Here is a 72,089-nt window from a genome sequence, read left to right as displayed (position 1 = left end):
ATTCAAGAGAGAGCTAGATAGAGCTCTTAAGGATAGCGGAGTCAGGGGGTATGGGGAGAAGGCAGGAACGGGGTACTGTTTGAGAATGATCAGCCATGATCACATTGAATGGCGGTGCTGGCTCGAATGGCCGAATGGCCTCCTCCTGCACCTATTGTCTATTGTCTATTGTACAACGAAAAGCTTTTTGTTGCGTGCTAACCAGTCAGCGGAAAGACAATACATGAGATTACAATCGAGTCATTTACAGTGCACAGATACATGGTAAGGGAATAACGTTTAGTGCAAGGTAAAGCCAGCAAAGTCCGATCAAGGTTAGTCCGAGAGTCACCAATGAGGTAGATAGTAGTTCAGCACTGCCCTCTGGTTGCGGTACGATGATATAACGATAGATACAATACGATAAAACTTTATTTATCCCAGGCAGGAAGTTGATCTGCATATAAAAACACACAGACACAAAATACATGAGACATGAAATTAAAGTGACAAGTGGAAAGGATTGGAGATGTGTAAAGATGGGGGGGAGGGGGGGAGAGGGGAGTCAGTCTCAGTCTACCCCATGACAGAAGGGGGAGGAGATATACAGTTTGATAGCCACAGGGAAGTAGGATCTCCTGTGGCGTTCTGTGCTACATCTTGGTGGGACCAGTCTGTTGCTGAAGGTGCTCCTCAGGTTGGCCAGCGTGTCATGGAGGGGGTGGAGCTGTATTGTCCAAGGTGGTCCGCAGTTTGAGGAGCATCCTCCCCTCCAAGACCACCCCCCGTGAATCCAACTCCGCCCCCAGGACGGAGCCAGCCTTCCTGATGAGTTTATTGATTCTATTGTTTTAACCAACTTGATTCTATTAACCAACCTGATCTCCCGGTGGCTGAGCACTTCAACTCCCCCTCCCACTCCCAGTCTGACCTTTCTGTCGTGGGCCTCCTCCAGTGCCATAGTGAGGCCCATCGGAAATTGGAGGAACAGCACCTCATATTTCGCCTGGGCAGCTTGCACCCCAGCGGTATGAACATTGACTTCTCCAACTTTAGATAGTTCTTCTGTCCCTCTCTTCCCCTCCCCCTTCCCAGTTCTCCCTCTATCTTCCTGTCTCCACCTATATCCGTCCTTTGTCCCGCCCCCCCCCTGACATCAGTCTGAAGAAAGGGCCTCGATCCGAAACGTCACCCATTCCTTCTGTCCTGAGATGCTGCCTGACCTGCTGAGTTACTCCAGCATTTTGTGAATAAATACCTTGTTGATTCTATTGGTGTCCGTAACATAAGCAACACTGCATAGTCCTTGCTTTCAGACCTGAATCCACACACGGCACCTTGTTTTGTAACTCTTGTGTCCTGTGGAGATATCTGTGGACAGTTTGCCAACACTCCAACGTAATGCAGAGTCTGCACAATATTATGAAGCTGTTGGATGGATGGATTGTGTGCTCACCTCTTGCTGAAATGTTTTGATTTATTCATTCTGGGTAAGCTTATTGGGCATCTTCTTCTGGTCATCACATCAAGGCGCACAAAATCAAGAGAGGAATAGATCGGGTAGACGCACAGAGTCTCTTGCCCAGAGTAGGGGAATCGAGAACCAGAGGACATAGGTTTAAGGCGAGGGGAGAAAGATTTAACAAGAACCTAAGTGGTAACGTTTTCACACTGAGGGTGGTGGGTGTGTGGAACGAGCTGCCTGAGGAGGTGGTTGAGGCAGGGACTATCGCAACGCCCAAGAAACATTTGGACGGGTACATGGATCGGACAGGTTTAGGGTGATATGGACCAAACGCAGGCAGGTGGGATTGGTGTAGATGGGACATGTTGGTCGGTGTGGGCAAGTTGGGTCAATGGGCCTGTTTTCACACTGTATGACTTTGTGACTCTAAGCTCAGCATTTATTACCTATCCTGGGCATGCATGTCTGTAAAGATCTGTCCTGGACCCAGCACACTGATGCAATCTTAAAGAAAGTGTAAGAAAATAACTGCAGATGCTGGTACAAATCGAAGGTATTTATTTCACAAAATGCTGGAGTAACTCAGCAGGTCAGGCAGCATCTCAGGAGAGAAGGAATGGGTGACGTTTCGGGTCGAGACCCTTCTCCAGACTGATCTTAAAGAAAGCTCATCGACGTCTCTACTTCCTCGAAACGTATAAGATTATTAAGGGGTTGGACACGTTAGAGGCAGGAAACATGTTCCCAATGTTGGGGGGGGGTCCAGAACCAGGGGCCACAGTTTAAGAATAAGGGGTAGGCCATTTAGAACTGAGATGAGGAAAAACTTTTTCAGTCAGAGAGTTGTGAATCTGTGGAATTCTCTGCCTCAGAAGGCAGTGGAGGCCAATTCTCTGAATGCATTCAAGAGAGAGCTGGATAGAGCTCTTAAGGATAGCGGAGTCAGGGGGTATGGGGAGAAGGCAGGAACGGGGTACTGATTGAGAATGATCAGCCGTGATCACATTGAATGGCGGTGCTGGCTCGAAGGGCCGAATGGCCTCCTCCTGCATCTATTGTCTATTGAAAGACTCAGGAGGTTTGTTACGTCAACTGAAATGCTCTTGGACTTGGCCAGGTGTAGCATGTTGACTGGCTACATCCAGGGCTGGCTCAGCAACTCGAACGCCCAAGAATGAAGGAGATTGCAAAAAGCAGTCCATCATGGCCACTGACCTCGCCACCATCAATAGGATCTACAAGTGTCGATGCCTCAAAAAGGCAGCCAGCATCATTATAGACCCATGACCGGCATGGTGGCGCAGCGGTAGAGTTATTGCCTTACAGCGCCAGAGACCCGGATTCGATCCCGACTACGGGTGCTGTCTGTATTGAGATTGCACATTCTCCCTGTGACCACGTGGGTTTTCTCTGGGTGCCTCGGTTTCCTACCACGCTCCACAAAGACATACAGGTTTTGGAGGTTAATTGGCTTTGGTGGAATTGTAAATTGTCCCTCGTGTGCGTAGGATAGTGTTAGTGTGCGGCGATCGCTGGTCGGCACGGGCCCGATGGGCCGAAGGGGCCTGTTTCCGCGCTGTGTCCCTAAGGTTAAAGTCTATCTCAAGCAAGTGGCATGGAGAGAGAGTGAAGATGCTGAGTGCAAATGTGCAGCAGCAACTCCACTGCTGCGCCACCGAGCCGCCCAATTCCTCAGTGGGAGATAGACACAAAATGCTGGAGTAACTCAGCGGGGGCAGGGGGCAGCATCTCTGGAGAGAAGGAATGGGTGACGTTTCAGGTCGAGACCCTTCTTCTCGGTGAGAGGCCAGCAATCACAATGATGCACAGCGATTCCCATTCAAACCAGAGTCCGCACGTCTGAGCTGGTGATCTGTGTAGATCTATGGGCTTTCAGGGGAACAGCACAAGCCTGCTGGCAGGTCTTGTTAAACTGATGTGCTGTTCCGTTGGCGGCTTCCCAGCCCCTTTCAGATTCCAGCAGCAGAAACATATCAAGAGACCAGCATTCCGCTCTGTGTCATTATTCATTAGTCTGAGCCGGCTGCGGTCTTTGTGAGCTGGGATTAAAGGGCTTTGAGTGCCATAAGCATGGAGAGCCCATGGTGGGAGTCCGAATTGTTCCCGGAAGCTCTAGAGCGATGTGATAATGAGCCCCCCTAGACATAGCTGCTGGTAATTAGACCATCAAAGCAAAAAGTAACTCTGGCACAGGACAAGCCGAGAAGGTCTTTGCAACACTTAATCCCACAGCGATGAATCCCATTCTCGCTAATGAGGACAGACAGGTATCACAAAATGCTAGAGTAGCTCAGCGGGTCAGGCAGCATCTCTGGAGAGAAGGAATGGCTGACATTTCGGGTCGAGGCCCTTCTTCAGACTCATGTCAGGGGAGGGGGCGGGACAAAGGAAGGATATAGGTGGAGACAGGAAGACAGTGGGAGAACGGGGAAGGGGGAGGGGAAGGGAGGGACAGAGGAGCTATCTAAAGTTAGAGAAGTTAACAATGAGGACAGACAAATGACCAGTGCCCTGCAGAAACAAAGAACTGCAGGTGCTGCTTTATACCAAAGAGAGACACAAAGTGCTGGAGTAACGCAGCGGGTCAGGCAGCATCTCCCGAGAAAACGAATGGGTGACATTTCGGGTCGAGAGTCTGTAGAAGGGTCTCGACCCAAAACGTCACCTATTTCTTTTCTCCAGAGATACTGCATGACCGGCTGAGTTACTCCAACACTTTGTGTCCATCTTCGGTCTTGGCATCATGTTTGGCACAGACGTTGTGAGCTCAAGGATCGGTGACGTTTTTGGGTCGGGACCCTTCTTTAGACCAGTACCATGCATTTGATCATTGTGTATCAGGTCCCTCATTCTGTATCCAATACAGGAGGTGCATTGGCCCAGATCTTGCCAATCCCAGATCTTGGTGAAGCCCATGGACATGTTGCCCCTCTATCTTTAACTCAGTATTTTTCCTTGCAACCTGTGGGAAGTGCAAACTGAGAACGGCGTGGCCAAACGCAATGTGACACCCACAATCTAGTGAGCAGCAGCACCTCTCGACATGGAACAATAAAACACAGGGTCAGGCCCTTCTGCCCACACTGCCTGTGCTAAACATAATGCCAAGCTAACAGAATAGTCTCCTCTGCTTCTCCTAAACTGTAAGAGAGGAATGAAGGAGATTTAGATTTTTGATTTAGATTTAGAGATACAGCGCGGAAACAGGCCCTTCGGCCCACCGGGTCCGCGCCGACCAGCGATCCCCGCACATTAACACTATCCTACACCCACTAGGGACAATTTTTACATTTGCCCAGTCAATTAACCTACGTACCTGCACGTCTTTGGAGTGTGGGAGGAAACCGAAGATCTCGGAGAAAACCCACGCAGGTCACGGGGAGAACGTACAAACTCCGTACAGACGGCGCCCGTAGTCGGGATGGAACCCGGGTCTCCGGCGCTGCATTCGCTGTAAGGCAGCAACTCTACCGCTGCGCCACCGTGCCGCACGATCAAATACAGAAAGAGAAATTGGGCGGAGCAGTGGCACAGCGGTAGAGTTGCTGTCTTACAGCGCCGGAGACCCGGGTTCGATCCTGACTATGAGTGCAGTCTGTACAGGGTTTGTACGTTCTGCCTGTGACCGCATGGATTTTCCCGGGTGCTCCGGTTTCCTCCCACACTCACTCCAAATAAAAAAGAAATAGGAAAGGTTGAAATAAGGGAAAGAAAGAATGGAAAATAAATCTTTCCCGAAGAACAACTTGCTCTTCCAGAAATGACACCAGGCAGCATAAATAGTTTTGTTCCTTGGTTGGAGAATTAATTGACATTTCATTGATGATTGTCGTGTTATTAAAGTGTGCTTAAACCACAAAGTGTGAAACCTCGCCTTCTGAGACATGTTTAATGCCGATCCAGAAAGGTCTTGTGATGAGCTGGGAGCTTGATGGTTTTGTTAGGACTGAGCCAACAATAACAAGTTGTGATGATATCCAACTTACAATTAACCCTTTGCAAAACTCAAACTAAGGAAGACATAAATAATCTGCCGGAAATAGCGGGGGACCGGGGGTCTAATGAGATGGAGGAACTGAGGTAAATCCAGGTTAGTCGGGAAGTGGTGTTAGGTAAATTAAATGGATTAAAGGCAGATAAATCCTCAGGGCCAGATAGGCTGCATCCCAGAGTGCTTAAGGAAGTAGCCCCAAAAATAGTGGATGCATTAGTGATAATTTTTCAAAACTCTTTAGATTCTGGAGTAGTTCCTGAGGACTGGAGGGTAGCTAATGTAACCCCACTTTTTAAAAAGTGAGGGAGAGAGAAAACGGGGAATTATAGACCAGTTAGCCTAACATCGGTAGTGGGGAAAATGCTAGAGTCAGTTATTAAAGATGTGATAGCATCACATTTGGAAAGTGGTGAAATTATCGGACAAAGTCAGCATGGATTTATGAAAGGCAAATCATGTCTGACGAATCTTATTGAATTTTTCGAGGATGTAACTAGTAGAGTGGATATGGGAGAACCAGTCGATGTGTTATATCTGGACATTCAGAAGGCCTTCGACAAGGTCCCACATAGGAGATTGGTGTACAAACTTAAAGCACACGGTATTGGGGGTTCAGTGTTGAGGTGGATAGAGAATTGGTTGGCGGACAGGAAGCAAAGAGTAGGAATAAACGGGTCCTTTTCAGAATGGCAGGCAGTGACTAGTGGGGTACCGCAAGGCTCAGTGCTGGGACCCCAGTTATTTACAATATACATTAATGATTTGGACGAGGGAATTGAATGCAACATCTCTAAGTTTGCGGATGACACGAAGCTGGATGGCAGTGTTAGCTGCGAGGGGGATGCTAGGAGGCTGCAGAGTGACTTGGATAGATTAGGCGAGTGGGCAAATGCATGGCAGATGCAATATAATGTGGATAAATGTGAGGTTATCCACTTTGGCGGCAAGAACAGGAAAGCAGAGTATTACCTGAATGGTGGCCAATTAGGAAAAGGGGAGATGCAACGTGACCTGGGTGTCATGGTGCACCAGTCATTGAAAGCAAGCATGCAGGTGCAGCAGGCAGTGAAGAAAGCGAATGGTATGTTAGCATTCATAGCAAGAGGATTTGAGTAGAGGAGCAGGGAGGTTCTGCTGCAGTTGTACAGGGCCTTGGTGAGACCGCACAAGGAGTATTGTGTGCAGTTTTGGTCTCCTAATCTGAGGAAAGACATTCTAGCCTAAGAGGGAGTACAGAGAAGGTTCACCAGATTGATCCCTGGGATGGCAGGACTTTCATATGAAGAAAGACTGGATAGACTAGGCTTATACTCGCTGGAATTTAGAAGACTGAGGGGGGATCTTATAGAAACATATAAAATTCTTAAGGGGTTGGAGAGGCTAGATGCGGGAAGATTGTTCCTGATGTTGGGGAAGTCCAGAACCAGGGGTCACAGCTTAAGGATAAGGGGGAAGTCTTTTAGGACCGAGATGAGAAAACATTTCTTCACACAGAGAGTGGTGAGTATGGAATTCTCTGTCACAGAAGGTAGTTGAGGCCAGTTCATTGGCTATATTTAAGAGAGAGTTAGATGTGGCCCTTGTGGCTAAAGGGATCAGGGGGTATGGAGAGAAGGCAAGGTACAGGTTACTGAGCTGGATGATCAGCCATGATCATATTGAATGGCGGTGCGTACAGGCTCGAAGGGCCGAATGGCCTACTCCTGCACCTATGTTTCTATGTTTCTATGTTTCTAAACTGCAGGTGGAACTCACCGGGTCAGGTGGCATCTGTGGGAGGAATGGACAAGTAATAATTCGGGTCAGGATCTTCAGAGGGTCCCAACCCAAAGAGCGCCCTCTGTACCCTTTCCAAATGCCACCTGGCAGTTCCCTCCACAGATGCTATCTGGCCCTTTAAGTTCCGCCAGCCAACTATGTTGTGCACAGGATTCCAGCATCTGCAGTTCTTTGTGTCTCTGATTCTCCCGTTGCCATTTCTTTGTGGGCCAATAGGCACGTGCAATAGCAACACGCATCTTAATCCCATCTTCGCTTTCAACTAAAATGTGGACAATTATTTTCAGGGAACATGACCCTGCCTGTACAATACACAAAGAGCAGACGAGACATTGAATGGTCTGCAATTCTCTCTTCGACTGTAACGTTTCTTTTTGCAATCCTGTCGGGATTGGGAAATGGACTACGGGAAGTTCTCACAGATGTTAAATAAAGCTGTTGAATTATTCAGGCAGAATCAGAATCAGAATCAGAATTACCTTTATTTGTCATCCAAAAAACAAGTCTTTTGGACGAGATTTCGTCACCCCACAGTCCAACAATGAGAGCAATAAAATAAGCAAATTACACAACCCCACCCAACACAAAGCAGAAAAAAAAAGAAACATCCATCACAGTGAGTCTCCTCCAGTCCCCTCCTCACTGTGACGGAAGGCCAGAATGTCATTTCCCTTCCCCTGCGGGCTCGAAGGGCCGAATAACCTCCTCCTGCACCGATTTTCTATGTTTGTATGTTTCACTCCCTCAGTATACATGGCAATAAACTAAACTCAACTTTGCATTCATGCGCTGAGCATTGTTCAAAAATGCTTCTGGCATTTGCTTGCGTCGACATGGAAACGGATTTCAGAAACATTATGTCCCTCACCGCCACGGCCACATGCTTCACCCCCACGGAACAGGATTATTTGTCCCGTTTCTAGTAGGAGTTGGTTAACAACAAACATCCTCTTTCACGCAGAGAGAGTGGGATATCCGGCAACTGGCTGATGCCATCGACCTTCCTCACTGTTGCAAACGCCAGGACTATTGGCAGCAACATATCATTCCTCGCCTGATGTCCGAAGAAGGGTCTCGATTCCTATTCTCCAGAGATGCCGTCTGACCCACTGAGTTACTCCAGCTTTTTGTGGCCACTGTATCTTCGGTTTAAACCAGCTTCGGCACTTCCTTCCTACACACTTGATGTCAGCATTGTTTAGCTCTTTAATTAGAAAAAAAAATTTCGAGGGCAGTTTGGAAGGTGGGACTCTGAAGTTGACTTGAAAGCAATAAATTATTCCACTTCCAGTTTTAGAGGGATATGGGCCAAACACAGGCAGGTGGGACTAGTGTCGATGGGGCATCTTGGCCGACATGGGCAAGTTGGGCCAAAGGGCCTGTTTCCGTGCTGTACGACTATGAGAGCAAGATATCCCACTCACTCTGAATAGACTTTCACAGTCTTGGTCGGTAACAGATGAAGCAGTCCCTTCTCCAAGCAGCACAACATCAAAGCCTCACCATGGGCAAGTGGGCTGAGGAATGGTTGATGGAGTTTAATACAGAGAAGTGCAAGGTGTTGAATTTTGGGAAGTCAAACCTACACAGTGAATGGCAGGGCTCTGGGGAGTGTTGGCGAGCAGAGGGACCTAGGAGTGCATGTACCTCGTTCCTTGAAAGTGGCATCACAAGTAGATAGGGTGGTCAAGAAGGCTTTTGGCACATTGGCCTTCATCAATCGGAGTATCGAGTGTAGAAGTTTAAAGGTCATGTTACAGCTGTACAAAACATTGACAAGGCCACATTGAGAGTATTGTGTTCAGCTTTGGTCACCCTGTTGTAGAAAATATGTTGTTAAGCTGGAAAGGGTTCAGAGAAGATTTACGGGGATGTTGCCAGGACTCAAGGGGTCTGAGCTGTACGGAGAGGTTGAGCACAGGCTTATTGCTTGAAGCGCAGGTGAATGAGGGGTGATCTTATGGGGTGTACAAGACCATGATAGGAATAGACATGAGTCTTTGCCATGATAGGAATAGACATGAGTCTTTGACCCAGAGTGGGGGGAATCGAGAACCAGAGGACATAGATTTAAGGTGAGGACGGAGTGATTTAATAGGAACCTGAGGGGCAACCTTTTTGCACAAAGGGTGGTGGGTGTATGGAACGAGCTGTGGGACGAGGTAGTTGAGGCAGGGACTATCACAACATTTAAGAAACATTCAGACATGTACGTGGATGATCGGTTTAGAGGGACACGGGCCAAACGCAGGCAGGTGCGACTAGTGTAGATGGGGCATGTTGGTTGGTGTGGGCAAGTTGGGTCGAGGGGCTGTTTCCACACAGTATGACTCTTTGACTCTATGACTCACTATCATCCCTTGTAGATGGACGAAAGCCAACAACAACTGTCTTGGTGGGTCTAACTCATTAAATGCCAACCCGATGCCTGGATATTCTGTATGTGTTTGGTCGTGTCCTTGAATTTTCTATGCACAGACTTGTGGCTCCAGCAGTGCAAATATATGTCCACCCTGTTTCATTCACTTAGTTTTGAGTGCTACTGTATGTTGTTGTGATGCATGAGAGCAGAGTGGCCATAAAGAATGAGGACTGGGGCAGGATAGAATGCCCCCAGAACTTCTTGTCTTATTTCATCTGATCACAGCCACCGTGACCCTGTGCTCATCTCGTCTCATTTCCTCTCGCTCACGATTCCCCTGCAGACTAACATTCTCTCCGACATATGCAGTGGCCTAATCAGTGGAATGGCCAGTCCAAAGAATCATCACCACCGCAGGTAGCCACAAAACGCTGGAGTAACTCAGCGGGACAGGCAGCATCTCTGGAGGGAAGGAATGGGCGACGTTTCGGGTCGAGACCCTTCTTCAGAGGTGACGGTGAAGGTGATCCTGAGATGCTGCCTGACCCGCTGAGTTACTCCAGCATTTTGCGTCTACCTTCGATTTAAACCAGCACCTGCAGATCTTTCCTACACAATCATCATCATCATCGTAATGGAAAGACCATCTAATTTGAAACGACGCTCACCTGTTGTAGATTGCCTTTTCGGGAAATAAGTTCTCGGAGCAGAGTTAGGCCTTTCAGCCCATCAGGTCTACTCCGCCATTCAATCGTGGCTGATCTATCTTCCCCTCTCAACCCCATTCTCCTGCCTTCTCCTCATGACCCCTGACACCCACACTAATCAAGAATCTGTCAATCTGCGCCTTAAAGTAACCTCCACAGCCTCCTGTAGCAATGAATTACACAGATTCACCATCCTCTGATGAAAGAAATTCATCCTCATCTCCTTTTGAAAGGTACGTCCTTTTATTCTGAGACTACGGCCTCTGGTCCTAGACTCTCCCACTAGTGGAAACATCCTCTCCACATCCACTCTATCCAGGCCCCCCCCCCCCCTCATCCTTGTAAACTCCAGCGAATACAGGCACAGTGATGTCAAACACTCCTCACAAGTTAACCCACTCATTCCTGGGATCATTCTTGTAAACCTTCTCTGGACCTTCTCCAATGTCAGCACGTCCCTCCTCAGATATGGGACCCAGAACTGCTCACAAATGCCTTCTGACCAGTGTCTTATCAAGCCTGGGCATTACATCCTTGTTTGTCGTGGTTGATCATCGCCAATCATTGTGACCTTCACCGGCTTCCCAGCAACTTATACATTTCAATATGATCACCTCTTATTCTTCTAAACTCCAGACTGTATTAGTCCAATCTACCAAATATTTCCTCATAAGGAAACCCCTTCACCACCTTCTCCAATACATATCCCTTCTTAAATGTAAGGATACCACTTGTGCAGAGTGCTCCACTTGTGTCTTCACCGATGTCCTTTCCGCCTTTGCAATTCCAACTCCCTTGAACTAATGACCAGTACTGGTGGCATGGTGGCACAGCGGTAGAGTTGCTACCTTACAGTGAATGCAGCGCCGGAGACTCAGGTTCGATCCTGACTACGAACTGGCCTCCACTGCCTTCTGAGGCAGAGAATTCCACACCTTCACCACTCTCTGACTGAAAAAGTTCTTCCTCATCTCCGTTCTAAATGGCCTACCCCTTATTCTTAAACTGTTGCCCCTTGTTCTGGATTCCCCCAACATTGGGAACATGTTTCCTGCCTCTAATGTGTCCAATCCCCTAATTATCTTATATGTTTCAATAAGATCCCCCCTCATCCTTCTAAATTCCAGTGTATACAAGCCTAATTGCTCCAGCCTTTCAACATACGACAGTCCCGCCATTCCGGGAATTAACCTAGTGAACCTACGCTGCACGCCCTCAATAGCAAGAATATCCTTCCTCAAATTTGGAGACCAAAACTGCACACAGTACTCCAGGTGCGGTCTCACCAGGTACAACTGTAGAAGGACCTCTTTGCTCTTATACTCAACTCCTCTTGTTATGAAGTTCAACATTCCATTGGCTTTCTCCGTCTTTACGGAGTTTGTACGTTCTCCCCGTGACCTGCGTGGGTTTTCTCCGAGATCTTCGGTTTCCTCCCACACTCCAAAGACGTACAGGTTTGTAGGTTAATTGACTGGGTAAATGTAAAAATTGTTCCTGGTGTGTGTAGGATGTGTGTGTAGGATAGTGTAAATGTGCGGGGATCGCTGGGAGGCATGGACTCGGTGGGCCAAAGGGCCTGTTTCCGCGCTGTATCTCTAAATCAAAAAAAAAATCAAATCAAGTACATCATTCCTCATCAAGTGTCTACTTGTTGACCGTCAGGCTTCCTTCAGTGAGTAGCAGTCTTGCACCTCAACAGCCTTACAGCGCCTGAGACCCGGGTTCGATCCTGACTACAAGTGCTTGCCTGTACAGAGTTTGTACGTTCCCCACGGGACCTGGTAGGACAGGTTTGGTGGGACATGGGCCGAGCGCAGGCAGGTGGGAGTGGTGCACTGGAATTTAGAAGGATGAGAGGGGATCTTATGGAAACATATAAGATTATTAAGGGGTTGGACACGTTAGAGGCAGGAAACATGTTCCCAATGTTGGGGGAGTCCAGAACAAGGGGCCACAGTTTAAGAATAAGGGGTAGGCCATTTAGAACTGAGATAAGGAAAACCTTTTTCAGTCAGAGAGTTGTGAATCTGTGGAATTCTGTGCCTCAGAAGGCAGTGGAGGCCAATTCTCTGAATGCATTCAAGACAGAGCTAGATAGAGCTCTTAAGGATAGCGGAGTCAGGGGGTATGGGGAGAAGGCAGGAACGGGGTACTGATTGAGAATGATCAGCCATGATCACATTGAATGGCGGCGCTGGCTCGAAGGGCCGAATGGCCTACTCCTGCACCTATTGTCTATTATCTATTGTCTATTGACTAGTGTAGCTGGGACGTGTTGGCCGGTGCGGGCAAGTTGGGCCGAAGAGCCTGTTTCCACACTGTATCATTCTTTGACTCTGTGACTCTATGACCTGCGTGGGTTTTCTCCAGGATCTCCGGTTTCCTCCTGCATTTCATGGATGTACAGGGTTTGTAGGTTAATTGGCTTGGTATCATTATAAATTGTCCCTAGTGTGTGTCGGATGGTGTTAGTGTGCGGGGTGATTGCTGGTCAGCAAGGACTTGGTGGGCCAAAGGGCCTGTTTCCGCGCTGTATCTCCAAAGTATAAAGTCTAAATCAGTCGCAACTCTTGATGCTCCTTGCATGAGATGACTTCTTTTCCCCAGAGCTACCTCTAAAGGGAATGAAGGCAAACGCCGTGTTAGATACACAATCTCAACTCACATCGGGAAGGACCTAATCAAGTGGCTGAAGGGTGGCAATGGTTGTTATTGAAAAGAGTCGCTTTGAGTCAAATAGCGATGAAATAAATAGGAAAGTGTAGGAAAGAACTGCAGATGTTGGTTGAAATCGAAGGTAGACACGAAATGCTGGAGTAACTCAGCGGGTCAGGCAGCATCTCTGGACTGATGGAATGGTGGCAGGTCTTGTTAAACTGATGTGCTGTTCTGTTGGCGGCTTCCCAGCCCCTTTCAGATTCCAGCAGCAGAAACATATCAAGAGACCAGCATTCCGCTCTGTGTCATTATTCATTAGTCTGAGCCGGCTGTGGTCTTTGTGAGCTGGGATTAAAGGGCTTTGAGTGCCATTAGCATGGAGAGCCCATGGTGGGAGTCCGAATTGTTCCCGGAAGCTCTAGAGCGATGTGATAATGAGCCCCCCTAGACATAGCTGCTGGTAATTAGACCATCAAAGCAAAAAATAACTCTGGCACAGGACAAGACGAGAAGGTCTTTGCAACACTTAATCCCACAGCGATGAATCCCATTCTCACTAATGAGGACAGACAGGTATCACAAAATGCTAGAGTAGCTCAGCGGGTCAGGCAGCATCTCTGGAGAGAAGGAATGGCTGACGTTTTGGGTTGAGGCCCTTCTTCAGACTCATGTCAGGGGAGGGGGCGGGACAAAGGAAGGATATAGGTGGAGACAGGAAGACAGTGGGAGAACTGGGAAGGGGGAGGGGAAGGGAGGGACAGAGGAACTATCTAAAGTTAGAGAAGTTAACAATGAGGACAGACAAATGACCAGTGCCCTGCAGAAACAAAGAACTGCAGGTGCTGCTTTATACCAAAGATAGACACAAAGTGCTGGAGTAATGCAGCGGGTCAGGCAGCATCTCCCGAGAAAAGGAATGGGTGATATTTCGGGTCGAGACCCGAAAGAGTCTGTAGAAGGGTCTCGACCCAAAACGTCACCTATTCCTTTTCTCCAGAGATACTGCATGACCGGCTGAGTTACTCCGGCACTTTGTGTCCATCTTGGGTCTTGGCATCATGTTTAGCACAGACATTGTGAGATCGAGGATCGGTGACGTTTTTGGGTCGGGACCCTTCTTTAGACCAGTGCCATGCATTTGATCATTGTGTACCAGGTCCCTCATTCTGTATCCAATACAGGAGGTGCATTGGCCCAGATCTTGTGGGGCTGGTGAAGCCCATGGACATGTTGCCCCTCTATCTTTAACTCAGTATTTTTCCTTGCAACCTGTGGGAAGTGCAAACCGACAACTATGTTTGTATGTTTCACTCCCTCAGTATACATGGCAATGAACTAAACTCAACTTTGCATTCATGCGCTGAGCATTGTTCAAAAATGCTTCTGGCATTTGCTTGCGTCGACATGGAAACGGATTTCAGAAACATTATGTCCCTCACCGCCACGGCCACATGCTTCACCCCCACGGAACAGGATTATTTGTCCCGTTTCTAGTAGGAGTTGGTTATCAACAAACATCCTCTTTCACGCAGAGAGAGTGGGATATCCGGCAACTGGCCGATGCCATCGACCTTCCTCACTGTTGCAAACGCCAGGACTATTGGCAGCAACATATCATTCCTCGCCTGATGTCCGAAGAAGGGTCTCGATTCCTATTCTCCAGAGATGCCGTCTGACCCACTGAGTTACTCCAGCTTTTTGTGGCCACTGTATCTTCGGTTTAAACCAGCTTTGGCACTTCCTTCCTGCACACTTGATGTTAGCATTGTTTAGCTCCTTAATTAGAAAAAAAAATTTCGAGGGCAGTTTGGAAGGTGGGACTCTGAAGTTGACTTGAAAGCAATAAATTATTCCACTTCCAGTTTTAGAGGGATATGGGCCAAACACAGGCAGGTGGGACTAGTGTCGATGGGGCATCTTGGCCGACATGGGCAAGTTGGGCCAAAGGGCCTGTTTCCGTGCTGTACGACTATGAGAGCAAGATATCCCACTCACTCTGAATAGACTTTCACAGTCTTGGTCGGTAACAGATGAAGCAGTCCCTTCTCCAAGCAGCACAACATCAAAGCCTCACCATGGGCAAGTGGGCTGAGGAATGGTTGATGGAGTTTAATACAGAGAAGTGCAAGGTGTTGAATTTTGGGAAGTCAAACCTACACAGTGAATGGCAGGGCTCTGGGGAGTGTTGGCGAGCAGAGGGACCTAGGAGTGCATGTACCTCGTTCCTTGAAAGTGGCATCACAAGTAGATAGGGTGGTCAAGAAGGCTTTTGGCACATTGGCCTTCATCAATCGGAGTATCGAGTGTAGAAGTTTGAAGGTCATGTTACAGCTGTACAAAACATTGACAAGGCCACATTGAGAGTATTGTGTTCAGCTTTGGTCACCCTGTTGTAGAAAAGATGTTGTTAAGCTGGAAAGGGTTCAGAGAAGATTTACGGGGATGTGTACAAGGCCATGATAGGAATATACATGAGTCTTTGACGCAGAGTGGGGGGAATCGAGACTGATGTCAGGGGAGCGAGCGGGACAAAGATAGGATGTAGTCTGAGACAGTAAGACTAGTGGGAGAACTGGGAAGGGGGAATAAATAAATAGCAGCTGCTGATGAAATGTCCAGCCTAACATGGCTATTTCATCTCTTCTAGCTGTTGGTATTTAGTCCAGTAGGTGGCAGTCTGTTCCACAAATTGGAGCAAACCATCTCCCTTCCAACCAACCCTCCATACCAACCAACCAAAACCTCACCCATTCCTTCTCCCCCTGAGATGCTGCCTGACCTGCTGAGTTACTCCGGCATTTTGTGAATACTCCCTTCCATTGGTAGACACAAAATGCTGGAGCAACTCAGCGGGACAGGCACGGGACCTCTCGACCCGAAACGTCACCCATTCCTTCTCTCCAGAGATGCCGCCTGTCCCGCTGAGTTGCTCCAGCATTTTGTGTCTGTCTTCGGTTTAAACCAGCGTCTGCTGTTACTTCCTTCAGCACCCCCTCCCATTGACCCCGTTTATACCCCACGCTACCTCGGCAAGGCCAGCAGCATAAACGAGGACGGGTCGCACCCGGCCACTCCCTCTTCTCCCCTCTCCCATCAGGCAAAAGGTACAGAAGTGTGAAAACGCACACCTCCAGATTCAGGGTCAGTTTCTACCCAGCTGTTATCAGGCAACTGAACCACCCTACCACAACCAGAGAGCAGTGCTGAACTACTGTCCACCTCATTGGTGAGGCTCGGACTATCTTTGATCAGACGTTTGCGTTTCTGGCTTTGCCTTGCACTAAACGTTATTCCCTTATCATGTATGTATCTGTGCACTGTAAATGGCTCGATTGATTTTTTTTTTAGAAATACAGCGCGGAAACAGGCCCTTCGGCCCACCGAGTCCGTGCCGCCCAGCGATCCCCTCACATTAACACTATCCTACACATACTAGGGACAATTTTTACATTAACCAGTCAATTAACCTACATACCTGTACGTCTTTGGAGTGTGGGAGGAAACCGAAGATCTCGGAGAAAACACACGCAGGTCACGGGGAGAACGTACAAACTCCGTACAGACGGCACCCGTAGTCAGGATCGAACCTGAGTCTCCGGCGCTGCATTCGCTGTAAGGCAGCAACTCTACCGCTGCACCACCGTGCCATGATTGTATTCATGTAGTGGCTTTCCGCTGACTGGATAGCATTCAACAAAAGCTTTTCACTGTACCTCGGTACACATGACCATAAACTAAATCGAAACTGGTGTCTGGGCTCAGGCAGAGCTTTGGTTTCTCCTTCTCTGCTTCCGAAACTTCTTCGATACAGGTTGACGTACAGCTTACACTCAAGGCAGTGAAACATGTTGGATGAGCCCTGGTCCCGGTTTCTCTGAGTCTAGCCCACTGAACACAACACCGAGTTAAACAATGGAGAGGCAGAGGTGAACAATGGGAACAAGTCAAGGCAGCAATACACCATGGCTACTGTCAGATCAAGGCCACGCCAATCTGATGAAGTTGGACGGTCATAAAATCATAAGTGATAGGAGCAGAATTAGGCCATTCGGCCCATCAATTCAATCATGGCTGATCCATCTCTCCCTCCTAACCCCATTCTCCTGCCTTCTCCCCATAACCTCTGACACCCATCATTATAAAAGGACATAGGCACAATGAACTGCAGCTGCTGGTTTGCACAAAAGGACACAAAGTGCTGGAGTAACTCAACATGTCAAGCGACATCGCTGGAGAACATGGATAGGTGACGTTTCAGATCAGGAAGCAGGGTCCTGACCTGAAACGTCGCCTGTCCATGTTCTCCAGAGATGCTGCGTGACCTGTTGAATTACTCCAGCACTTTGTGTCCTTGATATCTAAAAGGATATAGAAAACATATACGGAAGGAATGTTCTAGACAATAGACAATAGACAATAGGTGCAGGAGGAGGCCGTTCGGCCCTTTGAGCCAGCACCGCCATTCAATGTGATCATGGCTGATCATTCTCAACCAGTACCCCGTTCCTGCCTTTTCCCCATACCCCCTGACTCCGCTATCCTTAAGAGCTCTATCTAGCTCTTTCTTGAATGCATTCAGAGAATTGGCCTCCACTGCCTTCTGAGCAGAGAATTCCACAGATTCACAACTCTCTGACTGAAAAAGTTTTTCCTCATCTCCGTTCTAAATGGCCAACCCCTTATTCTTAAACTGTGGCCCCTTGTTCTGGACTCCCCCAACATTGGGAACATGTTTCCTGTCTCTAACGTGTCCAACCCCTTAACAATCTTATACGTTTCGATAAGATCCCCTCTCATCCTTCTAAATTCCAGTGTATACAAGCCTAGTCGCTCCAGTCTTTCAACATATGACAGACCCGCCATTCCGGGAATTAACCCAGTAAACCTACACTGCACGCCTCTATTATATATAAAAGGGCGCTGATGGAAGCATAACAGGAATGGCAGCTGCGGGAATCTTGTGTGGAACACAAAGCGCCGGAGTAACTCTGTGTGTCAGGCAGCATCTCTGGAGAACACGGACAAGCGATGTTTCCGGTCGGTCGGTCTCTATCTCCAGACTCACTAAGTTGGAAGTAGCTGGGTACATTTATAACAACTTTCAGACGTGAATCTTGAAAAATGCCACCAGAGCAATGGTGACTCTTGCATGCCATCTCAGTGCGCTACTCCTAAATACTCGCAGCGGAGTCAGGGGGTATGGGGAGAAGGCAGGAACGGGGTACTGATTGAGAATGATCAGCCATGATCACGTTGAATGGTGGTGCTGGCTCGAAGGGCCGAATGGCCTACTCCTGCACCTATTGTCTATTGTCTATTGTCTACTTAACCAGGATTATGCTTAGGTCGAATAATAGTTTTTACTGAACTGTATGCAAGAAAATAATTTCACGGTACCTTGGTACATTGGACCATACGCCACAGTTTAAGAATAAGGGGTAAGGCCATTTAGAACGGAGATGAGGAAAAACTTTTTCAGTCAGAGAGTTGTAAATCTGTTGAATTCTCTGCCTCAGAAGGCAGTGGAGGCCAGTTCTCTGAATGCATTCAAGAGAGAGCTGGATAGAGCTCTTAAGGATAGCGGAGTCAGGGGGTATGGGGAGAAGGCAGGAACGGGGTACTAATTGAGAATGATCAGCCATGATCACATTGAATGGCGGTGCTGGCTCGAAGGGCCGAATGGCCTACTCCTGCACCTATTGTCTATTGTCTATTAGTGCCGTTGAACCGTTGGGTTAGACCCAGAGCGTGGACAATGGGTCTCTGCTGCGGGACTGCATGCGTCTCTGGGGTGGGGTGGGAGGAGATGATGTCCAGTCATGGAAGGTGTAACATTGTTATGTCTCAATGTTCTAGAATACGTGTGACAGGGGCCACTCATTGGACCACAGCTTGGGGCATTAGATCATCCAGAGGGTGGAAGGACATTCAGGTTGCTACACAGGACATTAACTACCCACACCCTGCGTGCAAGATACCAGAGGCCAGGGCACAATGCTGGGACCCAATGTGTATTTCAGAGACCTCTGGAACCAATGCATTAGTATCAAGTAAGTTTGAGAAATTGGACTGTCGTTTAGTTGCCTGATTCGCAAGGAGGTTTCTTGTCAAAGATTTTCTGCACAGAATGGACCTTCTCAGAAGGAGCATCAAAGGTCGTTTGGTGTAGCGGGGTCCTCTGATTAATAGGTGGCGGAACCACAGCGGTTAGTAAAACGGCATCCTTTTTCCCAATGCACATTGAGTTGGATGGTCATGGATTAAACACTGCAATCTGCCTCGGGATTAAAGAATGTTGACTGACTGAAGAAGGGTCTCGACCCGAAACGTCACCCACTCCCTTCTCTCCTGAGATGCTGCCTGACCCGCTGAGTTACTCCAGCATTTTGTGTCTACCTTCCTTCACCTGACATGTCTCCACTCATGCACTTGCAACATGGGTGGACGCTGGTCAGCAAATGAGCAAATGAGCAACCTTGGAGAATTCCATGTCCAGACCCTTGTGTTGTACAGGTGGCTTCAGGCCAGCTCTTAGACCTGGGGTTTGCATGAGAAGTAGTGGGGAGGGAAGCTTTGTATATATAAACCAGGTCCCTGGAAATGGATGATCCAGACCCTTGATCCATGAGTTCATAAATTCATAAGTAGTAGGAGTCGAATTAGGCCATTCGGCCCATCAAGTCTGCTCCGTGATTCAATCATGGCTGATCTATCTTTCCCTCTCAACCCCATTCTCCTGCCTTCTTCTCCCCGTAACCCCTGACACTTGTGCCAATCATTGCAAATTCTTGATTATTGATTGTAAGTTCGTGTAATTGAAAAGAAAGACCATGGAAGCAGCGAACTGTTGCAAATCTCATCCAGTTCACCAAGGTTCTCTCCAGGGGTGGACCAAGCTGATGTGGTCTGGACTGATCTGTCCTCTGTGGCTGATTCTCAACCACTCGCAGAACTGACCTGGCCGCTGGAAACAGTTCATGGGGTTATCCAAATACCACACGGGAATACATGGTACAAACCACATTCAGCTAAACTTGGAAATGGAGTTTTGTTTGGTTTTTTGGAAAGTGCGTGGAAAAGGTCCTTTGGTCCACACTCGTTTTATTTATCCCACTTTCCCGTCCACTCCCCTCCCCTCGCACTGAGGGCAGATTTTCTACAAAGGTCAATTATCCGACAAACCGGCACGTCCTTGGGATGTGGCTAGAAGCCAGAGCACCTGGAGGAAACCCACTCGTGATGTCCTTCTCCGCTGTGAGATGTGCAAAAATATGACACAGAAACAGAAGATATGAAGGGGGGGGGGGCAAGGTGGCGCAGCGGTCGAGCCACTGCCTTACTGCACCACAGACACAGGTTCGATCCTGACTACGGGTGCTGTCTGCACGGAGCTTGCACGTTCTCCCTGTGGCTGCGTGGGTTTTCTCCAGGTGCTCCAGCTTCCTCCCACAGTCCAAAGACCTACTGATTTGTAGGCTAATTAGATTCTGTAAATTGTAAATTGTCGCTAGTGCGTAGGATCGTGCTAGCGGGTTGGCGCGGACTCGGTTGGCCGAAGGGCCTGTTTCCGTCTCTAAAGTCAAGTTCTAAAGTAAAGAAATTTCCAGCGTGCCCATGAGATATCCCACTGAAAGTTGGGACGTATCCATTCCCTCCACATCAACTTTTACCAGTGTAATTATTCTTAATTCCAAGTAATCATCCAAGCACTGAAAATCAACAAAACCGAGATCTCTCACTCTTTCAGATTTCCGATTATTTCTGAAATATTTTTCCTCTTTTCGCCTTCTCTTTCTCCATCCTTCTTTCCTCCATTTTGCCCTCTCTCTGCACCTTCCTTTTGCTTTTCATGCTGGTAAACCTCGAGGTTGACCGGCTGAACTGGTATTGCACAACTCTGACATTGGACTAATGATAACATTACACTTGGACTTTAATGCAGTTAAGAGAGCTGGAATGTTTTGGGAAAATATAAACAGCTGGCAACTGTTTGGAACTATTAGCGTGCGGAATTCCTGGAAACGGAAGGAACGAAGGAGGACAGGGCGTGGGGGAACTGGCGTGAGGGAGGGGGAAGAGCAAGGGGGACACGGCGTGGGGGACTGGCGTGAGGGAGGGGGAAGAGCAAGGGGGACACGGCATGGGGGACCGGCGTGAGGGAGGGGGAAGAGCAAGGGGGACACGGCATGGGGGACTGGCGTGAGGGAGGGGGAAGAGCAAGGGGGACACGGCATGGGGGACTGGCGTGAGGGAGGGGGAAGAGCAAGGGGGACACGGCGTGGGGGACCGGCGTGAGGGAGGGGGAAGAGCAAGGGGGACACCACGTGGAAGACCGTCGTGAGTGGGGGGGGGGAGGAGGGTAGAACAATGGACAATGGGGACCCAGCGTGGAGGGACCACCGTGAGTGATGGTGGGAGGAACAATGAACAATGGGTGCCCGGCGTGAGGAGACCATCCGCGAGGGAGGGGAGAAGAACAAAGGGGGGGACACGCGTGAGTTGGGGGGGGCGGGCTGGGGATTTGTAACTTTGTAAGCGTCCTTCATGGGTGACTATTGCCTACCTTTGTTCGAGGTGTGCAAGCAAAGAATTTCATTGCGACTTGTCACATGTGACAATAAAGTTTTCATTCATTCATTCATTCAAAATTCTTCTGGTTCATCAATGTTCTTGTGGAAACTGCATCCAAAACCAATCCAAATGTTTCTCAATTTTCTGCAGAACTCCGCCGACTGGAGGAATCTCCAAGAATGACGAAGAGGAGGCGGGGGCCAAATGTGCCAGGTTTGTGATGAAGAAGTGTGAAGGTAAGAGACCCGGTCACCGTCTACTGCCCGATAGAAGCAAAAACACAAGATGGTGGAGTAACTCAGCGGGTCAGGCAGCAAATTTGCAGATGATACTAAGTTGGGGGGTAGTGTGAATTGTGAGGAAGATGCAATAAGGCTGCAGGGTGACTTGGACAGGTTGTGTGAGTGGGCGGATAGATGGCAGATGCAATTTAATGTAGATAAGTGTGAGGTTATTCACTTTGGAAGTAAGAATAGAAAGGCAGATTATTATCTGAATGGTGTCAAGTTAGGAGGAGGGGGAGTTCAACGAGATCTGGGTGTCCTAGTGCATCAGTCAATGAAAGGAAGCATGCAGGTACAGCAGGCAGTGAAGAAAGCCAATGGAATGTTGGCCTTCATAACAAGAGGAGTTGAGTATAGGAGCAAAGAGGTCCTTCTACAGTTGTACCGGGCCCTGGTGAGACCGCACCTGGAGTACTGTGTGCAGTTTTGGTCTCCAAATTTGAGGAAGGATATTCTTGCTATGGAGGGCGTGCAGCGTAGGTTCACTAGGTTAATTCCCGGAATGGCGGGACTGTCGTATGTTGAAAGGCTGGAGCGATTGGGCTTGTATACACTGAAATTTAGAAGGATGAGGGGGGATCTTATTGAAACATATAAGATAATTAGGGGATTGGACACATTAGAGGCAGGAAACATGTTCCCAATGTTGGGGGAGTCCAGAACAAGGGGCCACAGTTTAAGAATAAGGGGTAGGCCATTTAGAACGGAGATGAGGAAGAACTTTTTCAGTCAGAGAGTGGTGAAGGTGTGGAATTCTCTGCCTCAGAAGGCAGTGGAGGCCAGTTCGTTGGATGCTTTCAAGAGAGAGCTGGATAGAGCTCTTAAGGATAGCGGAGTGAGGGGGTATGGGGAGAAGGCAGGAACAGGGTACTGATTGAGAGTGATCAGCCATGATCGCATTGAATGGCGGTGCTGGCTCGAAGGGCTGAATGGCCTACTCCTGCACCTATTGTCTATTGTCTATTGTCTATCACAAAGCAGTGGCTTGTTCCAAGATGGCGCCCAACCTAGGCGACTATTTGCGTGCTGGCCACAGAATCAGATCTACAATCACACATTACAATCGCTCCACACACTTAAATCAGTATTCCTACAGCAACATTTCCTACTTTAACTATGATATTCCCTTACCATGTATCTACACGCTGTAAAGGGATTGGTTGTAATCATGCATTGTCTTTCTGCTGACTGTTAAGCATGCAACAAAAAGCTTTTCACTGTACCTCGGTACATGTGACAATAAACTAAACTGAACTGAACTCGGGAGCACATGCTTCTTCCTCTCTGTTGTACGGCAGCTCTATGGTCCTTCCATAAGCTAGGGTTCTGTCCGATTCACATTTACCCCATGGTGAACATTGGCCATTGTCTCTGAAAGTGGTGCGCTACAATGCACGGAACTAACTATATTCTGCACTCTGGACCTTCCCCTTTGCTTTACCTATTGTACTTCAGTTTGACTTGATTGTATAGAAATGTATAAGATTATTAAGGGGTTGGACACGTTAGAGGCAGGAAACATGTTCCCAATGTTGGGGGAGTCCAGAACAAGGGGCCACAGTTTAAGAATAAGGGGTAGGCCATTTAGAACTGAGATGAGGAAAAACTTTTTCAGTCAGAGAGTTGTGAATCTGTGGAATTCTCTGCCTCAGAAGGCAGTGGAGGCCAATTCTCTGAATGCATTCAAGAGAGAGCTAGATAGAGCTCTTAAGGATAGCGGAGTCAGGGGGTATGGGGAGAAGGCAGGAACGGGGTACTGATTGAGAATGATCAGCCATGATCACATTGAATGGCGGTGCTGGCTCGAAGGGCCGAATGGCCTCCTCCTGCACCTATTGTTTATTGTCTATTGTCTATAAATGTATAGTATTATCTGATCTGTATGGATAGCACGCAAAACAAAGTTGTACGGACTTTGTCCTTTCTCCCTGTGACCGCGTGGGTTTTTCTCCTGGTGCTCCAGTTTCCTCCCACACTCCAAAGACGTGCAGGTTTGTAGGTCGCTTGGCTTTGGTAAAATTGTGAATTTTCCCCAGAGTGTAGGATACCGCGGGGCGATCGATGGTCGGCGTGGACTCGATGGGCCGAAGGGCCTGTTTTCACACTGCATCGCCAAAGTCTAAAGTAAAGAGTAGGTTGATAGGTTAAAAGACCACTGTAAATTGTGATGGGTGGAAATGTGGGGAGAACAAAATGGGATGAGTGTAGGATTAGTATAAATCGGTGTTTGTTGAATGACAAAGAATGGATGTCATCTTAGATCATAAGTGATAGGAGTAGAATTAGGCCATTCGGCCCATCAAGTCTACTCCGCCATTTAATCATGGCTGATCTACAGTATCTCTCCCTCCTAACCCCATTCTCCTGCCATCTCCCCATAACCTCTGAGACCCGTACTAATCAAGAATCTATCGATCTCTGCCTTAAATATTACCACTGACTTTGTGTAGGTAACTGCAGAAGCTGGTACAAATTAGAAGGTTTCACAAAATGTAGGAGTAACTCTGCAGGTCAGGCAGCATCTCTGGAGAGGAATGGCTTTGCCTCAGCTTTCCACAGATTCACCACCCTCTGACTAAAGAAATTTCTCCTCATCTCCTTCCTAAAGGAACGTCCTTTAATTCTGAGGCTATGACCTCTAGTCCTAGACTTTCCCACCAGTGGAAACATCCTCTCCACATCCACTCTATCCAAGCCTTTCACCATTCTGTACATTTCAATGAGGTCCCCCCTCATTCTTCTAAACTCCAGCGAGCACAGGCCCAAAGCTGTCAAACGCTCATCACAAGTTAACCATCGGGATCATTCTTGTAAACCTCCTCTGAAACCTCTACCGGAGACAACACATCCTTCCACAGATATGGGGCCCAATATTCCAAATGTGGCCTTATAGAGCCTCAGCATTACATCCCTGTTTTTGTATAAAAAGCCCTCTTGGGATAAATGCCAGCATTGAATTTGCTTTGCATGTGCCAAAGGGATTGTGTCCATGTTCTGTGACTATGAGTCCAGCCACCAGCACCATCCGACACCTCCTCTCCCAGCATTGGGCAAGTGTATTGTCTCCTCATCTGTCCTCCCAGACCCCACTAAACCAGAGTGAAGGCAGGCCATCTCAGTCCCAACAGAATGCCCAAGAAGATAAAAGTATTTAATCAAAATACAACAGAAACAGACGATGGCCTAAATTAAAATAGGATCGCTCTTAAACCACTTAAATGTACCCTTGTGGCAGCTCCCAAGGGCCAGGCCACTCCCATATCGAACCTTCTAGCACGGTGATGGATAGGTCCCGGGGCGGCTCCCAGCTGCAGAGATAATCCAGGGGCGGCTCCCAGCTACACAGATAAGTGGCAAGGATTTTGGCGCTGGCCCAGTCTTCAGTCTCTCACTGGAGCGGAGAGTAGTGTGCTGTGCTCATTAAAGCCTCTACAGAACTTGCCTGGCTCCTCGCCTTCATTCCGGGCTTTCTCACGCACCCGCCACACTGGTGACCCTCGACGTTCCGTTACAGGTATGATGGAGCCACACAAGATGCTCGCCGGACCGTCCAACGCACTGCCCGCCTGCCTCACCAGCCGACCAGGCCCAGCTCAATGCGGTGGCGTTAAAACTGCCCACGTTCTGGACCGCCCAGCCTCACGTCCGGTTTCAACAAGCGGAGGCCCAGTTCCAACTGCGGGGCATGACCTTGGACACCACCCGTTACTATTATGTGGTCGGCGCCCTGGACCAGGAAACGGCCGGCTACGTCGTATCCCACCTGCGCGCCCCCCCAGCCGATGGCAAGTACCTCGGCCTTAAGGAGCTCCTGCTCCATACGTACGGGCTCACCCGAGTGGAGCGTGCGGCCAGGATGCTCCGGATGGACGGCCTTGGCGACAGGTGACCGTCAGCCCTGCTGAATGAAATGCTGGCGCTGCTGGAGGGGCATGCCCCGTGCATCGTATTCGAAGATGCTTACTTGCAGCAACTGCCGGACGACATCCGCCTCACCCCGAAGGCCCTTGCGACCGCCCTTTGCGGCTACCGCGCATTCGCCCTCTGCAGTCCAGCCCCAGCAGGCTCCTGGCTCCACTGGCAGGGGGCGCTGGTGCTGGTGCTTTTTCCACCAGCGCTGGGGCGCTGCAGCCCGTCAGCCCTGCACGTACCCGGGAAACACCGAGGCCGGCCGCCGGTAGTCACTGTGGCCAGATTCACCGCCTCTTCGCCTGGGATCGGCGTTCCGGGAGTCGTTTCCTGGTCGACACCTGGGCAGAGTTCAGCGTCCTGCCCCTTCAACAATGGACATCCGCTCCGGCAAGCGTGGACCCACGCTCACCGCGGCGAACGGCAGCCCCATCGCAACCTATGGGGTTCGCACGGTCCCGCTTATCTCCGGGGTCTGCCACTTCACCTGGCCTTTCACGGTTGCCAACGTCTCCCAACCGTTGTTAGACACAGACTTCCTCTGGGCTCACTCCGTCCTGGTGGACGTCAAACAGCGGCCGGCGCCTGATCCACTCTGCGACGCGTGAACCGATCTCCTTCGGCCTTGTCGCACCTGCAGCGCCGTCTCGTGACCCGGGTGTCGTCGGTGGACAACATATATGCGCAGGGACTGGCTGACCTCCCCGATATTCTGACCCTGCAGTTCCACTCCACGAGCCCCAGGCACGTGAGGCACAGCATCCAGACTTCCGGCCCGCCGCTCCACGCCCGTGCACGCCGACTTCCACCAGACAAACTCCGCATCGCCCGGGAGGAGTTCCGCACCATGGAAGCCATGGGAATTGTCCGTCGCTCCGACAGCCCATGGGCTTCCCCGCTCCACATGGTCCCTAAGGCGAGCGGAGGCTGGCGTCCTTGTGGGGATTATAGGCGGCTGAACGACGCCACGAACACGGACCGGTAAACCATCCCCCACATACAGGACTTTAGCGCGCACCTGGCAGGGGCAAATTCTTCTCTAAGGTGGACCTGGTGCGGGGATACCATCAGATCCCGGTCCAAGTGCCCAAGACGTCAATAATCGCCCCATTCGGTGTTTTCGAATTTCTTCGGATGCCCTTCGGCCTTAAAAACGCCGCACAGGCGTTTCAGCGCCTCATGGACTGGGTGTGCCGCGGCCTCGGGTTCATGTTTGTGTACCTGGATGACATCCGCGTGGCTTGGCGCGCTCGACAGGAGCACGTCGCACATCTCCGTCAGCGGCTCAACGACCACAGCCTAGAGAAGTGCCGGTTTGGCCTCACGTCCATCGACTTCCTCGGACATCGTGTGACCCCCACAGGGTGCAGTCCCACTCCCGGAGAAGGTGGATGCCGTCCGCCAGTCCCCAAGGCCTTGTGCTGTGCGTGGTCTGCAGGAGTTCGTGGGGATGGTCGCATTCCACCACCGGTCCGTGCCCGCTGCGGCCCGAATAATGCGGCCATTGTTTCAACTCCTGGCGGGTCGGCGGAAGGCCGTACAAGTGGCACGACGAGGCGTTGGCCGCATTCGACGGTGCTAAGGAGGCCCTCGCACGGGCGCCGATGCCGGTTCACCCGCGTGACTGACGGTGGACGCGGCAGAGACGGCGGTCGGTGCGGTGCTGGAGCGGTTCACGGACGGGTGTTGGCGGACCCTGGCTTTTTTCACCAAGCATCTCAACAACACCCAAAGACACTGCAGCGCGTCCGACCGGGAACTCCCCGCCTTGTACCTTCCGTTACTTCCTGGAGGGTCGACCCTGTACCGCCTGCACCGACCACAGGCCCCTCACGTTCGCCTTCGCCAAGGTGTCCGACCCGTGGTCCGCTCGGCAGCAGCACCATTTGGCGTTCGTGTCGGAGTTCACCACTTCCATCCGCTACATTGAGGGGAAGGAGAAGCGGGTCGCCGATGCGCTGTCCCGCCCCGCCATCAATGCGCTGTCCTGCCCCGCCCCGCCATCAATGCCGTCCTGGACGTGGCTCCGGGCATCGATTACTCCGCCCTGGCAGTGGCTCAGCTGGAAGACAGCGAGATGTCCGCCTACCGGACTGCCATCTCTGGACTGTGACTGGAGGACCTGTCCAGTGGTCCAGTGGGGGCAACGTTACTGTGTGACGTCTCGTCTGGTCAGCCACGGCCCATCGTCCCTGCCGCCTGGCGCCGAAAAGTTTTCGACGTCATCCAGGGGCTGGCGCACCCTTCCATCCGGGCGACGACCGCTTTGGTGGCCGCCCGTATCATGTGGCACGGCCTGTACAAGCAGGTCAGTCACTGGGCCCGGTCCTGCATTCCATGCCAGATGGCCAAGATCCAACGACACGTCCGAGCGCCCCTCCAGGAGTTCGGGGTACCGCGCCGGCGGTTTGACCACATGCACGTGGACATCGTGGGCCCACTTCTCCCGTCCCGCGGCATTACCCACCTCCTCACGGTGGTGGACCGGTTCACGCGGTGGCCGGAGGCCAATCCGCTGGCTGACACTTCTGCAGTGACATGTGCCCGTGCCCTGTCCGCACACTGGATTGCCCGCTTCGGAGTGCCGGTGGACATCTCATCAGACTGCGGGCCCCATTTCACCTCTGTGCCGTTGGCGGCCATGGCTCACCTGTTGGGTGTGCGGCCACCACACCACGGCCTATCACCCGCAGGCAAACGGCCCGGTGGAGAGGTTCCACCGGCAACTCAAGGCCGCACTGAAAGCGCGGCGCACCGACCCTGACTGGTTGGACGCATTGCCGTGGGTCTTGTTGGGCATTCGGACCGCCCCAAAGGAGGACTTGGCCTCGTCCTCGGTGGAGCTCGTCTATGGTTCTCCGCTAACGGTGCCTGGGGAGTTCATGCCCTTGGCGCACAGACAACAGGAGCCACCCTCGGCCACCCTACACGAGCGGGTGGGCAAGCTCGCGCCAGTGCCAACATCTCGCCAAGGGGCCTTTCGCCCTCACGTGCCATCAGCCCTCCGGGACTGCCCTTATGTCTTCTTGCGCCGTTTCGCACACCGGACGTACGCCGCTCCAGAGGCCGTAAGAGGGCCCATTCCGTGTGCTGCAACATGGGCCAAACACCTGTGTGCTGTGCTCATTAAAGCCTCTACAGAATTTGCCCGGCTCCTCGCTTTCATTCCGGGCTTTCTCACACGCCTGCTACATCCCTTCTCATCTTGATAAAACAACATGACAATTTCACTTAACAATTCTAGATGGGGAAGATTAAAAACAGTCCCAGATTTAAAGGTGTTAGTCTTGATCACAAGTTAATAATTCTTTTGAAGGAAACTCCTACATTTCCTTTGGCTTCTCGTTCTACGCAGAATTCTCCAATAATAACATGATCCCCTGAGTTCTTTGAAACCAAGGCTTCGAGACACAGTTCATCGAAACACTGTGACATTTGTCAAAGCTTCCGGATAAGTTCTGAAATTATTAGCCACCTCTTCCGGCATCAAGCGATTCCCTTGTACATTGGCACTGTATTTGTCACAGGAAATGACCGAGGTGCAGTGAAATTCATTTTTGGAAATAGCACAGTACAAGTATAACCCCGGCATACCATACACTCTCATTCGGCCCATCTAGTCTACTCCGCCATTCAATCGTGGCCGATCTATCTCGCCCTCCCAACCCCATTCTCCTGCCTTCTCCCCATAACCTCGGACACCCGCACTAATCAAGAATCTATCTATCTCCAATTGGCAGGACTATCATATGTTGAAAGACTGGAGCGACTAGGCTTGTATACACTGGAATTTAGAAGGATGAGAGGAGATGTTATCGAAACGTATAAGATTATTAAGGGGTAGGACACGTTAGAGGCAGGAAACATGTTCCCAATGTTGGGGGAGTCCAGAACAAGGGATCACAGTTTAAGAATAAGGGGTAGGCCATTTAGAACTGAGATGAGGAAAAACTTTTTCAGTCAGAGAGTTGTGAATCTGTGGAATTCTCTGCCTCAAAAGGCAGTGGAGGCCAATTCTCTGAATGCATTCAAGAGAGAGCTCGATAGAGCTCTTAAGGATAGCGGACACAAGGAACTGCAGATGCTGGTTTACAACAAAAAAAAGACACAAAGTGCTGGAGTAACTCAGCAGGTTGGGCAACATCACTGGAGAACATGGATAGGGGACATTTCAGGTCAGCACCCTTCTGCAGATTGGTGGTAGTAGGATAAGTGTTAAGATTATTAATATTTAATAGGTAATAGAATTAGATAATAAAAAACGATAAATGGATAATAGGATAATAGTAAGGGCGGCACGGTGGCGCAGCGGTAGAGTTGCTGCCTTACGGCGAATGCAGCGCCGGAGACTCAGGTTCGATCCTGACTACGGGCGCCGTCTGCACGGAGATTGTACGTTCTCCCCGTGAACTGCGTGGGTTTTCTCCGAGATCTTCGGTTTCCTCCCACACTCCAAAGACGTGCAGGTATGTAGGTTAATTGGCAGGGCAAATGTAAAAATTGTCCCTAGTGTGTGTAGGATAGTGTTAATGTGCGGGGATCGCTGGGCGGCGCAGAACCGGTGGGCCGAAGGGCCTGTTTCTGCGCTGTATCTCTAAATCTAAAATCTAAATCTAAAAATCTAAAAAGGTAATGGAACACTGGATAATAGAGACGTTGTTGGGGCGGGGGGTGGGGGGGACAAAGCCAGGCAAGTGATAGGTGGACACAAAATGCTGGAGTAACTCAATGGGACAGGGAGAATCTCCGGAGAGAAGGCATGGGTGACGTTTCGGGTCGAGACCCTTCTTCAGACTGATGTCAGGGGAGCGGGCAGGACAGAGATGAAATGTAGTCGGAGACGGTAAGACTGGTTGGAGAACTGGGAAGGGGGAGGGATGGAGAGAGAGGGAAAGCAGGGACTACTTGAAGTTAGTGAAGTCAATGTTCATACCGCTGGGTTGTAAACTACCCAAGCGAAATATGAGGTGCTGTTCCTCCAATTTGCGCTGGGCCTCACTCTGACAACGGAGGAGGCCCTGGACAGAAAGGTCAGTGTGGGAATGGGAGGGGGAGTGAAAGTGTTGAACAACCGGGAGATCAGGTAGGTTTTGGCGGACTGAGCGGAGGTGTTCAGCGAAGTGACCGTTTGGCCTCGTTGATATACAGGAGATATACAAGTGATAGGTGGATACAGGTGTGTGTGTGTGTGTGTGGTGGTGGGGGGGGCGGTTAATTTACAGATAGGTAGACAAAGGCCAGTGATAAGGCACATTTTTGTGCAACTATTGTGTTTTTTCCAGCACCAGAGACTCAGGTTCGATCCTGACTACGGGTGCTGCACTGTAAGGAGTTTGTACGTTCTCCCCGTGACCTGCGTGGGTTTTCTCCGAGATCTTCGGTTTCCTCCCACACTCCAAAGACGTACAGGTATGTAGGTTAATTGGCTGGGTAAATGTAAAAATTGTCCCTAGTGGGTGTAGGATAGTGTTAATGTACGGGGATCACTGGGCGGCACGGACTTGGAGGGCCAAAAAGGCCTGTTTCCGGCTGTATATATATGATATGATATGATATGATATGAACACATTCCATTTGTGCATCTGATTCTCGTTATACTTTGACACATTGAATAGTTTGTCATTTCTCCCATGAAATTTTCCCAGAATGTTATCCAGAGAGGTGATAATTAAGCCTGACCTGCTGAGTTACTCCAGCATTTTGTGAATAAATCAATAATTAATACATGTTGGGTGGTCAGATTTCTCGGATTCACTCATTCACAACCTCCGTGCTTGCTGTTCAGTGTCTTTTTTTTTTTTCTTTTTTTTTTATATCAAAAAATACTTTATTCAAGTAATAAATATCATTTACAAAACATCTTTTTTAAACAAACCCATCCGACATTTCCAGAGGTTACACATTCAATACAGGCATTTACTTAGACATTTACTTACATTTACATACATTTACCCAGTATCCCTTATTTGGAGGGGCGTCTCTCTCCACCACACCCTGCCCCCTCCCCCATGTCCAGCAGCGTTCAGTGTCACTTTGCAAAAAGAAAAACATATCAGAAGCAACATAATTGAGAGTTTACAGCAACAGTATTTATGCTCTCCAAAACGAATCACAACTTCTAGTCAACCCTTTCGGCTAAGTCCTAATGCACCCCAAGTTATTCATTATGCAGGATCTCCAAGATTATTATGTGTATGACATTATGTACCAAGGAGACTCTAATGTCAAGAATGGGAGATTCTCAGCTAATTTACACCTTGACATTATCCCGAGACAATCCTTGTTATGTAAAATCTTAGTTGTAAGGCACATTCTCACACATAATAAGAAGTCAATAACACAAGGATAAGCGAACCCTTATAAGGCTAAGGATAAGCATTCAAGTAGTTCTTGAATGCAGGAACCAGTTCATCTAAATGCTTAATCCGCATTGAATTTGGGTTTAGGATTAGGTTTCAATTCATTATTGGCACCTGTTCCGAGGTACAGAGAAAAGCCTTGTTTGCACGCTATCCAGTCAGATCAGATCAGAATGCCACGCATAAATATAATCAAGCTAAACTCAGGTACAATAGGTAGAGCAAAGGCGAATATACAGAGTGCAGAATATAGTTCTCAGCGTTGTAGCTCACCAGTTCCAGAGACAAAGTCCAATGTCCACATTGGGGTAGAGGTGAATCGGACAGTACCCTTGCTTATGGAAGGACCATTCAGAAGTCTGATAACAGAGAGGACGAAGCTGTTCCTGAGTCCGGCGGTGGTTTGCCCTTTCAAGCTTCGGTATCTTCTGCTGATGGGAGACTGAGAAGGGATGACCGACCAGGGTGCGGGACAAGTCTTTGATTATGTTGAATGCTTTTCCAATGCAGCGTGAAGTGCCAATGGTGGGGCGTCTGATATGTGTGATGGACTATCCCAGGTAGACACAAAATGCTGGAGTAACTCAGCGGGTCAGGCAGCATCTTGGGAGAGAAGGAATGGGGGACGTTTCGGGTCGAGACCCTTCTTCGTTTTGATGTGGTAGACTCACGACAGATCTAACCGTGACAGAGATTTGCTTTCTCCGGATGAGTTATCCAGTCCTTGTCAAAAAAGAGAAAGATGGTCTTTGCTTCGCCTGCTTTTACTTAACTGGTGCGCGCCCCAGTAAAAATAACCCACCTGTAAAGTACAAGGGTCCAGAGTTTGCACAGTAATGATGCATCAAATGACAACCACATTTAAATCATAATGTTGCATAATAATGAGGTAATTTGGGTACAGCACTCAACTGCTGGTTACAAAACGTAAGCTGATTGGCAAGAAAGAAAAGTTGGCAGCAAATTTGGTGGCGGCTTAAGGAGCGTGGATTCCATTTCAAAATTCTGTCACCCTGGAGTTCCAAAGCAATGGTCCTGGAAGCTTCGTCTGACCAGGTTGGGAGACCATGAGCCCCAGGACAACTGGACCGGACAAGAGAGGATTCTGACGTGTTGCTTTGTAAACCGGCCCCAAAGGATATCAGGGGACACCGTGATCAATAAAACAGGGCGCCAGGAACTGGACTTCTATGGAATCGTGAACAACTGGCCATGGAACATTGATTAGGGGGCATTGCAAACCAACGAGCAGTTACAGTAAGGAATGGGGTCAGACCACTTTATGTTGAGTCATAGAGTCATATAGTTCATCAGCCTTTAGAGCAACTCCGCCATTCATAAGTTCAACTTTAATTAATTGGAAATACATTTATCATCCATCATAAGTTCTAGGAGTTGAATTGGGCCATTCGGTCCATCAGGTCTGCTCTACCATTCAATCATTGCTGGTGTACCTTTCCCTCTCAACCCCATTCTCCTGCCTTCTCCTCATAACCCCTGACACCCGTCACAGGCCCTTCGGCCCCACATGCCCACACCGGCCAGCATGTCCCACCTACACTAGTCCCACCTGCCCACATTTGGCCCATATCCCTCTAAACCTGTCCCATCCATGCACCTGTCTAAATGTTTCTTAAACATTTCGGTAGTAACTGCCTCACCACCTCCTCCGACAGATCGTTCCGTACACCCACCACCCTTTGAGTGATAATGTTACTCCTCAGATTCCTATTAAATCTTTCCTCCCTCACCTTAAACCTAGGTCCTGTGGTTTTCGATTCCCCTACTCTGGCCAAGAAACTGTGCCTTTTCCCAATCTATTTCTCTCATGAGATGGGCATCATTAAATATTTACTTCTGGTGTGGTACTAATGTTAATAAAGAACTGCACTTCCATGTATCTATCTAAAAGCCTCTTAATGGCCTTTATGCCACTATTGTCTCTGTGTCCACCACCACCCCTGGCAATGGTTTCCAGACTCTCTTTAGTCTCAAGTTAAAAACAGGCCCCGGACTAAACACGCCTGCCAATGTTGGACATTTCCACCCTGGGGAAATGATTCTGACTGTCTCCCCTTACACACGCCTCAGCTTCGTTTAGTTTTGAGATGCAGCGTGGAAACAGGCCCTTCAGCCCAGCGAGTCCGCACTGACCAGCGATCCCCGTACACCGGCACTATCCCGACACACACGAGGGACAGTTTACATTTTTACCAAGCCAATTAACCTACAGACCTGTATGTCTTTGGAGTGTGGGAGGAACCCAAAGATCTAGGTGAAGGCCCACGCAGGTCACAGGGAGAATAGACAATAGACAATAGACAATAGGTGCAGGAGTAGGCCATTCAGCCCTTCGAGCCAGCACCGCCATTCAATGCGATCATGGCTGATCACTCTCAATCAGTACCCCGTTCCTGCCTTCTCCCCATACCCCCTCACTCCGCTATCCTTAAGAGCTCTATCCAGCTCTCTCTTGAAAGCATCCAACGAACTGGCCTCCACTGCCTTCTGAGGCAGAGAATTCCACACCTTCACCACTCTCTGACTGAAAAAGTTCTTCCTCATCTCCGTTCTAAATGGCCTACCCCTTATTCTTAAACTGTGGCCCCTTGTTCTGGACTCCCCCAACATTGGGAACATGTTTCCTGCCTCTAATGTGTCCAATCCCCTAATTATCTTATATGTTTCAATAAGATCCCCCCTCATCCTTCTAAATTCCAGTGTATACAAGCCTAATTGCTCCAGCCTTTCAACATACGACAGTCCCGCCATTCCGGGAATCAACCTAGTGAACCTACGCTGCACGCCCTCCATAGCAAGAATATCCTTCCTCAAATTTGGAGACCAAAACTGCACACAGTACTCCAGGTGCGGTCTCACCAGGGCCCGGTACAACTGTAGAAGGACCTCTTTGCTCCTATACTCAACTCCTCTTGTTACGAAGGCCAACATTCCATTGGCTTTCTTCACTGCCTGCTGTACCTGCATGCTTCCTTTCAGGGAGAACGTACAAATTCCGTGCAACCAAGCGCCCATAGTCAGGATCGAACCCGGGTCTCTGGCGCTGTAAGGCAGTAGCTCTACCGCTACACCACCATATACTTCCATCAAGAATGTCCTTCCATTGTTCTGAGCCTCTCAAAACCTCTGATGAAAAGCCATCAAGATGAAATGATAACCCTGTCAGTCTCGACACTCTTAGACAATAGACAATAGACAATAGACAATAGGTGCAGGAGTAGGCCATTCAGCCCTTCGAGCCAGCACCGCCATTCAATGCGATCATGGCTGATCACTCTCAATCAGTACCCCGTTCCTGCCTTCTCCCCATACCCCCTAACTCCGCTATCCTTAAGAGCTCTATCCAGCTCTCTCTTGAAAGCATCCAACGAACTGGCCTCCACTGCCTTCTGAGGCAGAGAATTCCACACCTTCACCACCCTCTGACTGAAAAAGTTCTTCCTCATCTCCGTTCTAAATGGCCTACCCCTTATTCTTAAACTGTGGCCCCTTGTTCTGGACTCCCCCAACATTGGGAACATGTTATCTGCCTCTAATGTGTCCAATCCCCTAATTATCTTATATGTTTCAATAAGATCCCCCCTCATCCTTCTAAATTCCAGTGTATACAAGCCCAATCGCTCCAGCCTTTCAACATACGACAGTCCCGCCATTCCGGGAATTAACCTAGTGAACCTACGCTGCACGCCCTCCATAGCAAGAATATCCTTCCTCAAATTTGGAGACCAAAACTGCACACAGTACTCCAGGTGCGGTCTCACCAGGGCCCGGTACAACTGTAGAAGGACCTCTTTGCTCCTATACTCAACTCCTCTTGTTACGAAGGCCAACATTCCATTGGCTTTCTTCACTGCCTGCTGTACCTGCATGCTTCCTTTCATTGACTGATGCACTAGGACACCCAGATCTCGTTGAACTCCCCCTCCTCCTAACTTGACACCATTCAGATAATAATCTGCCTTTCTATTCTTGCTTCCAAAGTGAATAACCTCACACTTATCTACATTAAACTGCATCTGCCATGTATCCGCCCACTCACACAACCTGTCCAAGTCACCCTGCAGCCTTATTGCATCTTCCCCACAATTCACACTACCCCCCAACTTAGTATCATCTGCAAATTTGCTAATGGTACTTTTAATCCCTTCGTCTAAGTCATTAATGTATATCGTAAATAGCTGGGGTCCCAGCACCGAACCTTACGGTACCCCACTGGTCACTGCCTGCCATTCCGAAAGGGACCCATTTATCCCCACTCTTTGCTTTCTGTCTGTCAACCAATTTTCTATCCATGTCAGTACCCTACCCCCAATACCATGTGCCCTAATTTTGCCCACTAATCTCCTATGTGGGACCTTGTCGAAGGCTTTCTGAAAGTCGAGGTACACCACATCCACTGACTCTCCCTTGTCAATTTTCCTAGTTACATCCTCAAAAAATTCCAGTAGATTTGTCAAGCATGATTTCCCCTTCGTAAATCCATGCTGACTCGGAATGATCCCGTTACTGCTATCCAAATGCTCAGCAATTTCGTCTTTTATAATTGACTCCAGCATCTTCCCCACCACTGATGTCAGACTAACTGGTCTATAATTACCCGTTTTCTCTCTCCCTCCTTTCTTAAAAAGTGGGATAACATTTGCTATCCTCCAATCCACAGGAACTGATCCTCTTGAGTAGCTACAGCACTTTATGGTTTTATTCTATGTTTTATTTGTTGACAGACAGGCTGATTGGCATTGCTTAACAATTATTAAAGCATTCGGATAATTTTCCTGTTAAATTTTAACTTGATAAGGTAACTTTCCTGGGAACCAAATGCACAAATATTCTTCACTGGGACGGTCATAATGAGAACAGTTCTGAGAGAAATAAGAAACTGCAGATGCTGGTTTGCAAAAAAACACACAATGTGCTGGAGTTAATCAGCGGGTCAGGCAGCATCTCTGGAGAGCATGAATTGGGGCTGTTTCGGGCTGGGACCCAATGATCTGAAGTATCTTGAGTTTAGTTTAGCCTATTTTAGGAAAGACTAGGCTTGTATTCATTGGAGTTTAGAAGGATGAGAGGGGATCTTATAGAGAAGTATAAAATTATAAAAGGACTAGACAAGCTAGATGCAGGAAAAATGTTCCCAATGTTGGGGGAGTCCAGAACCAGGGGACATAGTCTAAGAATAAAGGGGAGGCCATTTAAAACTGAGGTGAGAAGAAACTTTTTCACCCAGAGAGTTGTGAATTTGTGGAATTCTCTGCCACAGAGGGCAGTGGAAGCCATTTCACTGGATGAATTTAAAAGAGAGTTCGATAGAGCTCTAGGGGCTAGTGGAATCAAGGGATATGGGGAGAAGGCAGGCACGGGTTACTGATTGTAGATGATCAGCCATGATCACAATGAATGGCGGTGCTGGCTCAAATGGCCAAATGGCCTCCTCCTGCACCTATTTTCTATGTTTCTATGTTTCTTATTGTCACGTGTACCGAGGTACAGTGAAAAGCTTTTGTTGCAGGCTAGCCAGTCAGGGGAAAGACAAATACATGATGACAATTAAGCTATCCATCGTGTACAGATACATGATAAAGGTAATAAAATGAATAACGTTTAGTGCAAGGTAGTTTCCAGTGAAGTCTGATCAAAGATAGTCTGAGGGTTTCCAATGAGGTAGATAGTAGTTCAAGACCGCTCTCTAGTTGGTAGGATGGTTCAGTTGCCTGTTAGCAGCTGGGAAGAAATTGCCCCATCTGTTAGTGCTCTTAGTGGAGCAGTGCTAGATTGGCTTGAATTGGTTTGGCTTGGGGAATGTCCGAATCCCATGAGTTCACTCTTGCATTTTTCATGGTGATTCACATAAATCTGTTAGCTTTATTTGTAAGTTGGTCAATTGTTTAGAAGTTGGCCGTTGGTCTTGGGAATTTCTGAAAATCACCCCCCAAGCACATTTTTTCTAGATCAATAGCCAATTTTCTTAGAAAACTAAGAATTGGTATATTGCCAAGAATTGCCAAGAAGCAGTCTTGCAATTCATGCGTCCTTCACCCTGACGAAGGAAGATTCTTAGAACGATCATAAGATCATAAGAGATAGGAGCTGAAATAGGCCACTCGGCCAATCTGGTCTTGGATGTTTCTGAAAATTAGGGGAGTGGCCGGGGTTGATTAACGATCTATGACCTAAGGATCTGCAGTGATCAATGCATAAGGTATGAAATCTAGCAGGCAATTCCAAGAAGCAATAAAACCTAACCAATGTAAAATGCAAAGGCAGGAATGCAAAGGTGCAGATTTGGTTTTGGTGAACTGAGCTTTTGGACCTTGGGACGATCTGTTGAGGGATGCATTGTGGATCCACTAATATTATTCCAGGATTAGTAGAGTTAAACTGTGAGGAGATTAAATTGAGGCTTGAAAATGGAAGATTTTTACAAGGAAGTAATTAAGCTGTTTGAAAGACTAAATGGCCCTGGTGGGGGTGAAATGGAGAAACTATTTCCGCTGATGGACTGAAGTAAACAAGGGGCATGATCTTCAAATCCGTGAAAGTTTTGGATAACATTTTAACGCAGATCGCAACAGGAATCTGAAATTCTCTTCTCTGAGCAGTTAAGAATGGTGGGACAAATCGCTGCTTTTAAGACAGTAGGTTTGGTCAAACATTAGATTGGGTTGATGTCAAGAAAGTTGACTATGTGGGAGGTACATTCAACTGGCAATTGTTACTCACTGCATATGTTCAGAGATTGTAAATCTCTCTCCGCTGAGCTAACGACCAGCGCTGATCTTTTGGAAGGGCCAGCTGGCACATAGTATGCTGAAGGTCCCTGCTCTCTTCCAAGGACCACCATTAAAGTAAACCTCCATGGGTTGCACAGTGCACACCAGATGAGAACTGCTGCCTCACCGTTCCAATGACCAGGGTTCAATCTTGACCTCTGGCACGGCCTGCATTTGAACCTCCATGAACCTCTTGCATCTCTGCAAGCTTTTCCAAGGGGTGTTCCAATTTCCTCTCGCAACCCACGCATAGACAGGCTGGTAAAAAGGTCCACTGTAAATTGCCCCTCGTGTGATGGTGAGTGGTGGAATCTGAAGGAGGTTGATGGGAACGGGGCAAGAATAGTTTGCAAGGAAAACGAGTGGGAGGCGTGCAGGAAGGAACTGCAGATGCTGGTTTAAACCGAAGATAGGGAAAAAAAACCTGGAGCAACTCAGTGGGTCAGGCAGCGTCTCTGGAGAATAGGAATAGGTGATGTTTCGGGTCGAGACTCTTGCTCAGACTAAGAGTCAGGGGAAAAGGGAAAAGTTCCTCTGTGAGCCAATGTCAACTTAATAAGTTGAAAGCTTGTATGGAAATATAAAAAATAATATATTTGATATGCATTTGCTGATATGAGTTCAAATCTCCAGGCTAGCAGGCGACGAGTTTAAATTTGGTTATTTCATGAATCTGCAATGGTTACTATGAAACTTTGGAGCGTTTTCAAAGCCCCTCTAGTCTGTGTTTATCCTCTTGGGAAACCCACTAGTGGAGTGGCACGGTGGCGCAGCGGTAGAGTTGCTACCTCACAGCGCCAGAGACCCGGGTTTGATCCTGACAGCGGGCGCTGCCTGTACGGAGTTTGCACGTTCTCCCCGTGACCTCCGTGAGTTTTCTCCGGATGCTCCGGTTTCCTCCCACACTCCAAAGATGTGTTGGTATGTAGGTTCACCTAGGGGATCATATCGAAACATATAAGATTATTAAGGGGTTGGACACGTTAGAGGCAGGAAACATGTTCCCAATGTTGGGGGAGTCCAGAACAAGGGGCCACAGTTTAAGAATAAGGGGTAGGCCATTTAGAACTGAGACGAGGAAAAACTTTGTCAGTCAGAGAGTTGTGAATCTGTGGAATTCTCTGCCTCAGAAGGCAGTGGAGGCCAATTCTCCAAAGACGTACAGGTATGTAGGTTAATTGGCTGGGTAAATGTAAAAATTGTCCCTAGTGGGTGTAGGATAGTGTTAATGTACGGGGATCGCTGGGCGGCGCGGACTTGGAGGGCCGAAAGGCCTGTTTCCGGCTGTATATATATGATATGATATGATATGATAATTCTCTGAATGCATTCAAGAGAGAGCTAGATAGAGCTCTTAATGATAGCGGAGTCAGGGGGTATGGGGAGAAGGCAGGAACGGGGTACTGATTGAGAATGATCAGCCATGATCACATTGAATGGCGATGCTGGCTCGAAGGGCCGAATGGCCTATTCCTGCACCTATTGTCTATTGTCTATTGTCTATTGTCTATTAATTGGCTTCTGTTAATTGTCTCTGGTGGAGCTAGTGTACAGGGTGATCGCTGGTCGGTGCGGACCCAGTGGGCTGCAGGGCCTGTTTCCACGCTGTATCTCTAAACTAAACTAAACTAAACTAAACTAAACTAGCATTGTGATTCCATAATGGAAGTTGCACTGCAGGATGGGTGAGTTAACCACTCCATTCCCAGGTACTCGACAGTGCACTACGTTGATGTATTTGTTCAAAATGAGATAAAGACAGAAGCTTGATCCAATTAAGATAGCAGAGTTATATTTCGACTGCAATTAGGACATTGGAATTGATAGAAAATCATGTTTTAACGGAATACATGTCCCATCCTATTAAAGAAGTCAGACCCTGTTTCTGTGGTTGAGTTGGCAAACTTGGGAAACCCCCTTGCAAAGTTCCCTTCAAGGTAATAAATAACTGATGAAGGAAGTAATACAAATGAGTGTTGAGTGGTTAGAATGGACTCTGTGGGCTGAAGGGCCTGCTTGCATACTGTATAACACAAAGACTCTATGAGACAGAGACGAACAAGAAATGCAGCACCAGAGACCCGTGTTCGATCCTGACTGCGGGTGCTGTCTGTACGGAGTTTGTACGTTCTCCCCCTTACCGCGTGGGTTTTCGCTGGGCGTCCGGTTGCCAAAGACGTGCAGGTTTGTCGGTTAATTGGCTAAGGTAGAGATTGTAAATTGTCCCCGGTGTGCAGGGTTGTGTGGTGAACGGGGATCGCTGGTGTAAAGGGATCGATGTGCCCCGCACTTCTCCTTTAAATCTTTCTCCCTCTGGCCTTAAAGCTATGCCCTCTGCTCATTTCCACCCTTGCGGAAAAGATTCTGATTGTCCAACCTGTCTCAGCCTGCAGTCATTTTCTAAACACCGATCAGATCTCTTCCTCAGTCTCCTGTTGATTTGCTGCGATAACAATCTCTGAAATCCCCCTCTTAACGCGTTAGGTTTTGTTCTCACAGGTCACCCTGGGTCAGCAGAGTTGTGGAGCCTTCTCCGAGAAAATTCTGAAGCCAAGCTGGTACTCATGGATGCACAGATATCCAACGTAATCAAGGTCTGTATGCTCAACACAACCACAGAACATCGAGAATAACCCCAGGAATAAATAGGTTAACATGTGATGAGCCATCAGTCTGAAGCAGTCTGAAGCACCCAAAAAAAACGTCGCCCGTTCCTTCTCTCCAGAGATGCTGCCTGTCAATAGACAATAGACAATAGGTGCAGGAGTAGGCCATTCAGCCCTTCGAGCCAGCACCGCCATTCAATGCGATCATGGCTGATCACTCTCAATCAGTACCCCGTTCCTGCCTTCTCCCCATACCCCCTCACTCCGCTTTCCTTAAGAGCTCTATCCAGCTCTCTCTTGCAAGCATCCAACGAACTGGCCTCCACTGCCTTCTGAGGCAGAGAATTCCACACCTTCACCACTCTCTGACTGAAAAAGTTCTTCCTCATATCCGTTCTAAATGGCCTACCCCTTATTCTTAAACTGTGGCCCCTTGTTCTGGACTCCCCCAACATTGGGAACATGTTTCCTGCCTCTAATGTGTCCAATCCCCTAATTATCTTATATGTTTCAATAAGATCCCCCCTCATCCTTCTAAATTCCAGTGTATACAAGCCTAATTGCTCCAGCCTTTCAATATACGACTGTCCCGCTGAGTTACTCCAGCTTTTTATGTCTATCTTCAACATATGATGAGCATTTGACGGCACTGGGCCTGTACTCGCTGGAGTTTAGAAGGATGATGGGGGACCTCATTGAAACATACAGAATAGTGAGAGGCCTGGACAGAGTGCATGTTCAGAGGATGTTTCCACTAGTGGAAGAGTCTAGGACCAGAGGCCACAGCCTCAGAATAAAACGATGTACCTTTGGAAAGGAGAAGAGGAGGAATTTATTTCCTTGGAGAATGGGAAATCTGTGGAGTTCATTGCCACAGACGGCTGTGGAGGCCAAGTCAATGGGTATGTTTAAGGCGGAGATTGGCAGATTCTTGATTAGTACGGGTGTCAGGGGTTATGAGGAGAAGGCAGGAGAATGGGGTTGAGAGGGAAAGATAGATCAGCCATGATTAAACGGCGGATTAGACTTGATGGGCCGAACGGCCTAATTCTGCTCCTAGAACTTATGAACTTATGGACATAGAGAACAGAACAGCACAGGAACAGGCCCTTTGCCCCACAATGTTTATGCTGAATACTATGCCAAGTTAGAAAGATCTGATCTGCCTGCAGAGGATCCAGATCCCTCCGTTCCCCGAACTTCCAAGTGTCTATCCAATAGCCTCTAAAATGCCAGATCATTTCTGCTCCACCATCACCCCAGGCAATGTGTTCTAGGCCCCCACCACCCTCTGTGTAAAGAGACTTGCCCTGCGCATCTCCATAAACTTTCCCCCTCTCATCTCACAGTGTTGGACATCTCCACCCTTGCCTAGAAAGTGCTGCCAGGGGTGGTAGTGGAGGCAGGTAGGAAAATGGTGTTTAATTGTCTTTTAGATGGACACATGGATATTCAGAGAATGGACGGATGGGCAGGCACATAAGAATAGTTTATCTCGCCGTTATTTTTTACACAGACATTATGTGCCAAAGAGCCTGCCCCTGTGTTGTACCCTTCTATGTTCTCCATTAATTCAGTTCAGATCAGTTTAGTTTACTGAGGTAACGGCGAAAAGCTTTTTGTTGCGTGCGAACCAGTCAGCAGAAAGACGATACATGGTTACAATTGATCCATTTACAGTGTGTAGATACATGATAAGGGAATAACGTTTAGTGCAAGATAAAGCCGGCAAAGTCCGATCAAGGATAGTCCGAGGGTCATCCATTTATCACCACGTCACAGTAATAAATGAAAAGAAACACACTTGCCAAATTAAGTTCCGGCGACTTTAATGGATCTGACTTCAAAATCAGTACTGCATTCATACATTAATCTCACTCCTTTCCTGGCCAATTTTATCTCCAACTCTTCTATATTATTGGAGCACAGAGAAATATCGCATCTCAAGAGGCTATTTGGGTCAACGTGTATTTACTAGCTGTTTGAAAGAGGTGTTTCAATGAGTCACGCTCCCAATTACTCAGCATATTTTTGCTCTTCAAAAGTCTTTTGCTTCATGTAGAGTATTTATTAAATCTCCTTCCAGCATTAGACTTTGGATCCATCTCGTCCTCTTTATTTTACGTAGCATATTTATTGTATTGAGATTTTTGTTTTAAAGCAATTTATTTTAAAGAAGAAACGCGATTTTCCCAAGTCACAATGGAAACCCTACAAGGAATGTGCCCAACAGGTCCACTTGGTCTGGTACACCATTAAATCTGTCTCTATCGTAATCGTTGCCAGGACCAGAGGGTCTGAGTGAGTGAGGTTCAGCGAGGGGTTGAGTTGGCTGGAGCGTGGAAGGATGAGGGGTGACCTTATGGAGGTGTATAAAAGCATGAGAGGAATAGATCAGGTAGATGCACAGAGTCTCTTGCCCAGAGTAGGTGAATCGAGGAGCAGAGGACGTAGGATAAAGGTGAGGGGGAAAAGATTTAATAGGAATCTGAGGGGTAACTTTTTCACACAAAGGGTGGTAGGTGTATGGAACAAGCTGCCAGAGGAGGTAGTTAAGCCAGGGACTAAGGCAACATTTATGAAACACTAGACCAAGTGGACCCGTTGGGCCCAAATCTCTCCTGCATTGGTGTAGCACCCTCTCCTTCCCCACTCCCCTCTCCCCCTTTCCCCCCTCCCCCTCCGCCTCCCTCCCCCTCCCTCCCCCTCCCCTCCCCCCTCCCCTCCCCCTCCTCACTTCCGCTCCCCCCTTCCTCCCCCCCACTCTATCCCCCTCAACCCCTCCTATCCTCCCTCCTCCCCCGTCCCTCCCTCCCCCCTCCCTCCACCCCCTCCCTCCCTCTCCCTCCCTCCCGAGGAAATAGATTTAAACTTTAAAATGTGAATAACTTTAAAAATATAACACCGATTTCAATGAAACATCTTCCATTAGCACCAAAGGGACGACGGTGAGTAAGGTGGGCCTAAAATTGTCGCGCTATCATGTACTGCTTTGGCTGTAGTTCAGGAACAAACAAACAAACAAACAAACGAGAGTTTTAGAATACAGATTTATACAGGTATATGGATAGGAGAGGTTGAGAGAGATATGGGCCAAATGCAGGTAGGTGGGACTAGTGCAGATGAGACATGTTGGCCAGTGTGGGCAAGTTGGACTGTTTCCATGCTCTATGACTAAACTATTTCCATCAGTAATTGGCAATTGGAAGACTGGTATTATTCAAACTGTTTATGTGAAAAGAAAAAGCTTCATCGAGTGTTGCCCAACATCGGAATAAATAATACTGCCTTTGGCAAAACACTTCACAGGATGTTAATAATATGTTTTACAGTGAAATAATTCATGGTACCATCATCATATTTCAACAAATCAAGTTCAAATGCTAAATTAATGACTACTTTCAGCTGTTCTTGAATGAACTGATTTTGTTCCAAGAATTCTTGTTATTGCTTCTGTGATAACATTAAAGCGCCTTCCAAGTTATTGCAAAATGGGTTGGAGTTTCAAACAATGTGCAGGAGTTCACCACAGTTTAAATGCAGCAGCCTGTGTAAGTACAGGCACTGATATATCACCAGCTTGAACTGGCTTATTAGATACGTCGACAAAAGAAAAATTGGACAATTTTATAAATGTCCTCAATTTAACTTTAAATAATGACATTCCCCTCTTTCTCTCTACAATGTTCATTCAATAGAATAGAATAGAATAACCTTTCTTGTAATCCAAAAACATGGTTACCCACAGTCCAACAGCGGCAATAAAAAAGAAAGCAATAAAACCCACAATCACAAAAACCAACATAAAACAAAAAGCATCCATCACAGTGAGTCTCCTCCAGTCACCTCCTCACTGTGATGGAAGGCCAGAATGTCTTCTCTCTTCCCTTCCGTCTTCTCCCGCGGTCAGGCAGTTGAAATTGCCACGTCGGGGACGGTCCCGGGTCTCCCGACATTGAAGTCCCCGCCAGGCGGTGGAAAATCACGCGGCCTATTGCAGGCCCCGCCGGACGGTGCTTTGTATGTGGCTTTGTATAGCTGGGCAGGTAGAATTATTACCCACCCTTTATTTCCTTGCGGCCAAAGCTACAGTCCTGGTGATTACTTAGAGTTGAGATGACCGGACCGGCACGGTGGCGCATCAATAGAGTTGCTGCCTTGCCAGCGCTAGAGACCCAGGTTCGATCCCGACTACAGGTGCTGCCTGTACGGAGTTTGTACGTTCTCCCCGTGACCGCGTGGGTTTTTCCCGGGTGCTCCGGTTTCTACCCATACTCCAAAGACGTGCAGGTTTGCAGGTTAATTGGCTTCAGTTACGATTGTAAGCTGTCCCTTGTGTGTAGGACAGTGTTAGTGTGCGGGGTGATGGCTGGTCAGCGTGGACTCGGTGGGCCGATGGGCCCGGTTCCGCACTGTATTTCTAAACTAAACTAAACTAAACTATATTCATTTTTTAGTTTAGTTAGGTTTACTGCAAGGAAACAGGTCTTTCGGCCCATCGAGTGCACCCTGACCATCAAACATCCATTCCCATGTCATCCCATTTTCTCATCCTCTCCCTCCACACTTGCAGAGGGTCAATTGAACTCCAAACCCACATGTCTTTGGGATGTGGGAAGAAGCGGGAGCACCCAGAGGAAACCCACGTGGTCACAGGGAGAAGATGCAAACTCCACACAAATAGCACCCGAGGTTAGGATCGAACCTGGGTCTCCTGTGCTGTGAGGTAGCAGTTCCACCAGCTGCGTCACTGTGCCGCCGATTTTAATGGTTCAAAATCAAACTTTTCAAGCACGATCCATACATAAATCAACACAGGGTTTGTAAAATTATCAACGTCCAACTTGCACACATCGGCCAACATGTCCCAGCTACACTAGTCCCACCTGCCTGCGTTTGGTCCATATCCCCTAAACCTGTCCTATCCATGTACCTGTCTAAATCTTTCTTAAACATTGCCATAGTACCTGCCTCAACTACCTCCTCTGGCAGCTCGTTCCATACACCTACCACCCTTTGCGTGAAAAAGTTCCCCTCAGATCCCTATTAAATCTTTTCCCCCTTCCCTTAAACCCATGTCCTCTGGACCTCGATTCCCCTACTCTGGGCAAGAGACTCTGTGCGTCTACGCGGTCTATTCCTCTCGTGATTTTGTACACCTCGATACGATCTGTGTAATAATGTAATCTATTAAACAGTAATTTGCAGAAGATCCTCACTAATGTTTACACATTTATTGTATTTACTAGTCTGTTTTCAGTATCTACGCCAGAAACATTCGGATGAAGCAAGACTCACATCTCCATCACAATTGCTTAAGTGATGATTGGGTTAGTAAGTAAAATCTTTTGCATGGACTGTTTCCCTCTTGAGTTATATCTTTCGGGCGGAGGTAGAAAGATTCTCGATTAGCACGGGTGTCAGGGGTTATGGGGAGAAGCCAGGAGAATGGGGTTATGTGGGAAAGATGGACCAGCCATGATTGAATGGCGCAGTAGACTTGATGGGCTGAATGGCCTCATTCTGCTTCCCATCATTTATGAACTTATTATTACTGCTGGCAGGTGGTTGGGTTGGTAGGAGGAGGCTTTAGGAATCTCCTTAATGCCGAGCTAATGGAGGCAGATACTTCCACAATAGTTGAACATCTGGACGAATCCTTGAATTGCTTAGACACAGAAAGGTATCATGAGGTCATAAGGTCATAAGCGATAGGAGTAGAATGAGGCCATTCGGCCCATCAAGTCTACTCTGCCATTCAATCGTGGCTGATCTATCTCTCCCTCCTAACCCCATTCTCCTGCCTTAGACAATAGGCAATAGACAATCGGTGCAGGAATAGGCCATTCGGCCCTTCGAGCCAGCACCGCCATTCAATGCGATCATGGCTGATCATTCTCAATCAGTACCCCGTTCCTGCCTTCTCCCCATACCCCCTGACTCCGCTATCCTTAAGAGCTCTGTCTAGCTCTCTCTTGAATGCATTCAGAAAATTGGCCTCCACTGCTTTCTGAGGCAGAGAATTCCACAGATTCACAACTCTCTGACTGAAAAAGTTTTTCCTCATCTCCGTTCTAAATGGCCTACCCCTTATTCTTAAACTGTGGCCCCTGGTTCTGGACTCCCCCAACATTGGGAACATGTTTCCTGCCTCTAACGTGTCCAACCCCTTAATAATCATACGTTTCGATAAGATCCCCTCTCATCCTTCTAAATTCCAGTGTATACAAGCCTAGTCGCTCCAGTCTTTCAACATACGACAGTCCCGCCATTCCGGGAATTAACCTAGTAAACCTACGCTGCACGCCCTCAACAGCAAGAATATCCTTCCTCAAATTTGGAGACCAAAACTGCACACAGTACTCCAGATGCGGTCTCACTAGGGCCCTGTACAACTGCAGAAGGACCTCTTTGCTCCTATACTCAACTCCTCTTGTTATGAAGGCCAACATTCCATTGGCTTTCTTCACTGCCTGCTGTACCTGCATGCTTCCTTTCAGTGACTGATGCACTAGGACACCCAGAACTTGTTGTATATCCCTTCTCCCCATAACCTCTGACACCCGTACTGATCAAGAATCTATCCATCTTATCTATTGAAGGGTAGATGGGATGGAAGCCAAAATCTACAAAGGGTGGCACTAGGCCTATTTTTGTGCTGTTGTACTCCTTGATTAAATGCAAACGCATTTGCTAATGATTCTAATCGAATTGTGTTGACACGCAACAAGCTTTTTCTTTATCGATCACATTAAAAATGTTTCAACATGGTTCCATTAGACCAAAATATTTGGACCATTGACAATCTTTTTCAATAGAACAAGTACAGCAGCACAAAACCTGTCACGAGTCCAACAATTACTTTAGTTTAGTTTAGATTAAAGATACAGTGCGGAAACAGGTGCTTCCAGTTTGTAGGATAGTGCTGTGCAGGAATAAACTGCAGATGCTGATTAAAACCGAAGATAGACACAAACGACTGGAGTCACAGCAGGACAGGCAGCATCTCTGGAGAGAAGGAATGGGTGATACGTTTTTGGTCAAGACCCTTCTTCAGACTAGATAGTACTAGCGTAGGGGTCATCGCTGGCCGTTGCGGTCCCAATGGGCTGAAAGGCCTGTTTCCACGCTGTATCTCTAAAGCCTGTAAAGTCTAAAGCAACAAACCAAGAGAATGATAGAACATGCTGGAGGGGTTGGAAGGGCCTACTGTGTTCCTGCTTTCCGAATGGGTTACGGGCAGCTTATGGGTTTATTAGTCCAGCAAATCCCTATGAATACATGACGCCTTCCCTTCCTTGACACGGCAGGAACAAGATTTTCAGAAGCTCCACCACGCCCGCTTTCAGAAATGTGCCAATCATGCGCGTAACAGCTTGGGCCTCATGAACAGGGCTTCCACAATCAACAAGAGCAGAGCCTCTGTCATTATTGCCAAAAACCCTTTGCCGGACCTCAATGACATGAGTGGCAAGGACAGTCCAATGCGCTTCCTGGCCAAGAATCCATCGAAGGTAAATACGGACAAGCTTAAAAATTCATTTTGTTTCGTTTGGAGATGCAGGAAAGAGAAATGTTTATATTAATTTGCCCGCACCACTGTCAGGTACAGTGGAGCAGCTTAACACACCCCAAACTTTGCTCCAATTAATTTATTTTGAATGGAAACTTCTTCTGACATAGCTTGAGAAGTAGATGCATGTATGTTGTTTCCTCTGACCAGGGTGTCTTGAGCTGGTGATGATTCGTTTTAGTTTAGTTTAGAGATACAGTGAGGAAACAGGTCCTTCGGCCCACCGGCCGGCGATCACCCCATACATTAGTTCCGTCCTACACCATTTACACAAGCCAATTAACCTACAAAGCTGAACGTCCTTGGAGTGCGGGAGGAATCCGGAGCACCCGGAGAAAACCCACGCGGTCACAGGGAGAACGTACAAACTACGTCCAAACAGCACCCGTGGTCAGGATGGAACCTGGGTCTCTGGCACTGTAAGGCAGCAACTCTACCACTGCGCCTCTGAGCTGCCCCATCTATATACTAAAACTCTCGTTTGTTTGTTTGTTTGTTCCTGAACTACAGCCAAAACGGTACACGATAGTGCAACAATTTTAGGCCCACCTTACTCACCGGCGTCCCTTTGGTGCGAATGGAAGACATTTCATTGAAATCGGTTATGTTTTTAAAGTTATTCACATTTTAAAGTTTAAATCTATCTCCTAGGGAGGGGAGAGGGAGGGAGGGGGGGAGGGGGGAGAGGGAGGGAGGGGGAGGAGGGAGGATAAAGGGGGGTTGAGGGGATGGAGTGGGGGGGGAGGGGAAGGGTGGGAGGGGAGGGGGAGGAGAGGTGGAGAAGGGGTGGAGGGAGGAGGAGGAGGCTTGGGAGGGAGTGGGGGAGGGGGCAGAGAGAGGGGGAGGATAAGGTGGGGTTGAGGGGATGGAGTGGGGGGGAGGGGGAGGGGAAGGGGTAGGGGAGGGGGAGGGGAGGAAGGGGGAGGGGTGGAGGGAGGGGGAGGAGGGGAGGGGGCTTGGGAGGGAAGGGGGGGAGGAGGGGAGGGGGGGGGGGTGGCGGAGGGGGGAGGAGAGGGTGCTGCACCAATGCAGGAGAGGTTTGGGCCCAACGGGTCCACTTGGTCTAGTTAGTTATAATATTACGTGCAGTTCCAGTCACTCCATTACAGGAAGGATGTGGCGGATTTGGAATGTGAACATGGGATATTTTCCAGAATGCTGCCTAGATTAGGGGGTGTTAAGTTGGACTGACGTGGATTGTGTTCTCTGGAATGCCGGAGATTGGGGGGAGACCTGGCAGAAATATATCAAATGAATGGAGGCATAGACAGGTGTAGATAGTCAGAACCTTTTTTACGGGCTGGAAATTCCCATAAAGTGGAGCTTTAAGGTGAGGTGGGGGTGGGGTGGGGTGGGGTGGGAGCTGCCCTACGTCTTCATCGTCCACCCTGGGTAGTTCTACAGAACTGGCAACATTTGCAGCAAAGCGTCAACTACGGCACTCTGAAGCGCCAATTGCCACTTTTGACTGTTGTAGTTGACGTACGAAAGAAAGACAGAGAAGGTGAGGCACACATAGATATGCAGGGAGTTGAAGGATGTGAATTATGTGCAGGTAGAGAAGATTGTCACCCTAAATCACCACTGGCTTGATCCCTGATACGTATTCAATTATACATGCCACTGCGATCAAATAAGTACATAATGATAATAATAATAATGATAATAATAATAATAAGTACTTTATTCCTCCCACAACGGGGAAAGTTGCAGGGTTACAGCAGCAAAGTGGACAGCAAAAATAAATAAGCATTCATTAAAAAAAATTTAAAGCGTTAATTCTCTTTATTTACTGGCCTGCTTGGAGCAGTGCTGATTGTACAGTCTGACGGCAGCAGGAAGGAAGGGCCTTCGATATCTCTTGTTCACACACTTGGCATCTAATTGTGTCTAGTGTTTTTTCCCTTTTTTATGACCCTGCTAACGATTTAATAATATTGTCTTTTAGTTGTAGAAATCCTCTTAATCCCCTTTTTCTCACTTAAATGCGTATCGTCCCACAATTAGGGTTTATTTTCAATCCTTTGCTAATTTTATTACAGTGCTGATTTCCTCATAGTCATAGAACCATACAGTGTGGAAACAGGCCCTTCGGGCTCACCTTGCCCACGCCGAACAACATGCCCCATCTACACTAGTCCCACCTGCCTGTGTTTGGCCCATGTTCCTCTAAACATATCCTATCCTTGTAGCTGTATGTCTGTTTCTTAAGTGTTGCGATAGTCCCTGCCTCAACTACCTCCTCTGGCAGCTCGTTCCATACACCCACCACCCTTGTGTAAAAGAAAGTTGCCCCTCAGATTCCCACTAAACCTTTCCCCCTTCATCTTAAACCTATGTCCTCTGGTTCTCGATTCCCCAACTCTGGGCAAAAGACCTCGTGCGTCTGTCTACCTGATCTATTCCGCTCGTGATTTTCTCATTTTAAATTTCACGGTAAACCCTTCACGGCAATTGAACGGGTGAAAATACACACCGTGTCTACTTTGGTTTTCGGTTAAGTGCTCATGCAGTTCCGGGTGAGATTGCAAACTATTTAACAAAACGCCTGAGCAGCTCTCTAAAGACCGAAGTGAAACTACCTTGATCTCCACAGCTAAAATATCCTCTGAGGAAGCATCTCGTCTTACCTCCACTCAAAGAGGCCAAACAGCAATCTTCAACGATCACAAAGCAAGAAGAGTATGCAACTTCTCAGGAAAGGTTAGTGCACCAATCCTCGGTTTTATTTAACAGGAGCTTGTTTACACAATGATTTTACTTTAGTTTATCATTGTCATGTGCACTGAGGTACAGTGTTTAGGAAAATAACTGCAGATGCTGGTACAAATCGAAGGTATCACAATAAGCTGGAGTAACTCAGCGGGTCAGGCAGCATCTCATGAGAGAAGGAATGGGTGACGTTTCGGGTCGAGACCCTTCTTCAGATTGTCACCCTAAATCACCTCTGGCTTGATCCCTGATACGTATTCAATTATACATGCCACTGCGATCAAATAAGTACATAATGGTAAAAGCAACGTATAATCTGAGAAATTGATATGACTTCTTCTTGAAGGTGTGGAACCCATTCATTTTAAAGCTAGGATTAAGAATTGGAAATATTTAAATTCAGGATTGTTTTGATACCTTTAATAAGAATTTAATAAGAAATTACCCGGAAGTGTCTCCTTCTGGACTCCAGGTTTCTTTCTTTCTCTCTTTCTTTTTCTTTTTCTTTTTCCTTATTTTTAACTGGGGGGTGGGGGGAAGGGGGGGGGGGGGTGTGGGAGGGGATATAATACAGAACAATACATGTATAATCGAATTTATAATGTAGTTATTATTGCTTACTATGAAATGTAACATGTATGAGTTCTGTTAAAACTGAAATAAAATTTTAAAAAACAAAAAAACAAGAGAATAGATAATGGGTTAAATCCAAAACAATCAACACTTATTAAATGAATGGAGGGTAGAATTATGTAGAATTAGGCAATCAGGTAATCTGTAAATGTGAGAGCGTGAATTTGAAATTACATTGTATTATTGTATTATTATTCTATTATTTTAGCATATTTATTAGATGCAAAAGTCCGTGAATTAAGATTAAAAGGATGTTTGGTTTATTTTGTTATTTAGTCTAGAGATACAGCATAGAAACAGGCCCTTCGGCCCACCGAGTCCAAGCAAACCAGCGATCCCCGCACATTAACACTCTCCTACACACACCAGGGACAATTTACAATCAGACCAAGCCAATTAACCTACAAACCTTGCACGTCTTTGGAGTGTGGGAGATCGCGGGGAAAGCCCACGAGCGTGCAAACTCCGTACAGGCAGCACCAGTGGTCAGGATCGAACCCGGGTCTCTGGCGCTGTAAGGTAGCAACTCTACCGCTGCGCCACCGTGCCACGGCGTTTCTACATTCTTTTCGATAAGTACTCATTTTGAAGAATTGCAAGGCAACTGATCTCAGAAAAGCCACCAGCATCCACAAAGACTCTTCACACCCCTGCAATAATAGTCTGTTCGAACTTCTACCATCGAGTAGACGATACAAGGCCTTCTACGCCCGCACCTCCAGACTCAGGAACAGCTTCATCCCCAGGGCCATAGCTGCTATGAACCGGTCCTGTTGAGCCGGATGGTCACAACGCATAGATCGCTTGCACTTTACCCTGTCTAAAACTGTTACAATTGTTTCGTTGGGTTGCTGTTGTCTAAATTACTTAAATTATTGCATCGTATGGGAGGCGCATTCCCAATCTCGTTGTACCCCCGGGTACAATGACAATAAAGATATATTGTATTGTATTGTAGTTCACGGTTTAGCAGCCTTTGAGTTCCAAGCAGCAAGATGTGGTGAAGGGGAAAGCTGCTGGAAGGTGTACTAGAAGTCTCACACTCTGTCTTATTACATTCCAGAGTTCTGACCACCACAAAGAAGGAGCCACCTTCCCACTTGACCAAGAGAAAGGATTGGAGTAAGATCACCAAGGCAACTGACCTGCCGAGTCTGAAATCCACAGCTAAAACAAGTAATGTCACAACAGGCGAAACAAAAAGATTTTCATCATTAGTGTAGTACAAAGTAGGAGGTATTAATGTTAGCGTTTGTACCAGGACGGAAACAAAAGAGAATAGAGAGCATCGCTTTAAGGTGAGAGGGGACATCGTTTGAAAGGTGATGTGCAAGGCGGATTTTTAGTCAGGGGGACAGATATGATTGTGGCTTTGAAGAGGCTTTTGAACAGGCGCGTGGGTATGCAGGGAATGGGGGGGTATGGATTAGGTACAGGCGTCTACCAGTTGGTCTTTGCTTTGGGTTTGTACGGACATCGTGGGCCGAAGGGCCTGTTCCTGCGCTGGGCTGTGCAATGTTGTACGTCCTGAAGTACTTTTCCTGGCATCGAATATGTGCACGGTTTAACTTGCATGCTGTTATGACGACGCTCGCGACTTTAATATGTTTCGATATCCGAGGCTTGGGTGAGCAAGAGATTATCTCAGCCTATTCCTCCCACCCACCTCCCCCACCCCCTCCACCCCACCCCTTCATTCTCTCCCCCACCACCTCTCCTACTCCCCTTTCACCGCAAGGAATATCTCGCAACAAAACGTTTATGATTACTGATGCAATTGAGGAATATACGGCAATCATGCTGGAAGAATTTGATGCACTAGGAGAGAGGACAGAAAATAAGTTAATTTTGAATTAGTTTAGTTGAAAGATACAGTGCAGATACAGCCCCTCGGGGCCACCAAGTCCACGCCGACCAGCGATCCCCCGTACACTAACACTATCCTACACAAACTAGGGATAATTTACACTTTTTACCAAAGCCAGTTAATCTACAAACCTATACGTGTTTGGAGTGTGGGAGGAAACCGGCGCGCCCAGAGAAAACCCACGCAGGTCACGGGAAGAATATACAAACTCGGTACGGACAGCGCCCGTAGTCAGGATCGAACCCGGGTCTCTGGCGCTGTAAGGCTGCAACTCTACCACCCCAACGAATCTCGTAAAGAAAAAAATCTGGAGACTTTTTCGCTGATGGAAGGTTTACTGGCACGGGCTTGTTTCACTTTTGGAACAGTAGACGCAGAGAGAGGATTTAATTTCATTTTACACAATACAGAGAGGCCTACGGACAGCGTAGAAGAGGGAAGGAAGCACGTCCCTTAACAGAACAAATATTTGAACAAAGATTTCATTGGATAAAGGCAAGGGTTATTTTTACACTGATGGAGCCGGAGATTAGGAAATTAATTGCCTGAGACAAAAAAGCACTCGGTGTCTTAAATAAAATTCTGGATACGCCACTACCTGCAGGACAAGCTTGGAAGCGTATATCACGTTATAACTCTATCACACCAGAACAACGTCTGTACCATAAATGTCAGATTCCAGGAAGAGTAGTTGACTTCAGCTGTACATTTCAAGAGAGAGTTAGATGTAGCTCTTAGGGCTAACGGAATCAAGGGATATGGGGAAAAAGCAGGAACGGGGTACTGATTTTGGATGGTCAGCCACGATCAGATTGGCCTACTCCTGCACCTATTTTCTCTGTTTCTAGTGTAAGAAAATAACTGCAGATGCTGGTACAAATCGAAGGTATTTATTCACAAAATGCTGGAGTAACTCAGCAGGTCAGGCAGCATCTCAGGAGAGAAGGAATGGGTGACGTTTCGGGTCGAGACCCTTCTCTGTTTCTACGTTTCTATGTACAAAGAGCCATTTACAAACAGGAAAATTTCTTGCGATAGCAACTGTCTGAACAATAAAAAAGAAAAACCTAGGATTTGTGAAATAAAGGGTAAGGGGATTTACAGACCCTAATAAAAACTCCTTCATGAAACTGCAAGATATAAAGATAGACACAAAACAGCTGGAGTAACTCAGCAGGACAGGCAGCATCTCTGGAGAAAAGGAATATAGGTGATGTTTCAGGTCGAGACCCTCTTTCAGACTGAGAGCCGGGGAGAGGGAAACTAGAGGTGTGAAAAGGTACAGGACAAATCAGAGCATGGAAAGGTGGGGCCCACAATGATCCCTTGTTATTATTTGTAAAATTCAAATAGCCTATTCCTTGAGGGATGAAAACAGTTCAAGACAGTTTTTTAGAACTGAGATGATGAGGGAAAACTTTTTCAGTCAGAGAGTTGTGAATCTGTGGAATTCAGAAGGCAGTGGAGGCCAATTCTCTGAATGCATTCAAGAGAGAGCTAGATAGAGCTCTTAATGATAGCGGAGTCAGGGGGTATGGGGAGAAGGCAGGAATGGGGTACTGATTGAGAATGATCAGCCATGATCACATTGAATGGCGGTGCTGGCTCGAAGGGCCGAATGGCCTCCTCCTGCACCTATTGTCTATTGTCTATTGTCTATAAGACACATAACAGTTTTTATGCATTTTATAGAGGCATTTAAATGATGCCATTAAATCACATCTGGCAGTGCTTCATTTCAAACTCTGTAGATTTAAAATATTTCAAAGCACACTCTTTGGCACATTGCAGTTCATCCCTACAGTCCAGGGATGTGGTTGATTTGGATCAGTTTAGTTTAGTTTAAGTATACAGCGTGGGAACAAGCCCTGCGGCCCACCGAGTCCACGCCAACCACCGATCACTCGTACACACAGTTCTATCCTTGACACCCGGGACAATTTACCCGCACGTCTTCGGAATGTGGGTGGAAACCGGAGCACCCGGGGAAAAGCCACGCAGGTCACCGGGGGAACGTGCAAACTCCGTACACACAGCACCCGTATTCGGGATCGAACCCGGGTCACTGGCGCTGTGAGGCAGCAACTCTACCGCCGTGCCACCGTGCCACCGTGCCCTTGGGAATAGGTGAGCTCAATCAAGGAGGTCTTTGCTTTTGCTCAAAGCCTCCACGGAAAAGTGTAACAAGCTCATTGACTTCAAACGACGGTTAAGATTACGCAGAGGACACTGACAAACCAACAGCATTTTCACAGATTCCAAGTGCCCTGTGTACACATGTTATTAGAATCTATAACGTACATTCTCTAAAGGGCCTGTCCCACGTAGGCGATTTTAAGGTGACTGCCGGCGACTAGGCTGTCGCCGAATGTTTGCCGGGGTGTCGCGGGCGGGCACGATCGTGAGGAGTCTTCAATGAATCGTAGCGGATCTCGGCGCATCGCGGACAAAACTTTCCAGATAGAAATCTGTCTGTCCGTGGGCGTGGGGATGAGAGTGGAAGTTTTGCTGCCTTCCATCACAGTGAGGGGGTGTTTGACAATAGACAATAGGTGCAGGAGGAGGCCATTCGGCCCTTCGAGCCAGCACCGACATTCAATGTGATCATGGCTGATCATTCTCAATCAGTACCCCGTTCCTGCCTTCTCCCCATACCCCCTGACTCCAGTATCCTTAAGAGCTCTATCTAGCTCTCTCTTGAATGCATTCAGAGAATTGGCCTCCACTGTTTGGAGTCACTGTGATGGATGTTTGTGTTGGGGTCGTGTGTCTTGTGTTCTTTTCTTTTTTGTTGTGTTCTGTTGCGTTCTGGAAATGTAATTGCGTTCAGTATCTCGGTATCGAATGACAATAAAGCTCTGTATTCTGTATTTCTCGGCGACAGCTGGCTTGTCGCCAGGTATCGTAGCTTATTGCGGGCGCTGTCTGTCGCACGCTGTCCCCAGGTTTGCTAGGTTGTCGCAGATGCATTTAGAAGCACGTAATACATTTGAAGATAGAGAAGATAGTTTTGTTTAACCAATTTATTTACCGTCAGGACATTTGACGGGTAGATTGGAGGCGACTGTTTGACGGTCAGGTAAGCGTGGGCATTTCGCGATGTTTCCGAAGACGGTGTAATCTCTTAGCCGGGTGCTAGTTTCACAAAAAAAGTAACTTGTATCGACTTGACTCGGCATTGTCGTGGTCATTGTCGGAGGGTCAAAGAAAATTTCAGCGATCTGCTACGACTTTGACAGTCGCCGGCAGTCGCCTTAAAAATCGTGTAACTGGGACAGGCTCTTAATATATTACAGAAACCAACCATTATTCAAATGTAAAGTATTTATTTTGGTTGTTTTTCAGAGATCAGTAATTATTACAGAAAATATTTTAAAGAGGGCATCACTATTTTATAATATTTATGGAAACAGTAGCACAATAATTAAATTATTGGACTAGTTTAGTTTAGTTTAGAGATACAGCGCGGAAACAGGCCCTTCGGCCCACCGAGTCCGCACCGACCAGTGTTTCCCGCACGTTAACACTATCCTACACACACACACACTAGGGACAATTTACAATTTTATCTAAACCAATTAACCTACAAACCTGCGCGTCTTTGGAGTGTGGGAAGAAACCGAAGATCTTGGAGAAAACCCACGCAGGTCACAGGGAGAACGTACAAACTCCGTACAGACAGCGCCCGTAGTCAGGATCGAACCGGGGTCTCTGGCGCTACGATTCATTGAAGACTCCTCACGATCGTGCCCGCCCGCGACACCCCGGCAAACATTCGGCGACAGCCTAGTCGCCGGCAGTCACCTTAAAATCGCCTACGTGGGACAGGCCCTTTAGAGAATGTACGTTATAGATTCTAATAACATGTGTACACAGGGCACTTGGAATCTGTGAAAATGCTGTTGGTTTGTCAGTGTCCTCTGCGTAATCTTAACCGTCGTTTGAAGTCAATGAGCTTGTTACACTTTTCCGTGGAGGCTTTGAGCAAAAGCAAAGACCTCCTTGATGAGCTCACCTATTCCCAAGGGCACGGTGGCACGGCGGTAGAGTTGCTGCCTCACAGCGCCAGTGACCCGGGTTCGATCCCGACTACGGGTGCTGTGTGTACGGAGTTTGCACGTTCCCCCGGTGACCTGCGTGGCTTTTCCCCGGGTGCTCCGGTTTCCACCCACATTCCGAAGACGTGCGGGTAAATTGTCCCGGGTGTCAAGGATAGAACTGTGTGTACGAGTGATCGGTGGTTGGCGTGGACTCGGTGGGCCGCAGGGCTTGTTCCCACGCTGTATACTTAAACTAAACTACCGCCGTGCCGCCAAGAATGTAATGTGGGCTAAGTTCTAATGATATGAGCTCGAATCGCACCATAACAATTTACAAACCTAACCTCAGTTATTTAAAATAAATAAATGGTAGGCATGAAACCACCAGACCGGTCCTGTTTAGTTCAATTACCTCCTGTGAAGAAATGTGGTCTATGTGAGAGTCATACAGTATGTGGTGTAACTGTGATTATACAATTATTATTATTATTATTATGATGCAATTATTATTATATAACTTAAATTAGCCAGTGAAATGGCCGGTGCAGAAGGCACCGAGGAATTATCAACAAGCATTGGCCTTCCTACTGACTTCTTCATTTCATGGATATATATTATGTGATTCTTCAATGTCACTGCATTATTGAGCTAAAGCTTTCTTTTAACAATAAAGTGGATGATTTTCCGAGCTCAGAATTTCCTGGATCCAAAAGGACTGGAGGTGATTAATCTTTTACAAGCTTGAAATAATTGACTCTTTTATTTATTTACCACATTGTGGATTTCTGTGTGTTCCGTCACCGCCCCATGTTTAACGCTCACGTTGTCCTGTTACAGGTTTGAACCCCTGGTCTTTCGAACTACCCGACAGAGACACAAATTTACAAGCCCTCTCGTGGGAGCCTTTGATAAGGAGCGGTGTCAAGAGATGTGAATGCATAACTTCAGGCAAGGCGACTGTCTTGCACATGTCCTGACTCATCACTGGAGTATCCACTCGGACCAGTTTGACATTAATTAGGATATCAGAAGAAGCTTAGAAATGTTGACTAGTATTCACGTCTGCAAATTGCCCACCATATGCCGTCTACCCTGTTTATACGAAACATGGTGGATATGTATGGGCTAGTCATAACTGCATGCACGTCCTATTTTGAACGGTAAGGCTTGGGTGACCTTGTGCAGCCTTGTGCTTTCTGCCACCTGAGATCAGTCTGAGCTGGTGGAAGGAACCCACATGGTGGAAGGTAGGCAGATAGACCCAACAATCTTACCCAAGGCACAGTGTGGATTAAAATTGAGGTAGATCAAAGGGAGCTTTACTAATCAACCACAGTGCTGCCTACATCTTACCCAGCAGTGTGGGATACAGGCAGAGGAGACCTGTAGTTACAAAACGATGTAACTACGAACTAACGATTGTAATCTCTCATTCAAGAGAGAGCTAGATAGAGCTCTTAAGGATAGCGGAGTCAGGGGGTATGGGGAGAAGGCAGGAACGGGGTACTGATTGAGAATGATCAGCCATGATCACATTGAATGGCGGTGCCGGCTCGAAGGGCCGAATGGCCTCCTCCTGCACCTATTGTCTATTGTCTATTGATGAGTTCTCTAAAAGCAATATCCCTCCTCTCAGTGATATTGCAAATGGAGACGCCATTACCTGAACCTGCATGTATTTTGCGAGGAATTAGACAAGAGAGAACTTTGTTCTGAGGGTCAAAATATGATTTGCATGTTTATGATAAGCCATTCATTCATAACTGCAGGTGTGTTCTTTATAGTGTCACACAGTTTTATGTGTGTCCTACATTATGTATATTTGTCAATATGTAAATTATGTGCCACTTCATGTAAACATTATATATGTATTATGTATAAAAATCACGGCAGTTTGTACCATATTATATATATATATATCAAATTAATAATTTACTGTACACTGGGACATGTGAAACACTTGTATCTCTGTACACAAATATTTTTTTATTAAAGTGCAAAAATAAGTGTTAATTATCTATAGAGCTATAGTTTCAGACTTACAGCATTTGTATTAGAAATGATTTGTTTGACTGCAATTGTATAAAACTAAGCAATGTTCATTTTGATTGTAAATGATTGTAAGATTGTATCTAAGCAACTAGCTTTGAATGTTGTTTTTAAGTGACTGTGAATATGTTATTTTGTTGTCATGGGCATTGTAAATAATAAAAATAATTAGTTTGTGGCTTGTACAGTCTCTTAATGGATGCTGGAAAAGATGTGTGAGAGACCTCATAAAGGACCAAGTGCAATGAGAGAATATACAGTCTAGGGGGAGGACAATTCATGACGATCCCTGTCAAAAAGACACATCCTTCTGTATGAAGAAGGGTCCCGACCCGACTCATCTCCTGTCCATACCTTCCCTAGAGTGGTCACCTCATCCCCAGCCAACAATGGACCATTGTGGGCTCCACCTTTCCTGAGTCAGTGATGCCGGCTCTGCTTTGTGTTCTGTACCTTCCCATATCTCTCGCTTCCCCTCTCCCCTGACTCTCAGACCCGAAAGGATCTCGACCCGAAACTTCACCTATTTTCTCCAGAGATGCTGCCTGACCCACTGAGTTACTCCAGCCTTTTGTCTGTAAACCAGCATCTGCAGTTGCTTCTCACACCTCCCTGGACTTCACCTATTTTCTCCAGAGATGCTGGCTGACCCGTTCGGTTCCTCCAGCAACTTGGGTTTTGGTGATGAGAAAGACAAGTCCAAAGGGGTTTGAAGGACTATTCGCAATGGAAGCCTTTATCCCAAAGACATGCTTTGGATTGATTGAAAAATACAGCATAGAAACTGGCCCTTTGGACCACCCAGTCCATGCTGACCATCGATCACCCGTACGCACTAGTTCAATGTTATCCCACATTCCTATCCATTCCTTACACACCAGGGGCAACTTACAGAGGCAAATTAACCTACAAACCCGCGCGTCTTTGGGATGTGGGAGAAAACTGAGCACACTGAGGAAACCCATGCAGTCATAGGGAGAACGTGCAAAATCAACGCACAGATAGCACCCCGAGGTCAGGTTCCAACCTAGGTCTCTGGCACTGTGAGGTCTACAAGCTGCACCACCTTATTAATAAAGAGTGTATAATACAGTGCATTGATATGAGCGTTTTTAGTCCAAGCCACTTCATTCCATTTACATTGTGTTATCATGATACCATAATTCCATTACTTATATTGCTTGAGCAAACAGTCCATATTTGTCTACATGGACCGTTGGTGCTGGAATTCCCGTTTGTAAGAGCAAGTCGTCCTTGTGGGTGACGAGCTGCTGAAGCGTTTTATTTTGCAACATTAACAAAACAACAGAACACTAGAAGCACTCAGTGGGTCTACTTCCACCAGCAATCTTTCGTCTCCCTTCTTAGTCAAGATGTAGGGTCCTGATCCAGGCGTCATCTTAGGCCTTTTGCTTCCTCACCTATCACCTACCAACCTTCGTCCCACCGATCCCTCCCTCCCAACCTGGTCCATCTGACCACCATCCCCTCCCCACCTATTTCACAGCCTCTATTCTCCCCACTCCTCTTATACTGACGTGTCCTGGCAATCTTTCCTCTTCTCTCCCAGTCTTGACGTTGAGTCTCAACCCGAAACAAGGACTCACCTCTTTTGCCTTCGATTGACCTGCTGAGTTTTTCCAGCGTTGTTTTTATTTGTTCTAGAGTCCAATCTAGGATCATACAACCTGGAAGCAGGCCCTTCGGTCCAACTTTTGCCCATGTCCCAACCAAGATGTCCCAACCACACTAGTCCCACCTGCCCGCGTTTGGCCCATATCCCTCTGGAACCTTAAATAGACACAAAAAGCTGGAGTAACTCAGTGGGACAGGCAGCATCTCCGGCCTAGTCACAACAGAGTCAGGGTCCCACTAAACCTTTCGTATCCATGTACCTGTCCAAATGTCTTTTAAATGCATCTCCAGTTTGTTTTATCTTCATATTTACAACGTACGTGCACACACAAAGAATACCGTTCCAAGAGAAGACACAAGCAACTGCAGATGTTTATGGTAAACTTTGGTATTATTTTGCAATGCATTTAGTCAGTGCAAGGAAGCCCAAGCACCCTTGAACAACCTCCTTACTCTTTACAAAGTAGGCTTCTGGCATTCTTAATCGATGTTTCTGAGTGTAGCACAAATTAAATGGAGTGTATTCCTAAATTGACCCAGTCTACCTTCCCCCCCCCCCCCCCCCCCCCTCAATGGACAGGCAAGGCAACCATTTTGTGTGGTACAGCATCATTTGGTGAATCCGGAGAACTGTGCACAAAAGAGGATCAGAGGAAAATGAAGGCAGAAGGTAAAAAAAAAGAAATGACGAACAAGAATAGAAGAGAAGTAAAGAAAATGAGAGAAATATAAAGATCCAGAAAAAACCTCTGTTAAGAAAGTTAAGAAGGCAGATGAGATATGAATTGAATGCGTGGAAGGCTACAAAGCTGAGGAATATCGTTTCAAAATGGAATATACGGGGAATAAAGAAAGACTGTCAAAATCTTTGCCCGTCTGTTGTACTTTTCTTTGCTTGGAGATCAACATGTGAGACCATCCTAGTTTAATAGGTCAGGCAGCATCTCTAGAGAACATGCATAGGTGACCTTTCAGGTCGGGACCCTTCTCGAGTCTGCAGTCTGAAGAAGGGTCCCTCCCGACTTGAAACGTCACCCATCCATGTTCTCCAGAGACGCTGCCTGGCCCGCTGAGTTACTCCAGTACTTTGCGTCTTTTTGCGTTTTGCCAGCGTCTGCAGTTCTTCATGTCTCCTTCTTAGTTCATGGCCCACCCTCTAGTGGCCAAAGGAAGGGTGGCAATTCCAAAAAAAATCCCTTCCCTGCTGGGGTTCAAAGTGATTTGGTGTTCCAGTGGTGGGGTGGGGGGGAGACGATTTGCAAAATGAAGATCAACTGAGCTGTCGTGCTCAATAACCTATTCTTAAAATGGAGATCCAGAGATATGGGGTGTTAAAATCAGCAGAGAACTCCTCATGAAGAAGAGTTTCCATAAGTATAAGTTGAAGCATCAGCATATCATGACCATAGAATATGGTAAGTTCACTTTGTGATGTCTTTCACATTGTAAAACGGGGTACTGATTGTGGATGATCAGCCATGATCACAGTGAATGGAGGTGGTGGCACAGGGCCGATTGGCCTAAACTCCTGCACCTATCGTCTATTGTAAAGTTCTAAAGTGTTTTAGCCACAAATAAAGTGTATTGACAGAGAACCAGAGGGTTACACTGCAAAGAAACAGGCCCTTCGGCCCACTGTGTCTATGCCGACCGTCACACATGCATGTGTGTTCACCTTATTTGCCAGCACTTAGTGCACATAACTTGCACATTCAAATGCTCATCTCGATACTTCGTGAATGCTGTGAGACTATCTACTTCCACCACCCCTCTCAGACAGTGCATTGTACAGGCAGTGCTCGTGATCTGGCTGTGTTAAACCCTCTGTACAGCTTCTCCACCGTTGCCTGTACGCTCAAAACTCTGACCGCTGCCTTGGCTGCATTGGATGTGCTGGCTCTGGAGAGGGTCCAGAGGATGTTTATCAGTGTGATCCCAGGAATGAGTGGGTTAACATATGATGAGCGTTTGATGCAACTGGGCCTGTACTCGCTGGAGTTTCGCAGGATGAGGGGGGGGGGACCTCATTGAAATGTACCAAATAGTGGATGTGGAAAGGATGGTTCCAGCAGTGGGAGAGTCTCGGATCAGAAAGTCACAGCCTCAGAATAAAAAGAAGGATCTTCAGAAAGGAGATGAGGAGGGATTTCTTTAGTCAGAAGGTGGTGAATCTGTGGAATTCATTGCCACAGACGGCTGTGGAGGCCAAGTCAATGGATATTTCTAAGGCCTGGATAGATAGATTCTTGATTAGTGCGGGTGTCAGAGGTTACGGGGAGAAGGCAGGAGAGTTGGGTTGTGAGGGAAAGATCGATCGGCCATGATTGAATGGCGGAGTATACTTGATGGGCCGAATGGCCTAATTCGGCCCCTTTGACGGATAGACACTCTGTAACTAGGGGCCAATACTTCAGCCTCACCCACCAGTTTACATTCGACTCAAAGAAGTGAAAGTAAAACTGAATGAGATTAAGTTTCTACTGTCACACGTATTATTTGTAATGATACCTTTTCAATTATTGTTTGCAGGGTCTTCAAAGGCATGCCACTTGGAGGATACCATTGTGATTTCCTTTATTGACGGTTTGGATGCGTGCCATGGAACGACAATATAGAAGACGAAATGTGCACTCAGTCAGAAATAAAAAGGCCGTTCAGTGTTTTTGCTTGAAATCGTCTAACTCATTGTCTTGTCAAACCTACATCAGTTGACAAACTTGCTTGGAAACTCTTTTTTCCTGTGAAGCTCAGACCTGTGCACCAGCTTGAATGCATCTGCGCTGGATACAGAGAGCCATTTTGTTGCCCACAAAGCAAAATGATTGAATGCTGGAGTAGACTTGATGGGCAAGAATGGCCTAAAATTCTTCTCCGATCACTTATGACGTTATGGCCATGTGGGTTTCCTCCGGGTGCTCCGGTTTCCTCCCACATTCCAAAGACGTACAGGTTTGTATGTTAATTGGCTTCTGTAAATTGTCCCTGGTGTGCAAGGAGAGAACTAGTGTACGGGTGATCGTTGAGCGGCACGGACTCAGTGGGCCGAAGGGCCTGTTTCCACTCTGTATCTCTCAAGCCTAAAGTCCACACCGAGTTTAAAACTTTCCTAAAAATCCAGATGCGGATATCTTTGCAAATATACGTCTCCATATTCTGTGAACTGGCGATTTTTTAGATCGTTAATCGTGTTTAGAGCTGGTGAATGACAAGAATCTAACTAATCCTAAGAAAGGATTGGAACTATTTTTTTTGTGGAAATCTCCAATTGCTGCTTAAGTGTTCCGTGAAAAGATCTGAGAGCTTCCTATTGTGACTGTTAAATGTTGCAGGAAAGCAGGATATAATAAGGAGGAAACAGGATCAAAGTGCTGGCTTTGATAAATAGACTTTGATGAGGAGTAAGTAGAGGTCATGTAAAGTTGTTTTTCCTAGTAGGAATGTGTGATGTTTTGAGTCGAGACCCTTCTTCAGACTAGTTAGGGATAAGGGAAATGAGAGATATAGATGGTGAAAGCTGTAAGCTGCCCAAGCGAAATATGAGATGCTGTTCCTCCAATTTGCGTTTAGCCTCATTGACAATGGAGAAGAACGAGGACAGAAAGGTCTGTGTGGGAATGGTAGGAGATGTGAAGTGTTTAGCAACCAGGAGATCAGGTATGTCCAGGTGGACTGAGCGAAGGTGTTCAGCGAAAAGATCGCCCAGTTTACGTTTGTTCTCACCAATGTACGAGTCAACATCTTGAACAATGGATACAGTAGATGAGGTTGGAGGAGGTGCAAGTGAATCTCTGCCTCACCTGGAAGCACTGTCGGGATCCCCAGGGACGAGGGGCAGAAAGGGTCCCTGTTGCAACTAGGGGAAGGGGGGTCAATAGGCAATAGGCAATAGGTGCAGGAGTATGCCATTCGGCCCTTCGAGCCAGCACCACCATTCAAGTCCTTACCTTCCACCCCATCAGCCGTCGCTTACAGCACATAATCCTCCAACGGGATCCCACCACTTGTCACGTCTTCCCATCTCCATCCCTTTCCGCTTTCCGCAGAGACCGTTCCCTCCGCATCTCCCTGGTCAACTCGTCCCTTCCCACCCAAACCACTCCCTCCCCAGGTACACTCCCCTGCAACCGCAGAAGATGCAACGCCTGTCCCTATACCTCCTCTCCCGACTCTGTCCAGGGACCCCGACAGTCCTTCTTCGGTTTAAACCAGCATCTGCAGTTCCTTCCTACACAGGTAGAGCAAAGGGAAAGATGTAGAGTGCAGCATATAGTTCTCAGCATTGTAGCCTAACAGTTCCAGATACAAGAGCCTATATCCACAATACACAGTGGTGAACAGTTGCCTATCTTATGGAAAGACCATTCAGAAGCCTGCCAACAGGGGGAAGAAGCTGTTCCTGAGTCTGGTGGTGCCCGCTTCCAAGCTACTGTATCTTCTGCCCGATGAGAGCTGGGAGAAGAGGAAATGGCCAGGGTGAGGAAGATCTTTGACCATGTTGACTGCTTTCCTAAGGTAGCGTAAAATGAAGATGTCAATGGTGGGGGTAGGAGCAAAATGCTGGAGTAACTCAGCGGGACAGGCAGCATCTCTGGAGGGAAGGAATGGGTGACGTTTCACAGAGTGCTGGAGTAACTCAGCGGGACAGGCAGCATCTCTGGAGGGAAGGAATGGGTGACATCTCGGGTCGAGACCCTTCTTCAGACAATGGCGGGGAGTCTGGTCTGTGTGATGGACTGGGCAACATCCACAACTCTCTGCAGTGTCTTGCAATCTTGACCAGAGCTGTTCCCAAACAAAGCAGTGTTGCAACCTAATGGTATGGATTCTACGGTACAACTGTACAAATTTGTAAGAGTCTTTGGAGATATGCAGAATCCAAGTTTGCCCAACCTCCTTGGATAGCTGATAACAGGATTCCTCATAATATTTTACTGCCAATTATATTTCATGACCTCTTTCTGGCCTCTAAATTTACTTCCTACCCTTTCCAATTTCTCAAAGGACTCACCTGATTGGAGTAAAAAGGAACTGCAGATGCTGGTTTATACCAAAGATAGACGCAAAGTGCTGGAGTATTTTAGCGGGTCAGGCAGAATCTCTGGACAAAATAGATCGGTGACGTTTTGCGTCGGGACCCTTCTTCAGATTGAAAGTAGGGAGGGGGGGTGGGGGGGGGGGAGCATTAGTGCAACGGTAGAGTTGCTGCCTTGCAGCTCCAGAGACCCGGGTTCAATACAATACAATACAATATATCTTTATTGTCATTGTACAGAGGTACAACGAGATTGGCAATGCGCCTCCCATACGATGCAATAAAGTAATTAGCTAGTTAGTATTAATTTAAACAACTCAATGAAACAAATTAGAACAGTTTTAAAACAGAATAAAGTGCAAGTAGATCTGTGCCGGTTCACTGTGCGATGTGACCATCCGGCTCAGCAGGACCGGTTCATAGCAGCTATGGCCCTGGGAATGAAGCTGTTCCTGAGTCTGGAGGTGCGGGCGTAGAAGGCCTTGTAGCGTCTGCTTGATGGTAGAAGTTCAAACAGACTGTTGCAGAGGTGTGAAGAGTCTTTGTGGATGCTGGTGGCTTTTCTGAGGCATCGTGTGTTGTAGATGCCCTCCAAGGCTGGCAGCTGTGTTCCGATGGTCCTCTGAGCTCTATGGACTACCCGCTGAAGAGCTTTCCTCTCTGCCTCCGTGCAGCTGAGATACCACACAGGGATGCCATGTGTTAGGATGCTCTCTATGGTGCAGCGGTAGAAGGTCGTCAGCAGCTGTTGGGGTAGACCAGACCTTTTCAGTATCTTAGGTAGAACAGTCATTGCTGTGCCTTCTTGACCAGCGCAGCAGTGTTAGTGGACCATGTGAGGTCCTCCGAAATGTGAGTGCCCAGAAACTTGAAGCTGGACACTCTCTCCACACTGACCCCATTGATATTCCCCGTTGTGTGACCTACGGAAGTTGATGATCAGCTCCTTGGTCTTAGAGGTGTTTAGGGACAGGTTGTTATCAGAACACCAGTCCACCAGGTTCTGCACCTCTGCTCTGTATTTTGTTTCATCACCGTTGTTGATAAGCCTGATCACCGTTGTGTCGTCTGCAAACTTGACAATGGTGTTGGTGTCGAATGCGGGAACACAGTCGTGTGTGAATAGGGAGTAGAGCATGGGGCTCAAAACACAGCCCTGTGTGGTGTGCGATCTGACTACGAATGCTGCCTACGATGGAGTTCGTACATTCTCCCTATGACCAAGTGGGTTTTCTCCAGGTGCTGCCGTGTCCTCCCACACTCCAAAGGCGGACAGGTTTGTAGGTTCATTTCCAGTCCATCACACAGACCAGCCTCCCCACAACTGACTCCATCCACACATCATGCTTAGTCTGAATAGCTGCCGACATTGTAAAAGACTTGTTCAATCCCGGTAATCCCTTCCTCTCCCTGGTCCTGTCCGGCAGAAGCATGAAACCATGCACCACCAGATTCAGGAACAGCTTCCCCTCTGTAACCAGGCTTCTGAACGGTGTTCCCATAAGCGAGCGGACTTCCCCCATTCACCACTCTCTCATTATGGACAGTAGACTCTGTCTCTGGAACTGGCGCGCTTCAACACTGAGAACTATATTTGGCATTCTGTGTCTTCCCCTTTGCTCTATCTACTGTACTTGAGTTGGACTTGATTATATTTATGTATCAGTTCAGTCCTGTCCAGTTCAGTTTAGTTTATTGTCACGTGTACCGAGCGAGGTACAACGAAAAGCTTTTGTTGCGTGCTGACCAGCCAGCGGAAAGACAATACGTGATTACAATCGAGCCATTTACAGTGTACAGATACATGATAAGGGAATTACGTCTAGTGCATGGTAAAGCCAGCAAAGTCCAATCACCCTGCTTCCTGTAAACATCTATTGTAAACCCTCTGGCTCCCATAGCTATCTAGACTACACTTCTTCCCACCCTACGTCCTCTAAACATCTATTGTAAACCCTCTGGCTCCCATAGCTGTCTAGACTACACTTCTTCCCACCCTGCTTCCTGTAAAGCTGAGGCTCTATAAGAGTGGGTGTGGAGAGGATGTTTCCACTGGTGGGAGAGTCTTGGACCAGAGGTCACGGCCTCAGAATTAAAGGGCGCTCTTTTCAAAAGGAGGTGAGGAGGAGGAACTTCTTTATTCAGTGCAGTATATGCACGCTCTCTGTACTGTCATGTACAGTGAATCAACGTCCCTCTCCTCTCCTCGCCCGGCCATCTTTGTGTCCTGTGGCGCCTCCTGTGGCCAACCTAGGCATCAGTCAAAGCTGTCAATGACGAGTTTAGCGTTTAGCTAAATACAGTTGGTGGCACAGTGGTCCAGCGGTCGAGATGCTGCCTGACTCCCTGAGTTACTTTAGCTCTTCTTGATTAGTACGGGTGTCAGAGGTTATGGGGAGAAGGCAGGAGAATGCGGTTCGGTGGGAGAGATAGATCAGCCATGATTGAATGGCGGAGTAGACTTGATGGGCCGAATGGCCTAATTCTACTCCGATCCCTGATGGCCGCATGACCACTTTGTGTATTTTCCCAAACCAGCACCTGCAGTTCCTTGCTTGGTGCGGCAGGGTGGCGCAGCGGAAGAGTTGCTACCTGACAGCTCCAGAGACACGGGCTCAATTCTGATTACGGGGGCTCTCCATATGGAGTTTGTACGTTCTTCTGGTGACCGTGTGGGTTTTCTCCAGGTGCTCTGGTTTCCTCCCACATTCCAAATGTGCAGGTTTCTTAATTGGCTTCTGTAAATTGTCCCTCGTGTGGAAGATAGAATCAGTGTCTGGGTGATCGATGGTCAGCGTGGACTCGATGGGCCAAAGGGCCAGTTTCCACACTGTTGCTTTTAGTTTTTTTTTAGAGATACAGGTGAGAAACAGGCCCTTTGGCCTCCAGAGTCCATGCTGACCATCGACCACCCATTCATACTAGTGTTATGTTATCCCACTTACCCACTCTCCGCACACTAAGGGAAATTTACAGAGTCAATTGACCTACAAACCCGCACGTCTTTCGGACGTGAGAGGCCAATGGAGCACCTGGACCCACGCCATCACAGGGAGAACGTACAAACACCATTCATGAAGCTTGAGCTTAGTCTGCCATTCAGTTAACATAGTGCATACGTTGGGGCGTCTTTGAGAAGACATTTTGGTGAGCAGGGAAGCATAGGGCCGAATGGCCTGTCTCGGCGCGATCACAAGTCAGGTCTGCAAGAGGTTGTTGGCGTTTGCAAGGGATAAGGGGCACAATAATCGAACCACCAGGATCAGAGGGGTGCTTCTGCTGTGAAGTGCAAGGACTGGAAGGTGGAGAGAGAGACAGAGAAAGAGAGAGTGAGACAGAGAGAGTGAGAGACAGAGAGAGTGAGAGACAGAGAGGGGAGAGAGAGAGAGACAGAGAGAGAGAGAGTGAGCGAGAGAGACAGAGAGAGAGACAGAGAGAGTGAGAGAGACAGAGTGAGAGAGACAGAAAGAGACAGAGTGAGGGAGAGACAGAGAGAGACGGAGAGCGAGAAAGACAGACAGATAGAGAGAGAGAGAACGACAGAAAGATAGAGAGAGAGAGAGTGAGAGAGAGACGGAGAGCGAGAAAGACGGACAGATAAAGTGAGAGAGATAGAAAGACAGAAAGACAGACAGATAGGTAGATAGATACCTTGCTGTACTGTTTACAACTGCAAGAACGAGTAGCAATCCATAAAAGGCTATAAATGTATTGCGTGAATATATATATGTATGTATATCATCAAAAATCATCAGTAAACTTCAATACATTCAAAACTCCGCTGCCCGTCTACTCACCCACTCCCCGATCCGTGACCATATCACCCCCGTCCTTTACAAACTCCACTGGCTCCCCATCCCCCAGAGAATCCAGTACAAAATCCTCCTCATGACCTACAAAGCCCTCCATAACCTGGCCCCATCCTACCTGACTGACCTCCTCCACAGGCACACTCCCACCTGCACCCTCCGCTCTGCTGCTGCCAATCTCCTGTCCCCCCCCATCCGGACCAAACTCAGATCCTGGGGGGACAGGGCTTTCTCCATCGCTGCTCCCACCCTATGGAACTCATTACCCCAAACCGTCAGAGACTCCTCCTCACTCACCACATTCAAAACATCACTGAAGTCTCACCTGTTCAGCACTGCCTTCAACCACTGAAGGTCACCTCACCTTCTGTCTCCTTTCTCTGTTCGTTTACTTATTTATCTATTTATTCACTTCTCTATGTTCTAGAAATCCCTGTAAAGCGTCTTTGAGTGTTTGAAAAGCACTATATAAATGTAATGCATTATTATTATTATTATTATGTATGTACAGGGGCATATCGACCCACGCATTGTATACTTGTTTTTATATTCATGCATTTTAAATATGTATGTTATGTTCCATACCGTGGCAATATAATGATGTATCTTATCATGCCAATAAAGTATTTTAAATTGAAAATTGAAAATTAAATTGAAAATAGATATAGAGAGATAGATAGATAGATAGATAGATAGATAGATAGATAGATAGATAGATAGATAGATAGATAGATAGATAGATAGATAGATAGATAGATAGATAGATAGATAGATAGATAGATAGATAGATAGATAGATAGATAGATAGATAGATAGATAGATAGATAGATAGATAGATAGATAGATAGATAGACCATATCACCCCCGTCCTTTACAAGCTCCACTGGCTCCCCATCCCCCAGAGAATCCAGTACAAAATCCTCCTCATGACATACAAAGCCCTCCATAACCTGGCCCCATCCTACCTGACTGACCTCCTCCACAGACACACTCCCACCCGTACTCTCTGCTCTGCTGCTGCTAACCTCCTGTCGTCCCCCCCATCCGGACCAAACTCAGATCCTGGGGGGACAGAGCTTTCTCCATCGCTGCTCCCACCCTCTGGAACTCACTACCCCAAACCGTCAGAGACTCCTCCTCACTCACCACATTCAAAACATCACTGAAGTCTCATCTGTTCAGCACTGCCTTCAATCACTGACCGTTACCTCTCCTTCTTTTTCCTTTTCTCTTCGTTTACTCATTTATCTA

At 47.6% G+C, this 72,089-nt stretch overlaps 1 protein-coding gene across 1 annotated transcript; it reads left to right on the top strand.

Annotated features, from left to right (window-relative positions):
* Window positions 1–18,962: 18,962 nt before the first annotated feature.
* Window positions 18,963–64,612, top strand: LOC144604753 (uncharacterized). The gene is made up of 8 exons (XM_078419383.1): window positions 18,963–19,018; window positions 21,690–21,775; window positions 41,382–41,476; window positions 46,738–46,818; window positions 48,799–49,002; window positions 51,658–51,764; window positions 53,470–53,582; window positions 64,527–64,612. The coding sequence occupies exons 1-8, from the start codon at window positions 18,963–18,965 to the stop codon at window positions 64,610–64,612; spliced, it is 828 nt and encodes a 275-aa protein (XP_078275509.1).
* The last annotated feature ends 7,477 nt before the right edge of the window (window positions 64,613–72,089 follow it).

The sequence above is a fragment of the Rhinoraja longicauda genome, chromosome 23, assembly GCF_053455715.1.
Source record: "Rhinoraja longicauda isolate Sanriku21f chromosome 23, sRhiLon1.1, whole genome shotgun sequence".
NCBI classification, from domain to species: domain Eukaryota; kingdom Metazoa; phylum Chordata; class Chondrichthyes; order Rajiformes; family Arhynchobatidae; genus Rhinoraja; species Rhinoraja longicauda.
The sequence above is the reverse complement of the archived record's forward strand: the minus strand, read 5'-3'. Positions and strand labels throughout refer to the sequence as shown.

Coding starts and splice junctions, on each gene's coding strand:
- LOC144604753 (XM_078419383.1), top strand. CDS start 18,963: ATGCTGGGACCCAATGTGTATTTCAGAGACCTCTGGAACCAATGCATT. Junction 46,819..48,798: donor ATTGCTTAAGTGATGATTGG/GTTAGTAAGTAA, acceptor TTGACACGGCAG/GAACAAGATTTTCAGAAGCT. Junction 49,003..51,657: donor TGGCCAAGAATCCATCGAAG/GTAAATACGGAC, acceptor TGATCTCCACAG/CTAAAATATCCTCTGAGGAA.